Source organism: Pinus tabuliformis, chromosome 4_1 (assembly GCF_031772625.1).
Source record: "Pinus tabuliformis cultivar Carrire ecotype Pingquan chromosome 4_1, CPIR1, whole genome shotgun sequence".
Classification (NCBI taxonomy): domain Eukaryota; kingdom Viridiplantae; phylum Streptophyta; class Pinopsida; order Pinales; family Pinaceae; genus Pinus; species Pinus tabuliformis.
Genome location: NC_142303.1, coordinates 261,647,022 through 261,719,110, shown reverse-complemented (window position 1 = coordinate 261,719,110; position 72,089 = coordinate 261,647,022). Strand labels below are relative to the sequence as shown.

Here is a 72,089-nt window from a genome sequence, read left to right as displayed (position 1 = left end):
GTTTTAGCTACTTCTATTTATTGTTGCAGTGTTCTGGGTTCAGAATTGGTGTTTGGTTACTGTTACTGCTTTCTGGGTACAGCATTAAGAGAAGTGACTATTTGATTCAGTTTGTTTAGTGTAAAGGAGATTGGTTGACGCAGATATACTTGATGTTTGATTGATGTTATTCATGGATCCAGTCTGAAAACTTATGAAACGTGGTCCCTGGAAGTAAAGAGAAGGTTGTATCCATCTGTAGGTCAGCACCTATGTACTAGTACCTCAGCTAGTACAAGAGCCAAGGGGGTTGTAGCTCCCTTCCTGGAGAAGCTGGAGAACGAGAGAAGGTTGTAGCCTTCTGTAGGTAGCAGCTTGCGTACTGGTATAAGACTGCACCAGTACAGAATCATTGTAAAAAGAAGTTTCTAATTAAAAGAAGATAGAGATGAATTACAGCAGGTGGTTTTCACCCACATTGGGTTTCCACCTTATATCATTGTGTCCATGTTTGTGATGATCTGTTCTATTTTACTGCTCCTGTTCACTATTCTTATGATTAATGAAGTCCTGATGCACTGATTAAAGATCAACAATTAATGAATCTTAAGTTTTCTGATATACGTTGGTTTCTTTAGACATAGTGGCGTATATACGCAGTTTCCCATAGCTTAAGTAGCATATAAAAATCTGATTGTGAAATAAAAATATTTGATTTGATAATACTGATTCACCCCCCCCAGTGTTATTTCCAACAATTGGGATCAGAGTAGGTCCTTCAAAGGAAGCTTGATCGCTTGAAGGAAGATCTATCATCATGAGCAACTATGAAAAGGAGGCATCTATTAGGCCACCAATCTTTGATGGAAGCAACTTTGTCCATTGAAAGGTAAGAATCATAGCCTATCTTCAATCTCTTGGTACATAAGTTTGGGATATCGTGGAAATAGGATACACATTTCCATCAGCAACACCTACAGATACGGCCGGTAAGAAGCAGTACGAAACAAATGCAAAGGCTGTCAATACTCTATTATGGAGTTTATCTCCATCTAAATTCTTCAAAGTTATGCAGCTCAAAACCGCAAAAGAAATATGGTACAATATCGTTCTAAGCTATGAAGGAGATGATCAGGTAAAATGTGCAAAACTACAAACTCTCAGAATCCAATATGAAAATCCAAGAATGCACAATGATGAAAGTGTGGCTAATTATTTCTTACGTATAGATGAGATTGTTAATTGCATGAAAAACTTGGGTGAAGAGATAAAAGAAGCTACTTTGGTTGAAAAGATTCTAAGATCTTTGTCTTCTAAGTTTGAATCAAAAGTTTCGACCATAAAAGAAAAGCAGAATCTTCAAAGCATTACCATGTCACAACTGCACGGAATCCTAACTGCTTTCGAAATGAGAAAAGGGGGACCATTAGACATGAGAGAATATGCATTCAAAGCCTCGAGAAAAGGAGAATACAATGAGTCAGGATATAAGTCAGAAGGAGAGGAAGAATCAAACTTTTTCAAGAACCTTCAACGAGGTTCTAGAAGATTCAGAGGTAAGCTACCTTTTAAATGCTTTGCTTGTGGAAGAGTCGGTCATTATGTAGCCAAGTGTCCTCATAAAGATAAGCTTGACAAAGGTAAGGAACCAGTTAGATGGAACAGAAAACAGAATGTAAGTAAGAAGAGCTATTATACACATGAAGACAGTGATGGATTTTCAAATAGTGATGAAGATGAACAAGGTAATGATTATAGACTTTTGATGGCTTTTGAAGATGATGACTTATTGGATGCTATAAATGAAGAAGGTCTTTATGAAGAAATTTCTAAACTTAAAATTTGTTTAGAAGAAAAGAATATGATTATAGATACTCTGACATTCCAACTTCCTGAAAGGGAAAAACACAATGAAAAGTTAGAATGTGAAATTGTGGGACTTAGAAAAGATATTGAGAAAACAAAAGCTCTTAATCTTAGATTTGCTAAAGGATCTGAAACTTTAGATGAGATTATCAAAGTGCAACGTTCTCCTCTAATCAAGACAGGTCTTGGGTATACTGAAGAAGCATCTCAAGCACAGAAGCCATCTACCTCCAAAAGTTATCTTGAAGCAGCAAGGAGAAGTGAACAAGCTGACAATCGACAGCAAAGGCACAATGCAGATCACCAGGTAAATCAGGGACAATCTACTTCAAGAATGAATAGGGATCACCAAGTAAATCGAGGGCAATCTACTTCAAGGATGAACAAAAGCTACAACCAACCACAGGTAAATCATTCTCATTTTGCCTCAAGAACGAATGGCTATTACAATCACTTGGACAGTAGGTTTGATAATCACAGGAATTTCTTCAATGGCCAATGTTTCTCTTGTCATAACTTTGGACACAAAGCAGCTCAATGTGTTGCCTACAAGACCATCATGACAAGAGAAGCATGAAATCAAAGAAGTGTGACTGGAATCATGAAAAGGACCTACAATAACTTTTCTTCTCTTGAAAATGAAATAGAATGTTCTATTTGTAACAACTTCGGTCATGAAGATTTTGAATGCAGCAGTAGGTTTCGGCAAACAACTCAGAAGGAGCAAGCTTCATTGAGTCCCAAAATGTGGAGAAAGAAAGAACCGCAACCAGAAAGATGTGGTATAGCCTTATATGCGGAAGGACAAGAAAATCAGTGGTACATCGACAGTGGATGCTCGAAACTTATGACAGGTGATAAAGAAAAACTTCATTCATATAGTGCATTAGAAAAGGAAAAGAAGGTCTCATTTGGAAATGACACCCCTGCATTCATAAAAGGTAAAGGTTCTATTCTTTTGAAAGAAAAGATCAAAACTGGAAATGTTATGTATGTTGATGGCTTAAAGCATAATCTGTTGAGTGTCATTCAAATGTGTGATTAAGGAAATGAGGTAATATTTCGATCAAATGGATGTATTGTTCGTGAGCTTGATACAGGAGAAATAGTGATCAAAGGCATAAGAACTCCAAATAATTTATACATACTCAAGGGAGGACAACGACAATGATATCTAAGAAAGAATGATGAACACTGGCTATGGCACAGAAGATTGGGGCATCTAAGCTTCTCTCAGATAAGGAAAGCATGAAAATATCAAGTGGTTCGTGATCTCCCTGACATCAGAATTCCAGACAATACAATATGCAAATCATGTCAGTTTGGTAAGCAAACCAGAACTAATTTCCCTGAGAAGGAAGGATCAGCTAGTAGGCCACTTGAACTTGTCCATACTGATGTATGTGGTCCAACTAGGAAAAGGTCACCTCAAGGAGAAGAATACTTCATATTGTTCATTGACGACTTTTCCAGGATGTGTTGGATAGGACTTCTGAAGCATAAAGACGAAGCTTTCGAAAAGTTCAAAGCATTCAAAGCCTTGGTTGAAAACGAATCAGATTGTAGAATCAAATGCCTCAGGTCTGATCGAGGAGGGGAATTTACCTCAGATGAATTTTTCAATTTTTGTGAAGAACATGGAATAAGAAGGGAATTCTCTACTGCAAGGACTCCTCAGCAAAATGGAGTAGTAGAAAGGATGAACAGAACAGTTCAACAAATGGCTCGTGCTATGCTTGATGAGTCTGGAACTCCCACAACCTTCTGGGGTGAAGCTGCATTTGCTACCGTTACTATTCTCAAAAAGACAAATGTTTGGGTAAACAACACTCAGAATCCTCATGAACTTTGGTATGGTAAGACTCCTACGGTAAAGAACTTCAAAATTTTTGGAAGCAAATGTTATATCAAAAGGACTGATGAAAACCTTGGCAAGTTTGAACCTAGAGTAGATGAAGGCATCCTGCTTGGTTACTCTCCCCACAGTAAAGGATATAAGTGTTACAATAAAAGACTTAGAAAAATTGTTGAAAGTATTGATGTAGTGATTGATGAAGAAGGAAATATTCCTAGGCAGGTAAAATCCGAAGATTTCGAAGATGATGAAGACTATCCTTCAACATAAAATCAGACTTATAATCAAGAAGAAACCCATGAGGCACCAGAAGAATAGATAAGGATAGAAGATAAGACTCCATCCAGGTACGTTCAAAAGAATCATCCAGAAACTCAACTTTTGGGGCAGAAAGAGGCGGGTGTACAAACAAGAAGAACTATTTCAGAAGCTTCAAGCTATCTAGCATTGCTCTCCTCCACTGAACCACAAAATGTAAGAGAAGCATGCAAAGATGAATTCTGGGTCAAGGCCATGAATGAAGAACTTGAGCAGATTGAAAAGAATAACACTTGGGAGTTGGTTCCTAGACCAAACGATAAGAATGTCGTAGGGACAAAATGGATATTCAAAAACAAGCTGAATGAAAATGGAGATGTTATTAGAAACAAGGCCAGACTTGTCTGTAAAGGGTATGCTCAACAAGAAGGTATAGACTTTGAAGAAACTTTTGCACCGGTTGCTAGACTTGAGGCCATAAGGATGTTCCTTGCTCTTTCTAGCTTTCAGAATTTCAAAGTATTTCAAATGGATGTGAAATCTGCCTTTTTAAATGGAGACTTAGAAGAAGAAGTGTATATTGAGCAACCAAATGGATTCATCCTTGGAAATGATCCAAATCTTGTATGCAGACTTAAGAAGGCACTCTATGGTCTTAAACAGGCTCCAAGGGCTTGGTATTATCGTCTGGACAAATACCTCCATCAACAAGGTTTCTCAAAAGGATCAGCCGATAGCAATTTTTATGTAAAAATTGATAATGATAAATTGCTAATACTTGTTGTGTATGTTGATGATATCATCTTTGGTAGCAATGAAGAAGCCATGAGTCAAAATTTTGCTTTGGTGATGTAGAAACAATTTGAAATGTCCATGCTTGGTGAGCTGACATATTTTCTTGGGTTACAAGTCTAACAAAATAAAGACGGTATATTTTTGTCACAAACCAAGTACCTCAAAGAGATCTTGAAGAAATATGGCATGGAAGATTCGAAACCACTATGTACCCCTATGGTAACAGGATGCAGCCTCAGTGCAAATTATGATTCAGCGGCAGTTCATCAACCAACCTATAGATCCATGATTGGTAGTCTGCTCTATCTAACTGGTACCTGACCAAACATCATGCATGCAGTGGAAATAGTTGGAAGATTCCAGGCAAATCCGAAAGAAGCACACCTTCAGGCGGTTAAAAGAATTTTCAAATAACTTCAAGGCACAAAAAACTATGGCTTATGGTATCCTAGAGATACAGATCTCACACTTCATGCATATACAGATGCAGATTGGGCAAGAAGCGTGGATGACAAAAAAAGCACTAGTGGTGGTGCATTCTTTATGGGTTCCAGATTAGTATCTTGGTTCAGCAAGAAACAAAGTTCAATTGCTTTATCTACCACTGAAGCAGAATATGTGGCTGCTGCATCTTGTTGCACACAACTCCTTTGGATGATGCAAATTTTGCAAGATTTTCAAATCACTTGTACTCCACCTATCTCCATTTTATGTGATAATACAAGTGCAATCAGTATTTCAAAAAATCCAGTCATGCATTCAAAGACGAAACACATACCTATCAAATATCATTTTCTCCGAGAACAAGTACTTGAACAAAAGGTCAAATTGGAGTATAATCCCTCCAAGGAACAGGTTGCTGATATACTCACCAAACCACTACCCAAGGAGCATTTGAATACCTCAGACAAAAGCTGGGAGCAGTTGATGCATCATCTTACTGTTGAAACTTGTCTGTTTCAGAGAAAAGTGGTTGTACGCGAGTTTAATGAGGAGAATCCACGTACATACGCCTGTTTATGTGGATATAGTCGCGTATATGTTGGTTTGAAGACAAGCAGTGGGCCAGGCTCAGGATGAAAGGAGTCTGATATGGGTTTGACAGAGACCTTCTGGCACAGGTTCAGGGGGAGCATATATATTCTTCTAATAATGCATTTTTGGCATTATCCTACAAGATCTTGGTTCAAGTTCACAATGTTTTGGTTTCAGGGGGGACAGGTGTAGAAGGAGAACATGGTTGCTGGTTTGAATGATAATTGACAGATGCTGCTGATGATAGTTGTTGATAACTATCATAGTCTGATTGTAGATATTTCATCTCTATGTCATGTATTTCTTTTCTTATCAAGGTCATGTAACGGCCTACTTTGGTTTCCCCACTATGCCTGGGATGGATAATGTAATGATCTTGTTTTATCTTGTGTAAAATTTTGGTGTATCCCCACTTGGTTGGGTGGATGAGTCAATCCCCACTTGGTTGGGAGATGGATGTATGTATGAGTCTTTAGTGGTAGGAAGGTCACTTATGATGTATAAAGTTATGTACCTTCTTGTAGAACATCTTCTTGCAGATCTTGCCTACAGTCAGGGGGAGCATGGACAGCACATCATAAACTCAGGCGGAGCATAACCCTTTGCACTTGATGACAAAGGGGGAGAATGACTTTGAGTGACTTAGGGTTGCCATCAAGTCCAAAGAGGGAGATTGTTGGCATTATGCAGCAGGTTTGGCGCTATGACACAGGCACTGTCCTTGATGGCAACTCACTCAAATGACAGATCACAGTTCAGGCTCTTAGAATGAAAGAAAAGATATATATGTAGGTTCCTCTTAACCAAGGTGCGTATACACATGGGTTAAATGATCAAAAGGTGCATATACATATGCACGCACTTTCATGCAATTAAAAGCGTGTACGTGTGGGAAAACTTAGTTTTGGTCCATGGTATTTAGTCCTTGGTATTTGGACCTATGTTTTTGGACCATGGTATCTCGTCTGAAGTGTTGAACCCAGGTATTTGGTCCAAGGTATTGATTCTTTATGGTTTTGGACCATGGTATTGTGTAAGGCCTAAGACTGTAAAAGGGGAAGGAGATCATTAGGCAAAGGCATTGACTTAAGTATTGAATCTCATGAAGAACTAGATCTGGAATATTGGTCATTAGGTTATGGTGCATAGCTGGATCTGAATCAAGGAGGAACCTGAGCGCAATAAGAAGGATAAGTACTATTGGTGGATCAAGATCTTAAGGCTTGAATAGTAGTATCTTTGTGTGATTTTGATCTATTATTTTGGTGCATGACTGTTACACAGTAATTTGTCACTGCCTTCCTGTCAGTCACCCTGCTGTGCCAATCACTAAGCTTCATGCCTTCTGAACTGGCCCAAAAAACCCATTCTCCTAAAGTTTTATTCACCAGCGCGTCTGTTTGCAAAATACCCGCGATGACTGGCGCTCCATAGTGTATCCCGCGCGCTGCCAGCTCGGAAGGACATCACTTTTCCGCGCTGGTCGCCAGCGCGCCTTTCCCGTGTTCTTCCGCGCTGACATGACTGTCCTAGTTATGTGGACGCGGCAACATCGCGCCAGTTTCCTCATAATCCGCGCTGATCCAGTTTGGGCGAATTTGTTCAAACAACCAGCCTTCCAGATAACTCCAGGTTTGGTTGTTAGCTTTGTGAATGTCGACTCCCTTCTATGGCATGTCTGTTCGACCCTTTGCAACCATTTCCCTCAAGGATAAGCTCATCCTTCCACCCTTTTAGGAGGCTCCTTCTCCTATATAAACTCTCACCATTACCATGAGCAGCTAGTTAGACTTAGCTTGGAATAGCTTGGATTGTACAGAGCTTGTAGTGCTCAGATTGCTGCTATAGGTTTGGTGTGCTAGGTGTGGAAGTGATTGATTGCTTAGGGAAGGTTGTTTTGTGCTATTTGTGTGAGAGAGAGAGTTGTTTGTCTCGGGAGAATCATCCTCAAAGGTGAATGCTTGAGATACATGCTGACTGGCCCCTCCTGAGAAGGTTACCGACGTCAGAACATTTGGTTGTACTCTTCTATATTCTGATTAATAATAGATGACTGCTATTATTGTTCCATTCTCATTTGTCTATGCAATGGTTAAATGTGAATTACATCTTTTCTGACTGATGTATGGTTGCTTTTACTAGATTTCACGCTTGTGTTTGTTTCCCCTTCGTGTGTGCAGGTATCTATTCGCGGGGATCGCGGAGGATTGTGACCAGCCGAAGCGGAGGAGCGAAGGCAACATCTCTTCGTCAAACGACAGCGCAGGAATCCAAGTAGGTGCTCTTTACCTCTTGTTTTAATTGTAATTAGGAACATGCGTAGCAGCATTGTGTGATTGTTGCTAGACCCCTGCTGGGCTAGTAGGGATCGCCTCTATCCGTAGAGGGGATTTACCTCTCCAACAATTTGGCGACTCCGCTGGGGACCAGCCTTTTTGTCTCTTGAGTCCACTTTTGTGTTTGGCTTTGATTGATCTCTTTTCGAGTTTTTGGGATTGTCTCTTTTGCTTATGAACTTTCTGGGTGTTTCTGGGAAGCATCTTTATTGTTAAAAGGCTCTTGCCTTTGGTTTGGGAAGTTTTTATTTTGGCCTTCCTTGTTTTTTTCTCTCAGCGCGTTTTAATTCCGAACAGTCGCGCTGACGTCGCGACCCTGTTCTTTAGTTTTCTTTTCATCGCGCCTGTACGTCTAACAGTCGCGCTGACCTCGTTTTCAAGGGCAGCGCGCTTTATTCGTGTCCTTCCGCGCTGGCATCGCGCCCCCGCTTCTGTGTGGTTTTTGTCATCGCGTCTGTGTGTTTTATTTCCGCGCTGACCTTGTTTTTCTAAGACAGCGCGCTTTATCCCTGTTCTTCCGCGCTGACGTCGCAAAGTTGCTACAGGCCTCCCCCTGTCAGCGCCGAGTTGCTGAAGGCTACCCGCGCTGATCCTGTAAAATTCATTTTTGACCAAATTGGCCTCTTGAACCTCTTGCTGTGACTTTCCCTTTTTCTCTCCACCTGTCTGATGACTTGTTTTTCATTGTCTGAACTCTGAACTGCTTGATTGCGGAGCTTGGTTCCATAGGGTTCCGTTTTTGCTCAGTTCTTAAGTTTGCAAATACCTTCCCTTTTTGCTTTCGCTGCTTGGTTCGTGTTTCCATCGTTACTTTTGCAATTGCTGGGTTGTGTTGGGTCTCTAGTTGACTGGTTGTGACTCTCGTCCTTCGGGTGTTCGCTTTTCTCTATTGATTTCACACTCTAGCCCTAGGACATCTAGAGGCCGTGTGTGTGTCAAGCCTACCGTAGGGGATCTTGTTTGCTTGTTCGACCAGCCGATTTCAGATTTGTTTATGTGCTTGTTCAGTGATTGTTAGAGTGTTTGGATTGTGTTTCCGAGTGGTCTTTCGCTTCCTCCTTGCTTGCAATCCTCGCTTGTCTTGCAAGAGCTTAGATCACACAGCTCGTGCGGATTTTGTTTTCCTTTGATTTGGAAGCTTTGGTTGAGTGTTTCGGGGACTTTGTGTGCTTTCATTAAGTAGTTTACTTGGTGTTCCGGTTCCTCCAAATTCATTTAGATGCTTTGTGTCATTGAAAAGAAATCAAACTAGTAGCTTTGCTTTGAAAAATTGAAAAGGAAAAGAACATTTCATTGATTTGCATCTTCAAAAAGAAAAAGTTTCCTTTCCTCGTTTTAGTTGCATTAAGTTGCTTGTTTGCTTGTACTTGTTTTGTTTGGTTAAAAATTCCTTGCCCTCTCGTAGCTAGAATTCATCGAACAAAACGAAATTCTTTGGCATATAGATTGCATCTAGGTAATTGTGAGCGAACATACGATAGAGCTTGAAATCGAAACTTAATCTCAAGATCAACTGTAAAATGAACCAAATGAATCTAAAAACGCATTGGAACTAAACGCAAATATCTAGAGGTCTAGGTTAGAGACGTGTTCCGGCGTCTTTAAACATAGTCACTGTTGTTTCACATTAGGTTGGGTGATTCCTCCTTCTGTGACTCGATAGTGGTCTAACACGGACTGCGCTCCCACGTACCGTCGCGTATATAGGGAGACCCCACTAGGCTTTTATCCTTTATCCATAGGAAGCCGAGTCGGCCGCCCTACGATTCGCAATGCAGTGAACACAGCATTCACGAAGATTGACCACCCGTACCCTAAAAAGTATTCTGTGGTTTTGCGAAAAGTTTGGCACACCCTCTACCTAGAGTTCCAGAGCAGTCACTTTTGATCCTTTTCGGACTCCCTAAACGAAAAGGTGCCTGTGAGCGTCTTGTCACTTCGTGCTCATTAAACATTCGAAGGAGACTGGAGTCATCTTTTCGTCCTTTTCTCGACTCCTGAAACATGAAAAGGTCAAGTTTGGTTCTTGTGTCTTAAAATTAATTTGGCCACGATAACATCACCTATTTTAGATCTTGTGTGCGATAGTTTTGAGTAGGGTTTTATCGTTAGTTTCCTTTAGGTTTTCTAAGGGGTCTGGTCATCCTGGCTGACCCATCAACTCCCGGTCTAAGTGATCAAGGTTCTCCGTCCTCTGTTGCTCCAGAGGTACCAGTTGTAAGCGGTACTCTTCCCATTGTTCCGAGTATCCAGCCTATCAACGTACGTGCCCCAGGCGACGAAGATTACATAGAGGATTGGAATCCCATCTGGGAGCCCGATTATACCCCCCGTACCCCTCTCGGTATGTCGTCTCCAATGTCTTCTTCCCACATGGATGAGACAGCTTCCAGCACCGGTGAGACACCCGTGGTCACAGACGTCGAGACCCCGATCCCGGCTTCCTCTCCCCTCCCTCCACGATATCAATCAGTGAGGGATAGGTATGCCGCTAGAACGACTTCTACTACTATATGGGATCCTAGTCTTGTTGCCTCCACTGGGCCTTTTGTTTCGCAGCCCCTTAGTACACCCCTTACGACAGGGCTTAACACGCCCGTCACCTCAGTTCCCACTCAACCTACTGTCTGTGTAGCACGTTCGACTCCGGTCGTCAGTGCTGTACCGGTTTCCTCGTCTGAAAACCCTCAAGCTGGTTCCTTTGTTGGTGGAATTCCAGGATCAGGACCGTATGATGCTTTTGGGGAACCCATAACGGACCCGGATTACGAAGGTCCCTTCTTTTTCTATGATGAAAATGGTGAGTTCCTTGAGAGCATCTCAGGCCTCCCTCATCGCCCTTTCGAAGAAAACGAGGAACCCTTGAATGTCACGTACGATTACGCTACTCATATGTTCATAGGGAACCGGGATCCTCCCAGGCAGCCCATAGGACCACCCAATCAAGGCCAGCCATTCTACGTGCAAACCCCCCAGGGGCAACCACTTTATGGCCCGCCTGACCCAGGACAATCTGGGGGCCCACAAGGTCAACCTTACCAGGAACAACCCATGGACATTGGAGGTCCGCCATATCTGTATCAAAATCAACCTACTGGACAACCAGAGCAACCTTCTTTTCAACAAGGCCAACTCGGTTTCCAGCAAGGGTACCCCTCTGGACAAACTGGCTCAGTTTACAATCCTCCAAATCAACCAGTGGCCCAGCAAGGGTATCCTCTTGGGCAGGGTGGACAACCCTATGTACAACAGGGCCGACCTACCGCCCAGTCTGGTCAATTCCCTGGGCAGGGTGGACAACCCTATGTTCAACAGGGCCAACCTACCCCTCAAATCATGAATCCTTCTGGGCAAGGGGGGCAACCTGCTATACAGCAAGGCCAACCCTCTGCTCAGCCCATACACCAAGGAGGGCAGCCTGCCATACAGCAAGCCCAGCCCTCTTCTCAATCTGTTCACGCTGGGGGACAAACGGGCCAACCGTCTATACAGCCAAATCAACCCGTTGTCCACCCTCATCGTCAACCTGGACAAGCTGGCCAACCTCGACGTCAACCAGCTATCCAGCCAATTCGACCATCCGTTCCGCAAAGACAACCCTTGGTGGCACATGGACAACCTGGTGCCCAGCAAGGCTACCCTGCTGGCCAACCAGGTCCATCTCGAATCCGACCAAGTCAACCTTCGGGACATATGGTTCAACCTCAGCCGGTTCAAGGACATTACTCTGGTCCTCAAACTCAAACAGGTTATCAACCTTCATACCAAACGCAGCCTGCCTACCAGGCTCCGTATGGGACCCAGCAGTCATCTGGCTACCAGCCACCCCAGGGGCAAAATCAGTATGCTCCTTATCAAAATTATCAGCAACCACAGGTCACCCCTTATCAAAATTATCAATATGGCCAACCTGTCGGGCAAGCTGCTAATACATGGGGAGCTGGGGGGCAGACACAGGGACAGCCGTCCGCATATGGCCAGAATCCATACGGACAAAACTCCTACGGACAAACTCCCTATGGACCAGGTCCATCGGGACAAAATTCCTACGCGCCAGGTCCTTTTGGGCCGGGCCCGTCCGGACAAAGTTCGTGGGGGCAACCCCAATCTGGGTGGAACCCTAATGTCGCCTCGAATCCGCAGCCACAGATGTCCTTCAACCCGCAGCTACCATTTTTGGCAACGTTGGAACTACCTGATGTGTCCAAGTTAACAAATGACCCTATTTTGCATAATCCATATTGGCCACCGGTTCCAACCAAAATACCAGGTGACTGTCCAAAGTTCGACGGCAAAGCCGGAGAGGATCCTCAGGCCCATGTAATGACTTATCACCTTTGGTGCTCATCTAACTCATGGCTTGATGATTCTATCCGACTTCGCCTCTTCCAGAGGACTCTCACTGGTTCAGCTGCTAAATGGTACATCGAACTCAATCGCGGCATGTTTTCAGATTTTAACTCGTTGGCTATGGCCTTTTTAACTCATTTTCAGTTACCCATTCGGTACGAGACTGGGACTCATCTGCTCACGTCTCTAAAACAGGACACGGCGACGCACATCTCCGATCATATACATGAATGGAGAAGGCGCCGTCGCTTGATTAAATTTTGGATCCCTGATCAACTCCTGACCGACTGGTTTACCACGTCCTTTGTCCCTAAAATTGCCAAAGATATCGCAATGGGGGCGTGTGTAACTGAGGAGCAAGCAATCGCGCGAGCTCAATACCTGGACTTAGTGTATTCTCAGTCAGGTACTTTGTATGAGTATTTGCCAGATGCCCCGAGGCCCGACAACCCAAAGCTCCACCAAAGCCTTCTGTTGATGGAGTTATCGGTTCCGTAAATTCATCATCTAAGAAATCGACCGCGAATCCTGGGAAGCAGAAACAAAATGCCTCTAACGAGAATGCTTCTCAGAGCCAATCTATTCCTGGGAATACCTCCGAGGTAAATGCCGTTCAATCCACCGCGGCAGACAAATCCTCGAAAGGCAAAAAGAAAGGAAAGGCCAAAGAAAAATCTGGACAGCCCAAGCAGAACCCTCCTAAACCTCCTTCCGAGGAAGGAGCCAAACGGAAGCCTAAGTATCCTTGTCTCATTTGCGAGGAGGATCACTACACCAAGGATTGCCCCAGGCGGTCCGAGGTTAGTCGGCTTTTGAAAGGTGCTCCAGGGTCCCCTGCCGTGCTTAAAGAGCCTTTCCCGTCCCAGCAGACGCATCAGGTGGCAGATCCCTCTCAATCCTCTTCCTCGTTCGGTTCTCAAGTGTTCATGGCTGGAACCATCCCCATCCATGTCACGACTCGAGCGAAAGATTATCCATCTTCAGCCGGGAAAGAGCCGGAGGTTCCCTCCAGCGCTCCTCCGTCCAGTTCTGGTCCCCTTCACATTGAACGGCCCAGCACCGAGACGATCCCCCGACCCCCTCCCAAAGGTGTACTCAGGAAGTCATCTTATAACCCCAATGCTCGTGCTGCACAGCATTATAGCATTGTCGAGGACTTAGCTCAGGCTCCGTCTGCTATGTCCGCATTAGAAGTCCTCCAGAGCTGCCCCTCCCAGAGGAAGTCCCTGCTATCAGCGATTGGTGGCATAGACCCGGCAGATTCGGATTTAATCTCTTTTGATCTCGAGGGTTTTACGCAGAGATTGCCTCACCAGGTGGCCTTCCTTATACAGGTTCTCATCAATGGCAAAACGATCCATCGTACGGTCATTGATGAAGGTGCCTCAACCTGCATCATGTCGGTTGCTTGTTGGAAGGCTATTGGTTCCCCTGCTCTGAGCCAGTCTCCTACCACCCTAGAGGCTTTCGATGGAAGAGAATCTCGTCCATATGGTATCCTCCCGCGATTGCCTATCTCTTTAGAAGGGAAAACGGTAGAAGTCGAGGTTGAAGTCGTTGACGCTAATCTCACTTACAACCTCCTCCTTGGACGAAGCTGGACATATGCCATGCACGCCGTGGCTTCCTCTTTGTTCCGTGTCGTTCGTTTTCCCCATCAAGGGAAAATCGTCACAGTGGACCAGCTTTCCTTTTTCGCTTCCTCTTCTGAAGGGAATGTGCCTTTCGTAGAGCATACCTCCAAATCGCTAGTGAGTGTGGGTGCTGGATTATTTAAAGATCCCTCCCTGATGGGAGTCTTTCCCCTCCCACCTCCAAATCTCGCCTCCGTTAACATGATCGCAGTGCGTTCCGATCCATGGGTGCTCCCTCCTTTGAATCAGGAAGACTCTTGGGGCGAGATGATGCCGTTGAGTCCCGCCGAGCTCAACTACATCGAGATAGTCGCTGCATCGGCTCCACCTCCTGAACCTGCTTTTCCAAGCAGTGTTCCCGATTCATATGACCGCTTCCCTTGGTTGGGAGAAGAGGCCACTTCGGATCCCCTGAAGGAATCATTTCCCTCCGACGAGGCTATCATTGAGACTATGTCTCCCGAAGAGCTCCCTTGGTCAGATTACCACCATCGCTCTTCGTTTCTCCCTCCTCATTCGGAAATGGCCACATGTCTCGAGCGGTTTGCTTCATGTGTCCCATCTATCCCTCTCCAAACGCCTGTTCAGTTGTATCAAGTGTCTTCGGAAGGAAACATGGGTAACATTACGCAAACTCTGGCTATCGACATCTCTGTCAAAACAGGGGTTGTCGAAAATATTTATATTGGAGTCACATGCACTCCTGAGGAAATTCAACTTTATACCGATTTATTTCGTGAATTCCGTGACGTTTTCGCATGGTCTTACGAGGAAATGCCCGGCATTGACCCCAGTATCGTGGAGCACGAAATCCCTACTTATCCCGGCGCTAAGCCTGTTCGTCAGCGTTTACGCCCTGTGCACCCTCAAAAGGCTGCAGCCATCAAGGCCGAAGTCGAAAAACTCCTTCGAGCTGGTTTCATCTATGCCATTCCTCTCACGGAATGGGTATCTAATATAGTCCCTGTGAATAAAAAACAGGGTACTATTCGGGTTTGTGTTGACTATCGCGACATCAATCGCGCCTGTCCAAAAGATAACTTTCCTACGCCTTTTATTGATCAGCTTATCGACGATTGCGCAGGAAGCGAAATTTATTCATTTATGGACGGCTTCTCTGGTTACAACCAGATCAACATAGCCCCCGCAGACCAGCACAAGACTGCTTTCATTTGTCCTTGGGGCACCTTCGCTTACAAGAAGCTACCTTTCGGTCTCAAAAATGCCGGTGCCACTTTCCAGCGTGCGATGTCGTATGCTTTTCACGATATCCGACACATCGTACAGCCTTACCTGGATGACCTACCAGCTCATTCAGCTAAACGTCAAGACCATCCATCTCATTTACGCGAAATCTTTCTCCGCTGTCGACACTACCGTATTCGACTCAATCCGCATAAGTGTGTCTTCTGCGTAGAATCTGGCCGACTGCTCGGGTTTATCGTCTCCCGGGAAGGTATCCGTCTGGACCCCCTTAAGGTCGAGGCCATTTTGAATCTTCCTCCCCCTGCCTCTCTACAGCAGCTACAGAGCTTGCAGGGGAAAGCCAATTTTCTCAGACGATTCATCCCAAATTATGCCGAGGTGGCTAAGGGTTTCACGCGATTATTGAAGCGAGACACGCCCTTTGGCTGGGACGCTATCGCTCAACAATCTTTTGAGCGTCTTAAAGACCTTCTGGTCTCAGCTCCGCTCCTAAGACCTCCAAATTACCACCGTGACTACACCCTTTATTTGGCCGCCGCCGATACCACCATCGGCATGGTTTTAGTGCAAGACGACGATGATGGCACCGAGCATGTTGTATATTATCTTAGCCGCAACCTTCTGGATACGGAAACTCGCTATGCATACGTCGAGAAGTTGGCATTGGCAGCTGTCTGTGCCGTCCAACGTTTCCGTCATTACATCCTGTTGCGCACGACGACCGTGATCTCTGATTGCAACCCCATGACCTATATTTTGTCACGTCAGTTGCTGGGGGGCAAATACTCAAAGTGGATCGTAATCCTCCAAGAGTTCGACTTGGAATTCACTGCAGCCAAGTCTAAGAAATCGCTGGTCTTCGCCGAACTGCTCTGCTCCTTACCATCTCAGTCTACACCATCTCGTTCAGAGGAGCATATTCCGGATGAAACGCTATTTCTCATCAGCACTCTCGACCCGTGGTACGGGGACATTATCGTATATTTACAAACGTCTTCGTTTCGTCCCAACACATCGAAAGATGCTCGACGACGAATTCGTCACCAAGCTCAACCATATCGTATCTTGGGCGATACCCTGTACCGCCTCGGCGTCGATTCTGTTCTTCGCCGATGCTTAACTCTCGAGGAGGCTGAGCGAGTCTTGAATGACTGCCACTCCGGCGCTTGTGGCGGCCATATGTCCGGATATGCTACCGCTCAGAAGATCCTCCGTGCTGGTTATTTCTGGCCTTCCATCTTCAAGGATTGCATCCTTGTCGTACGTGCATGTCACGAGTGCCAGGTTTACCACCAGAAGATGCGTGCACCTGTTGCACCACTGCACCCTGTCGTAACCGTAGGTCCATTTGCAAAATGGGGCATCGATTATACGTCCTGTAACCCTCGTTCGGCCGGGGGGCATGGGTACATTATCGTTGCTGTGGATTATTTCACCAAGTGGGCCGAAGCGATGCCTACATTAAACGAAGACGGTCATACAGCGGCGCAGTTTGTATTCAACCATATTATCACTCGTTTCGGAGTCCCTCAGGCTATTGTTACAGATCACGGAAAGCATTTCCGAAATCATATGATGACGGAATTAACGACCCAGCTAGGCTTGCGCCAAGATAGTTCGTCACCGTACTATCCTCAATCGAACGGTCAAGTCGAAGCCGTGAACAAAGTTTTGATCACCATGCTTCAACGCACCGTCAATACACACAAGTCGAACTGGCATCTTATGCTTTTCCCAGCCTTGTGGGCCTACCGGACTTCTGTGAAGGATGCCACCGGTTTCACCCCGTTTCAATTGGTCTATGGACTGGAGGCTACCCTTCCCGTCGAATGCGAGATTCCTTCATTAAAATTAGCTGTCGAGTTGCTTCCCAACACCACTCCGGTGGAGGAACGGCTTCTTTACCTAGAACGGTTAGACGAGACTCGTCGTTTGGCTTCTCTGGCTATCGAAGCACAGAAGAAGAGAGTCAAGGCTCACTTCGACCAGAATATTCATCCTCGTTCCTTTGTTGAGGGAGACTTAGTACTGCTCTACGATCAAGCTAAGGATAAGCTGGGGGCAGGAAAACTCGAATCCATGTGGTTAGGTCCCTACATCGTGAAAAGAGTTTTACAAAAGGGCGCATATGAGTTGATTGATTATGAAGGAAATCCTCTTGACAAGCCCCGCAACGGGCTGTACCTGAAGAAATATTATGCATAACTTCGCGCACTCACTTTGTATATACGTGTGTTTTGTGTGTTGTGCATGTTTTCGTTTTTGCCTTGGTGTGAAAGCGTGTTTGCCTCTTATTGTGTTTTCTCCTTCTTGTGCAGATGTCTAGTGCACCTTATGTTGGTTTCGCTGATGGCGCCTGCCGTAGTACTTGCAATTTGTCATCTGCCGCGTGGGTGATCTATGATCCTCACGGAGAATTGTTAGACCTTCAGGGTGTCTGCCTAGGTCGTACCACTAACAACGTTGCCGAATACAGCGCTGTAATTGAATTACTTGCCGAAGCGGTTGACCTCGGCATCCGAGAATTAGTGGTGAACCTGGACTCCCAGCTGGTCGTCCATCAACTTAACGGGCGATATTCCGTCAGAGACCAACGCATACTAAGGTTGTACCTACGTGTAAGATTGTTGGAACGGAACTTTGATTATATTACATATCAGCATATTCCGAGACGATTAAACACATTGACTGATGCATTGGCAAATCATGTGTTAGACAGACATTTGCGGAACAGATAACATCATGCAAGAAGACATAGAAAGCATAATAGAGTAAAGCATATGTAAATAAATCATTTCAAGCATAGTTTGCATATGTGTGCTTTTAAGCTTGCATTAAAAAAATATAAATTCATGGGTCATGTGTCGTGCAAATTCATACATAAGATCACAGTTGTACTGAACAATTGCATAACATAAACAAAACATCATCACATGTAACAATGATCCATCCAAAAACCGGTATGTATATATATATATATATATCGTGTGGCGCACTAAGGCGCTCAAAAATAAGTGTATATGTCCAAAATATCAGTACGTCTGAGTCATGTGTCTCAAAGTAACAGTGGAAATAAAGCCTAGGCGACTATTCGGCTGGATGATGCTCTCTGTAGTACACAGCTGCCCGTGCTACCCGCCTCAGAAGACGGTGCACCCTGGGTTCCACCCCCACTGTATGGATCTGATGCTGTAAGGGGACCTCTTCGACCCCCTGGTAGTCAGGCACTCCCTCCAGCAACCCCTCAAGGTTGCGAGCCACAGTCTCTGATGTGTCAACCCCTGGAGGGACTAAGGCCAAAGCCCCGGCCCCCTGTCCTTCTCTCCGTGCCGTGGCAGCCAGGCCAATCGGTCTAGTGGGCCCCACATCTGCATACCATGACATTTATTAAGACATGTACATAAAAAAATTCCAAAACATTACAAAACTCAAAAAAGTCAAGTGTTATACCTGCATCATCCCACTGTTCACCTGGGGGCAGCACCATATCAGGGTCATTGCGGAAATCCATACCCGCGTATGGCCAGTCCTCCACGAAGACAACCTGCTGATCTAGCCAGTCCCGGAAGAATGTCCCCCAGGCATGTGGCCGGCCGCCACCCCCGCGTGGCATGATGCGAGCCCATCGTGTGGCCCTCGTCTCCCGAGGATCCCTAGGAGCATCCACGGCCATCGTCTGCAGCCGCATGGCTGGCACTCGCTCTAGAATGAGCGGGACTAAGATAGACCCGTAGCCGAACTGTTTCGTCTCCCCGCGACGACAGTTGCTCAGCTGCCTCTTCATGTTGTTGGTCACTGCTGTGCACCAATCAAACACTGTAGGCTCAAGGCAATCAAGAGCTAGCATGAAGTGGGTCTTTGAAGCCTCGTGGTTGGCCATGCTTCCCGCCGCCCGGGTCACCATGAACAGGATGGTGCGAAGGACTATGTTTCCCACTGTGGGGATTGCTACTTTCCCACTCCTCGTCTTCTCAGCCTCCGGGCATACTCGAGCCATGAGATCATCTAGAGGACCGCCGCCAGGTCGCTGTCCCTCTATGATGGGCCACGCACCCCGGCGTGACAACCCAGTCAAAAAGAAGATATCCATGTGGTCAAATTCGATATCCTGGCCCCGGATAGTGAATTTCATATCCACCGGGTTCCATGCCCTGATCAGTAGCTCGAGAAGATCATGCTGAGCTCTTAGGCGAGGTGTGAGGAAAAATTTCATAAAACCGCAAGCCCGCATGGCATTGCAGCAATCCACATTGGCCCAAGCAGCAATATCTTCGACATCGTGCACTCTTTCCTGCCATTGGAAAGCCATTACGTCCTGCACAAACCATGAAAAGAAATTAGAAGTGCTGGCATAGGATTTTTCACGTTCAAAATTGAAACAAAAAATCTTTTCCGCGCCAGCGCGGCTGTTTTTATGGCGACCCTTCGTTATTTTTCGAGGTCAGCGCGGAAGAACACGGGTTTTCCGCGCTGACCCGAAGTTGGTCACGTTTTGTCCTATTTCGGCCAGCGCGGACCCGCGTGGGATATCCGCGCTGACCGAGAGCGCATCCATGCACCAAGAATTCGCCCGATTGGGCAAATTCAACCGTTAAAATCCTACCAAAAACAACCAAAATGCAGGGCAAGGGAACGAGAACCTACCTGGAAGAAGCGGTTCGAGAAATGGTGTCCGTACGGGCTGGAAATCACTCCGTCAACTTTCGGGCTTCTCCACGTCCTTCACGTCCCAAAATAGTAAAATGGTAAAAATGACTTATTACTCCCCCTATTTATAGTAAAAACTCATGAATTGTCATATTTTTTGGGTTTTTTGCCATTTTTAACCATGAATTTAGCCCTGAATTTGTTAAATGCATGTTTCAATATGTTTTTTTACACATATCGAATGGATTTATGCGGGTAGTGCTCTTGTGCAGGTTCGAATAAAAGGTGAAAATCATCATGGTCCTGAAATCACTTGGTCCCAACAATGTCGTCTTTGAGCTCTTTTCCGACATAAAACAAGAAAAGATGGCCGAGCCTCCTTTCAGCTCGTTAAAGGGAACGAGAGGCGGTCATTTTAAGCTCTTTTTCGGACCGTGTAACTTAAAAAGATTGCCGGGTGTTTGTCGTTTCACACTCGTTATGGGCCCTAAAACGACGTGTTTTCGACCGCTTTTTGCTTTTTCGGGTCAAAAGCACTATTTACGAAAAGTACTCCTCGATCGTAATGGTCGGGCGGTTCTTTCGAGCATTGTTTTATACTTTTTCGGGCTCGAGAGACACAACTGTACGAAAAAGGACCCCCCTGGAGTCTTCTTTTCTGCTGTCTTTTCAGGCTCTCTAAACAAGAAAAGACGCCGAGTTTTTCCTTTGTCAGGCTCGTTAAACACTTGATGACATCGGGTATTGTCGAAATGACACTCTTCGAGCATATGCTATCCCCGTCAAGCTTGTCATCCAAAAATAACCGGGGTACCTGCCAGAAATGGTGGGGAAAATGGAACTGTAATCATAGTCGTGTCGGCAGTATGTCGCTCTTGAACATGGCACTTTTCTGCTTCGTGTCTGGGTGGGACCATCTCATCTTGTTTTTCACTGGCCTCCGTGGGTTTGGGTTATCTTATTCGACCTCTCATCTGCCCATTGCCATTATTACTATACCCTCTGCTCATTTGATGTCAAATACTGCCAAACCCGCTACAGTGCCGCCGATATGTTCAAGAGAAGTTGACCTCTGCAATAATACAACCTCATCTGCTATCTCACACAAATCATTTTTTCCTCTGTCTCGCGTCGATGATGTGGGAATCATTATGGCCCACCTTCGATCAAGGTCACTTCCTGTCGACTTCAGCTCATTATCCGGGAAGGTGACTTAGAGACTCCCTTCAGGTGCCTTAGAGCCTACATGCCCTAATGGCAGGTTCTTCGTGTTCGACGCGAGGTTTACATCATTGGCTTCCGATCGAATGATTCCGTGGGTGTTCGACACCAGCTCATTGATTCACATGCCGCGGATTGTACCTATAGTACCTTGAGGGCCATTGTCATTATTGGTGGTACCTCTCGCGTCTGTTAACAGTTTTCATCATTGACTGGTAATCAGACGATGTTCATGCATGTTCGACTTCAACCCATGTATTCACATGCTTGAACTTGTACTTTGTTCGGATCGGGACGGAGCGCAAGACCCTGGATCCTTGTCTGTTTATGGTCCAGGTTGCGATTTTGTGGATGATCATTACATGACTCATTGATGGATGGCTGCGCCCATACCTGAGTCTTCATGGATGGCTGCGACCATACCTTATCATTATTATGGTCTCTTTAGCTGGGTGGCTGCGTCCATTCCACAGACCTTTTCGCATGTCTTTTGGATGGCTGCGCCCATGCCTCGACTGCATGTACTTGATTAGAGATATTTCGGTCCTTCCTGGTGATGTTCCAGTTCGGCGTGTGTTATAAAGCATTTCACCCCTCCCACTCTCTCGGTCTTCATGCTTTAGGGGGCATCTGTTACACAGTAATTTGTCACTGCCTTCCTGTCAGTCACCCTGCTGTGCCAATCACTAAGCTTCATGCCTTCTGAACTGGCCCAAAAAACCCATTCTCCTAAAGTTTTATTCACCAGCGCGTCTGTTTGCAAAATACCCGCGATGACTGGCGCTCCATAGTGTATCCCGCGCGCTGCCAGCTCGGAAGGACATCACTTTTCCGCGCTGGTCGCCAGCGCGCCTTTCCCGTGTTCTTCCGCGCTGACATGACTGTTCTAGTTATGTGGACGCGGCGACATCGCGCCAGTTTCCTCATAATCCGCGCTGATCCAGTTTGGGCGAATTTGTTCAAACAACCAGCCTTCCAGATAACTCCAGGTTTGGTTGTTAGCTTTGTGAATGTCGACTCCCTTCTATGGCATGTCTGTTCGACCCTTTGCAACCATTTCCCTCAAGGATAAGCTCATCCTTCCACCCTTTTAGGAGGCTCCTTCTCCTATATAAACTCTCACCATTACCATGAGCAGCTAGTTAGACTTAGCTTGGAATAGCTTGGATTGTACAGAGCTTGTAGTGCTCAGATTGCTGCTATAGGTTTGGTGTGCTAGGTGTGGAAGTGATTGATTGCTTAGGGAAGGTTGTTTTGTGCGATTTGTGTGAGAGAGAGATTTGTTTGTCTCGGGAGAATCATCCTCAAAGGTGAATGCTTGAGATACATGCTGACTGGCCCCTCCTGAGAAGGTTACCGACGTCAGAACATTTGGTTGTACTCTTCTCTATTCTGATTAATAATAGATGACTGCTATTATTGTTCCATTCTCATTTGTCTATGCAATGGTTAAATGTGAATTACATCTTTTCTGACTGATGTATGGTTGCTTTTACTAGATTTCACGCTTGTGTTTGTTTCCCCTTCGTGTGTGCAGGTATCTATTCGCAGGGATCGCGGAGGATTGTGACCAGCCGAAGCGGAGGAGCGAAGGCAACATCTCTTCGTCAAACGACAGCGCAGGAATCCAAGTAGGTGCTCTTTACCTCTTGTTTTAATTGTAATTAGGAACATGCGTAGCAGCATTGTGTGATTGTTGCTAGACCCCTGCTGGGCTAGTAGGGATCGCCTCTATCCCTAGAGGGGATTTACCTCTCCAACAATGACTTGATCTATAAATCTGATAATCTGAGTATAACTGATGTATGAATAAGTGAAAAGGATAAATTATCGTTTATAGATCTGTACGCAGGTTCAGTGAAGAAAAGGTGCGTATACACGCTGGTTTTGTAATTCAAGATAGCGTATATGCAGGTTGGCCTTACTTTATCAGCGTATGCACGTAGGTTGTACACATTGAAGTAGCGTACGTCTCTTGAAATATGTTTTAGCTACTTTTGTTTATTGCTGCAGTGTTCTAGGTTCAGAATTGGTGTTTGGTTACTGTTACTACTTTCTGGGTATAGCATTCAGAGAAGTGACTATTTGATTCAGTTTTGTTTGGTGCAAACGAGATTGGTTATCACCCCAAGGAACTCTCCTAGGTTGTATATCAGAGATGCTCGGGAACATTACAAACTCAACAAAAAGTTGGATAAATTGGTGGATGAATGAAACAAATGCTGCATATTCAAGCCAAATAACCACTCCTACTATGCTTAACCCCAAACATGGGTGAACACCCCCAGAATACAAGGCTTTTAACCACCAATTACTCACAGTTTTAGAGACAATGTGATGATGGAGAACACTGATCACACCAGCAGATGCACAGGACCCTGTGATGGCCAGCTGCAACCAGTTTAAAGGTCTGTAAATCTGTTTTCTAATACATAGACAGGATGACAGCTCTCTGGCATTAAAACAACAGAAACCTGCAAACAAATTCAATGATGCATGCTAGATCCTAACACAGAGGTGGGATGACAGCCCCTCTAATGCTAAAAATTAACAGCACATGAAATAATGCAAAACAGGCACAGCCTGGAACAAAGAAGAAGAAGTGGAAAGTGAGCAATCAACAGCAAAAGAAGCTTGTATTAGCTGGAAATGAAGACCAGAAGCTGCAGGTCTCATAATAGTTACAGTCTCCAGAAGTTGAAGTTTACACCAAAATTACATTCATTAACCTCATTACATCTTTTTTCTCAGTATATATAGAGTTTGCATACAAAATTGCTCTGCAAACCCATGCGTGGAAGGGTCATAACTGACCACCAACCACATTTACACACAGATCTCGGTCGCTGATACAGTTTGATTGCTTTTTAATGAACAAAATGGCCTTTTTGCTGCTCTAGTGTACTCCTTGAACAGGTGGAATGTTTCATGAGTAAATGTCCATAACTGTTGAATGCATTCAACTTCTCGAGGCAATAATTTCTCGTCCTTGACTATGTTTTTGTTTAAATGAGGTAGTTGATGAATTAATGCACAGATTGCTAGATCGCGGTCTCCTTCCTCCTTCGGGCGCATAGAACAGGCCCAAATACCATGTTGAAGTTTTCCATTAAATCAAAACCTAGAAGAATTAGTAAAAATCCAAACCTATAACATTACCTTGAGTTGGTGGTTATTCCCATGTTCATAGGGTGGTGGTTAGTCTACATGATCAATTCCCAGAGGTGCGGAAATTAGTCCAAAAATTCTAAGGTAAAATTGTTGGTCAAGCTTGAGAGTAATTGGTTTGGGTTAGTTATTTTGAGTGCCTTGGAAAAATTTCCTTCACCTAGATGGCATCATAGGCTAGCTTTGGGGTGGGTACATTAGAGGATTTCCTGTAGTTGGGTGAAAAATTGCTCACTAGCAGCAACTTCTTTAGACTAACATTTTCAAAAGATAAGTGTTCCACTCTATGTTGAATTCATTATTAAATTATGTAGTTAAGATACATATTTTTTATTATTAAATTGGAGTAGAATTCATGGTTAAATGATGTTGCATGACCATCCTTACTATAATAGTTGAATGCATGTCATTGTAGATGTCTATTGAACTTAGAGTTTATTCGCTCATATTTATGTCATGCATTTGAATTACTTATTGCATTCAAGTCTTACACATGCATGATGGTTGCATAGATAGGCTTCATGCCTTTGTAATTCACACTACTCTTGCATAATTGCATTTGAATTTTTGGTTATGCCCTTTGGCATTGTGTGTTGCATTTGATATGGATGGCATGTGCCAAATCTAGTGTGAAATGATTTTTTGTGTTGGGAATAGATGACACTAGTGTTGAGTCTAGGCCCTTGTATTTAAAGTATTGAATTTGAATGGCAGTGGATATGGCCCTTTGGTTGTTTGTTTCGAAGGGTTCCTTAAATTCAAGATGACTAGATTCTATTAAACTCAAAGTATTTCTTCAAGTGGGCTGAAAATCCCCTTTTGTTTTACTTCAAGATGATATTTTGAAGTACTCCAATCAAATACTTCTTCGAAAGAATCCCAATAACCTTGTTTCTATTTGGTTAATGTGCTTTCGAAAACACTCAATAGTTCATCAAGGACTTTCAAAATATGAGGGGTTGACCTTTTAAAGAGACCCAATATTTCATCAAGGACTTTCAAATGTTGTGAGGTTGATCTTTCAAAGATACCCAATAATTCATGGAAGACTTTAAAAAGAGATGAATTTGATCTTTCGAAGAGTCCTAATGTTCATTGAGGAATTTCAAAAGGTGTTCTTTTGAATAGGCTTGATGATCTATAAAATGGATCCTTCAAAAGTGGCTAATGGCCATCCTTTCGGCCACTTTTAAAAGACCCCAATGGAATTGCCATCAAGGAAATCATTCAAAAAAGAGGATATCTTTCAAATAAGGTCAATGACCTGTGCTTGTGCATCGAGCACATCTTTATGAAGGGCCCAATGAGACCATTCAAAAGCACCCAATGTTGATTTTTGGGTAGCATCAGATGTGCTCTAGCTCCAAAATTCTATGGAGGGGCTAAAACACATGAGATCTCCAAGGCCTAAAAATCATCTGGTGAAATTCCACCCGAATTGCATTTTATTAAAATAATTAATATTTTTAATGGGGTTCCTAAGTCTAAACTTCGGAAAATTAAAATATTAATGGGTATTAATGAAAATATGGGTGAGAAGCTTCTAAGAGATGAGGATCAAATCTAATTTAATCTTAGCCGTTGATTAGAGATTAGATCACGACCATTGATATCTTAACAGGAAAAGTATAAATGAAGACTTGAGTCATTTGGAGACACACCAGGCAAATACTCAGTAACCCGAGGGAAATCGATTCTCAAGAAGTAAGAATTCGATTTCAGAGGGAGAGTTGCAGGATGAAGGAAGAGAAGGGTATCAGCATCAGTCAGAGACTGAGGAGGAGGCGACGTAGTGCATCAAAGGTTCAACGCAGAGAGGCAGCGTAGCAAGGGACGCAGTCCTCATGCAGAGGTGATGCAATGGAGGCTGGAGGGTCTCTTAGGTGTCAGAATTTCTCCAAATGGTGGAGGAAAATTATCTCAGGTGTTTTCGCAAATGTTTCTCTATGTTCTGCAAATCATTCCTTTTAAAGAGATTGTTGCTGAAGAATAATAAATAAACCCACATCTGCTACACCGGTTTTCCCATATTGGGTTTTCCCGGGGACTATTGTCCAAAAACAATTGTGTTGACGTGATTGATTCTTGTGCTTGTATTTCACTATTCTTTTCTCTATGCTATTATGTGACAACTCCAGTAGAATTTACTTTGATGTTTACTGAAGGGTTTTGTAAATAACTTATTGTGGAAAATAAGTAGGAGAAATAAATTAGTTACTGCAGTAGAATTTCATGTTAGAAATTATCACACCCAATAGGATAGTTGAAAAAGGGCCCAAAATTCCCTACATGTGTGCATGTTTTAAAAGGAGTCAATAGATTGTTCGAATGTGGCCAACGGATATGAAGGTGTTCTTTCAAATGAATCAAGGTAAGGTCATTCAGAGGGGGGAATGAATTAGTGGAACCCCAAAAGGGTTAAGCCAAAGCCAATGAAAAGGGGAAAAAAGAAGGTGCACCCCTCTTCATCAAAAACTACAAAGGGCTTGGGTATGTGACAAAAAAACCTCCCAAAATGGATAAGCATGCTTCAAAATGGTCACTATAAAATTTTTCCTATCTTTTGGTAATTCATGAATAGAAAAAAACTAGAGTAATGAACTAGCAACACCCATTTTTGGTGTAAAACCTATTTTAGTGATTTCGAGCCATGAAACTTCTAGTGTATGTTCAAGCATTAAATTGTCATTTATGGGTCAAAATTGTTTATGTGAAGTTCATAGCCCTCCAACATTGTTTTTGTCATTAAAGTATTTCCAATTGTTTAACAACAATATGTATGTGGAAGTTATCCTTCCAATGTTGTTCCACTCGTCAAGATATTTCCAACCATTTAATAATAATATGTATGTGGAAATTGTCTCCCACATGTTGACCTGGGCTTTAACCACCACAATGCCAACTAAATACCACGTCAACACCCATTATTCACAAATGTGGAGCTATTAATGTGTGGACATTCAAGAATATTGTAGGGGGTTCAAAACCCTAACCTTCAACATGATTTGACACATGCAAAAACCTTGACCCTGGCCCTAGATGGCTATTGGGCATGCTAAACAACACTCTACTAGGAAAGAAAGGGGTTGTGTTGCTACTATATTAGTTCTTTGTTCCATAATTGAGCAAAGCAAAAGAGTGGAATATTATGAGAACAAAGGAAGTAGAAATCCCTAAAGCCACAATTCAAGGCACAATGTCTATTGCAACTCCATAGTGAATCCATCTTCTTTGTGTTTGCATTTAACCTATGTGAAAAAATGAGCAAGGCACAGTGCTTAATTTCTCACTAGGTTTTCTGATATTGGTTTTCCCAAGGTACATTTTGTGTTCATTCTGTGAATGATGTGGTACTTATTATTGTAGCATTATTCTTAGTTTATTTCAGCTTTTCAATTCCTATGCATGTAAAATTTAATTTTATTCATTATTAAACATTGCACAATAGAGTATAATGGTACCTAAATTTTCTCACTAACTTGTAAGATCTATTGTAATGAACTATCCAATAGAATATCCACTACATTTTACATATCAAAAATATTTGGGAGTTGGCTTATTGTGCAAAAGGAAAGAATGGGGTGAAAAGAAAACTGGTCAAGAAAACCAAATTCACTTTAGATGGTGTTGTGGAGAGATACAAAACTCAATCACTAGTTTAAGGGCTTCTCACAGGAAGGTGTTGTGGAGAGACACAAAACTCAATCACTAGTGCTTCTCACAGGAAGGTGGTGTTGACTACACTAAAGCATGTACTCTTATGGCAAAGACAAATTCTAGTTAAGTTGTCATCTTTCTCTTGTTGCTACTCTTGGTTCAAAGTACATCAGATGGATGTGAAGAGTGTCTTCTTACTTACAGATCTTTACAAGATCTATATAAAGAAACCACTACGGTTATTGTAGGGTGGTACTCTTCTACTTGTGTGCAAGTTGAGAAAATCTTTGCATTGCTTGAAATAGGGACCTCAAGTACGATATAAGAATATTGGTAGGTACTTTCTCCATTGTTGATAAAACAAACTATTCAACCACAACATAGTATTTATGTTCAATGTGTAAATGGTGAGGGAGATTAGCTATGGTATGAGCAAATTGATAGATTCTTTCTTCATTGTCGTTGATAAAATTTTGAATTAAATTGTAGTATTTGTGTTCAACATGTGAAAGATGAGATTCTTTTGATTGTGTTATATGTAAATGATTCGATACTTGTATAGAGTATTTGATTCTTAGTTTGATTGTTACGTTAAAGGTTACATCTAACATAACAAAGTGAGATTTAGCTATTAAGTTTGGGGGATTTTGAGTGGGATCTAAAATTTACTTTCTCCATATGAAAGCCAATGAGGTTGGAACCATTCTCAAACATCTTGAAACAATCAATGGTAATATTAAAAATTTAAGTTGATCATTTTACTTTAAGAATTTAAAATTACCATTAATTATATAGCATTAGTAAGAATTGGACAAATCCTTTTCCTAACACTTGGAATCCCTTCTAACATTACTTAATCACCTTTAGTTGCACTCCAAAACCTCTAAGAGCTCCAAACCTGTGATCAAATAGTGTAAGAATAAGGCAAAAAATCAATTTTAAGAAGTCTTGGGCCTCTTTTTCACCAGAACATGTCTAAATTTTAGGATACGAGTAGGACTCATGTATGACACAAGTTTGACTCATGTCCTACGAATAGGGCACAAGTTAAACTCATGTTGGACATGTGTGACGCACGCATCATGACCAACATTTGAAATACATGACAGGGGGGGGCTTAAGGACAAGTTCAATTTTTTAGATAGTTAGATATGAGATGATTTGGCTATTAATTACGAGATATACAACATTTTCTCCTTAATTATGACTAGGATGATAATAACTACCATATATAATAAATAAATACTATGTGTTGTGAAGTGATCTACATCATTTCAAATTGAGCAAATATATAATAATATATATCCATATCTAGATAGATAACATATATATATATATATATATATATATATAAGACATGTATATATCACAACCTACATTAATTGAGATTTAAAAGTCACTGAGAAAAGTTCTCATTAACTCTGAGATAACAATAACTACCCTATATAGTAAATATATACTTGAGGTGATATACATATTCAAACTGAACAATATATAATAATCTCTATCATAACCTATACATATCTCAATAACTACCATATATAATAAATATATGCTTAAGGTGGTATACATAATTTAAATTGAACAATATAAATAATATCTATCCTACTTATGTATTTATCCTAATCTAAATAAATAACAATAATTACTATATGTTAGAATACATAGCTCAATTTAAATTACTATATGCTAGAATATATAGCTCAATTTAAAGTGATCTTGATTACGTCAAATTGAATAGTATATATCCAAAATTTATATCCCAAACTTTCAAGATAATTGGCACATATACCACTCTATATTGGACATGTATAGATCCCAACTTACATCATCTCAAATCAAACCATATATATTTCAAGTGTATATGATAATTAATATTGCACTAAAATACATCAAACCATATATATTTCAAGTGTATATGATAATTAATATTGCACTAAAATACATTAGTTTCAGAATTTTGGGTGTTTGAAAGGTTCTTTGAGGGTGCTGAATCTATTTTTATTATTAAAAAATGAATTCAACTCTAAAACAAAAAAATTTACCAGATTCTAACAAGAAAATATTCCGACAAAAAAATCATCATCCAGAAGAAATTTTCACCTATTAAAACAAGTCTAATAAGTCCCTCCCTCCCTGACTAAATAGAATTTTCACCTATTAAAACAAGTCCCTCCCTGACTAAATAGAAAAATTTAGATTCTCAAAGAAAACAAAAGCAATCAAGTCAAATAAGAAAAGGAAATGTAGATGTTATCAGCTGAGAAAATAAAATCTAGATGTTACCATAGGAGGGTTTTAGTTAAAGGGGTAATGTAGTTGTCAATTCAAAGCATCGTCTTGGATTTCTTTAAAATTGTGAATTTGCAGTGATAAATTAGTAAAAAATAAAAAATAAAATAAGAAGGAGGGGTTTATCTGTGTGGATTCTCCTGAGATCTCAGAAGCCACTGGAAATTTAATAGTGTTATCTGAAACAACGACTATCCACGATGCAGAATTTATCCACTGGAAACTAATACTGACTGATTTTCTGCCCCAAAAACTTGAAATTTTATGGTCAAAGTTCAGGGCAGACAGTCCTAGAGGGTGGATAGATATACGATGCCTTACGCTATGTGCCGTAAAGTTTCTCATTCAATTGCAATCGAATTTGATTACAGCTAGTAGAAGACATAGTGTACGTGCTCGGTACTCATCTACAATGGAGCACATTGGCTTTAATTACTAATATTTTAATATACAAAATATGTTCCAGGCTTTCTATTCCAGCGGAATATGTTCATATCGCCTAATACAAATAAACAGCAACCCCAGGACCAAGAAATATGGGAGAAAACGAGATGGAGTTACGAGAATATGGTCATTACATATTATCAATGTGCCACTCAGTGTTTATTTACCAGGGGAGTAGCTGAGGCACTCAATTCTTATAAACCAAGGCAGAAGCTCCCTTGGATGGCACATCTCCGGTAGGCAATTATGCACTCTTCTCTTCAATATGATCGGTGCTTTCTTCAACAGAAAGTGGTACAGTTTTAACCTGCCCACAAAAGCAGACATTCAGACGAAGGCACACTAACTTCTCCCAAATTTTCTAATATAGTACTAAACAAGCCAAGATGACCATCATACCCACATATCCACAATCAAATATTTCAAGAACACTAACCAGATTTCTGTACTTCAAGATGTAAAACATCTCAAGATAGCGGAATGACTCTCGTCTTTCCAGTTTTGAGACATACTTCCAAAAGCCATAAACTCCAGCCAACGTCATTAATTTCTCTGCATAAATCTTCCATGTATACCTGCAAAAGAGGCACTCCCAACACCAACTTAGTCTATACTACACAATCTAGTACTGTCCTAAAGAATTGACATCCACTGATGTCCCTTCATTTGTTCTTCAATGTGAAGCACTGGTAAAAGCAAACTGATAATTACCAAATAACACAAAATTATTGGTTATGATGAGAAGAGGAAAGAAGTGCTATGAAAATTAGCCCTGAACTTACTTTTCATAGATACGCTGTAGACCTCCATTAGAGATGGTGTCCCAGTAACTGGGATCTGTCTTGCACTTCTCAAAAAAGTCAGCAATGCGTTCACTTGCAGAATCCCCATGGTAGGGATCAATATGAAATCCAGACACTCCATCCACAATAATTTCAGCGGGACCTCCATGACATGTTGCAAATGTAGGAAGACCACATGTCATTGCCTCAACAACAGTTAGCCCAAAAGCTTCATAAAGTGCAGGCTGAAACATAATCAAGTGGGAAAATGTTGACGTTAGTGATAAATCCCATTTCTAGATAAATGATAACTACAACCTTCACACAGCATAACTAGAATTTGATAGCTGTATACTTATAGATAAGATATTGAAAAGCCTGATATGGAATCTCGAGGTGCAGGGTCCTATCTTCTTCGAAGATTACGATGAGGAGAAGGCTAACCTGTATAAAGGCACCCCTTGTGTCACAGATGTAGCGGTAAAGTTCACCATTTCGCACTCTATTCTTTTGTGCACATATCCATCGGAACTGACCATTCAGGTTATACTCTTTAATAAGTGTATGCATTTTTTCAATTTCAGCCACTTCTTCTCTATCTTTGGACTTTGATGGGTCAAAATCACCAGCAACCACAACAAGGTTAACCAGCTCCCTCAAGCGTTTGTTCTTTGCAAACCATTCAACCAATCCTGTCATATTTTTAACTCGGTCGAGTCTTGCCATAGAAAAGATAATGGGTTTCTCATGGTCATTCATGACACATCTGAAAACATGGCAAAACGTGCAAAATTGATGAATTAATCAATTGGGTCAACTCAACCGTATGAAATTGCAGTCTCTGCTGCCTTCTTTTTCAAATATGAAAGAAAAATTGCAAGCATGAAATGAATGACTACTTTATGTTTAGAAAATGTCCAACTCAGTCTCTGGGGCAGCTCAATTGGCGATGGCCGGCTGTGAAAATGAAGTATTATGTGTGAAGAGGTTTGAGATTCAAATTCTCCTAATTCACCTGTGTGTGTGGAGGGGCATACATAGGCACCTAGGGTTATAGTGGTAGCATTTGGAATGGACCCGTGTCACCCAAGTATGAGACCAGCCCAGTTGCCGATTCCTCTAATCAAAAAAAAAGAAGAAAATGTCCAACTCCTTCAGCCATAATGTAATATGATCAAGACTGTATGGTTAAGCCTGTTTGACCTAAAATTTGTCTTAGAGACTTGGTACGTATTATTGACTGTCATATATAGTGAATGAGATGAAATCGGAGGAATGAGAATATCTAAGACGTTCTTACTAGCATGGTTGGGTTTCAATACAGTGGAGGAGATATGAATTACCTTTGTTGGGTTTGCAAACAATCATTTTCAGGTTTCACAAAACGAATAACTCACCGAGACTATGATGAATCCAAAAAAGAATGAATCAGCATTCAGGAATATATATCAGAGTAACATGTCCCGAAATTAGGTGAAGACATTACTAAATAGTAGACGTCAAACAAGATAGAACAAGAAAGAAGTGTCATGGAGAGTATTACATACATATGTTCAGCCGTCTGCTCAGGACTAAATAAGAGTTCTTCAATTGAACCATGTAAAGCAGTAAGGCGATGTTGCTTTTCTGTATAAGGGAAATAAATCTGCAAGTCTGCTCCAGGAGACACGATGTTGAATTTGGGATCAAAAACATCAATTCCATGAACCACCCGATAAAGACCAGGAAGGGTAAAAGCAGAATGGCTTTCGTACTGTCCCACAGTATCCTTGCTGCAGCAACAAAGTCATATATTCATATGCACATATTAAAGTACCAGCTGATTCTAATTAGCTCAAAGGGGCAAAATCCAAAAAACACACTTTTTGGTTTTCTGTTCTCCCATATTCAGAAAACAACCCTGAGAAAGTACATGATAGTTTGGTGTGTCGAGAAAAAATAAATAAACAGAAATTTCCAAATGCTCCTTAAATGAAGAAAACATCAGACCTTCCTGCAATCTCTTGATATGTGCTAGTGATAATGAAATCTGCAGTATTCATTGCAATGATATCAGCAGTAAACTGACAAGAGAAATGGTATTTCTCTTCATAGCGTTTCCAGTATATGTCTGAATCTGGGTATTTGGTCTTCTCCAAAGCATGGGCTATGTTGCACTGAGATTACAAAGAGGATATATTTTCAGATTGAAATTTTGGAGGAAAAATATTTTTCCAGCTGTAGCAGATATACACAATGTCAAAGGAAAAGAACCTGAGTAATTCCATGTTTATGTGCAATCAAAGATGCCACCAAATTTCCATCACTGTAATTGCCGATAATCAGATCAGGATGACCTTTTAGCTCCGCAGTTATTTCATTTGCTGCATCCTGCAACAATATGCCAAAAGTTCTAAGCTAAGGGGGGCAGTGAAGTGGTTCGTCACCAAAAAATGCCAGCTATGCTGATAAAATGTTATAAAGCAGAAGAGATGACGTAATAGAAACAGTTCAACAAGAAGGTCAGTAATGCTGATCCTTCCAACTCAGCAACTCGACTCTTAGTATTAATCTTTCTATTTCAGAAGCATTAGGCCTAATACTAAGACTTTCAATTTTCAAAAGACGAGTATTTCTTTATGCATAGACATTAGTATCATCCACATAAAATCAACAAATAGAACGGCACCTAAGAACTCAGACAAAAAAAAACTCTTTTACTATCTACCATTTAAATGGCTTCTTGAATCTTCAGTTAGAATTATGTAACAGTTTCCTCAGAATATCTCTTATGTAGGATAATAAAAATCACCATTAAAGTCCACAATTTCCCAGCTACTATAGGTTTTCGGCAGTTGTACAAGCAATCACGACAAGGAGGGGTGTGTGGCATTCTCATGAGAAGCAGTTTTGCAAATGAGAATATAGCCAATATTTTCAGGATATGACCTATGAGCTAACAGCAAAACAAACCTCCAGACATAGTGGAGTTTCAAGTCTACAGATATCATCTATATAAAACAATGGAAGCAATTCCAACTGCAGTAGGATTTGGTGAGGACTTTCTGCCATTGTGGTAATTTTATGATGCATACAAGAGCTGACAGGAGTAGGGCTAAGACTATGGCTTATAACTAAGGAATCATGGAGTAGCCGTTTCTTGCAAAAGCGAGTAGATCTCTAGTGTGAGTTATCCTTAGTTGTGATCTCTGTCAAAAAATTCCATATGATATATTTTAGGCACACAAGCAACAAATATATTTGTGGGTGATAATCTGTTTTCTGCATTGATGGTGTTTCATGTCAGAAAGTTTACTTCATTTTCTTTTGGTTTACCTTTTCAATTGTACACCTTGAATTGCACTACTTCTGGCAAGGATATGTGCATACACACTGGAGGCAGACTAAAAATATATTATAAATTTCAATTTTGGCAAGTCATCAGATTTTTACCTCCGCAAATCTTTCCAAGTAAGGCCACACATCAAATCGAGAAACCCAGTGACGCAAAACTCCCTTTTTAGTTCTGAAGGGCACCCGCAGTATCCGCGAATGTTGTGTCCCACTAATTCTTTCAATTCGTTGATTGCATGTTGTCCCGTGGGCCTCAGGAATCAACCGAGTCACCTTGTAACAGAAATGTCAAATAAAAAAATATAAAAATACAGGTTTTGCTAAATTGTATTATAAGGATTTAAGAGACCAAAATAAAAGACAACATTTGAACCTAAACACATGCACAGGGACAAGTACCTCATCCAATTATATGTGGGGGTGATGAGGTACTTAAGTCTTTGCATGTACATGTAACTGAAAGGTGAGCAATTTACACATGATGGTATTGCACAATACAAAAGCACCTTATTCATCCAAAGCTAAATTTTACATTTTGTCATGATAAATTATTTTATTAAATCAGGTCGCTGCTAATTTAAAAATAGAAGACATAATGTGGGTAACAGAGCAGTGCTTTACCACAATAATCTGAGGTATAATGTCCAATCCTTGCCGCTTTATTTTCAGCAGCATTTCACTCTCCAAGGCACGAACTTGATCAAGTATATACACAACCTGTGCTCAAATAAGAAAAGGAAAGTAGAGTTTTCCTTTTATAAAAATGATAGTCTTGGCAGAAAACAGCCACATGGATTCCAATTATTGGCTGTTAAGGAAATAATGCTAAGTATATTCAATTCAATTTTAAAAGGAAAATCAAAATCAGAGGAAAAGTTTAAACTATCATCAAATAACAGAGAAAAGATCTCATGGAATGCATAATGCATTTAAAAAAAAACAAATCAATGTACCTGTCCACCAGTGTCTGGCATTCCTAAAACGTTTGCTTGGCCAAAATAACCATGAGGTGAAAGAATCACAACATTAAAGACCATAGGAATCCTTCCAAGAAACGTTTCTAATCTCGATGGATCGGGTGCCTGAAGGATCTCCAAGAGCAAATGAATCATATCCAAAACATGTTCTGCATTGTCTCCCCATCCTTTTTCCAATCCCATTTCTTGTAATCTGCCCACACCAGAGTCAAGTAAGAAACAAACAAAGGCGTTGGCATTTGTTTTTATCTCCCACATGTATAAACTTGGAATCTAATTTTCTTCCAATATATTCTTTTATCTTGAAATCCTACATAGGAAGGTATCAATCAAGTAGACATTAGGAAATTTATAAAAGAGGTCCTCACACTTGCAACAAAAAGGAACATGTTAACCTTAGAAGTCCTCAAACAATTTTTGCAATACCAATCATTTTTCTTGCTGTAATATCTTCAATAGAAAAGAGAACATATCTGCTATAGTAAGTCTTTAAATTACCTGTGTTCGAACTCTGTATATGGTGTATCCTTTGGGAGCTTGCTAAGATATTCCTCCGTCTTTACCAAGGATGATCGTAGCTTGGTCAAACTCTGTATCCTCTCATTCAGCATCAGCCTCTGCAAGTTAAATGGCACATTATACTTGCCCAATTCTCGACATACTACAAATGAAAATAAAAAAGAGCATAAAACGAAGTAGACAAAATCTTGTCTACATTAATAAAATTGTCTTATCTTATCTCATCTGATGGTAAAACAAACAATTCCCCTGACAAGATTTCATACCTCAGAAGTTAGCTGCTATGAGCTTGGGCTACAGGTAAGATTCTTTCAATTATCTTTATGTCACCCTGAAGAACTAACAGTAATGGTATATCCATATATTTACTATGATTATATGATGTCAATTTGCTGCTAGAAGTAATATATAAAGCCAGGTTATTGTCAGCAAAATTCAAGTGAGTTTAGAAAAGTATGACATCACTAACGCAGAGGAGGATGAGAATCGTCTTCATAATTAGGTTTCCTCTGTTTCAGTCTGATTTGAACTGAGTTTGAAGTAGATAAATATATAATTTTCTATAAAGGACTGAAGCAAAAATGAAATATGAGGTAGCCTAATGAATTTTTAATCATTTTATATTCTATATATCTAGAACAGCTAAGCCAGCCTTCTTTGCTATTTGATTTAGATGTATTTTGCACAGAATACGTTTGAATTAAACTATCATACACAATGATACAATAAATGAACCAAGAAAAGTAAATGACCTGGCCTTGGTATTTGTGTGCTCGAAGGAAATCCAGCAAGGGATGCATGCTTTCATGATCGTGGAATAGTCTGGAGGACAAATGTCGATTCAAAAATTGAACTCCACTGCCAATGGAAGATGGCTGTGTTGGGCGAGGAAAGGATGCATTGAAGGGCTCGAGATCTAACTCCAATACGAAATTATCCTTGACACTGCAAAACACAAAGTTGTAATGATTTGCTTATCCCAGTAAAAAGAGAGTGAGCCTGTATTTGTGCACCCGTGACAGTCTATAGAGAATATGAAAGAGAACACAATCTAGTTGGATATATACTATATACATGCACCTAAAGTAGATGAATGTATTTGCAAGTATACATTGACAAGGTTTATTACCGCCTTCTTTTGTATTTTGTACTGCGTGAAAAATATCAAGCAAATTAAAAAAAGATATATAAATAGAGAATATCTACGATTTTGGACAAGTAACTTTGCAAATCATAAAAGTAGTTTAGTAATGAGAGTTTCAATATAGCATTAACAACATCCGCAATTACAGCATTTTTCCATGTTTATTCTAATGCTCCACGGGTCCATATGTACCACTACCTTCCATCCACAAGTTGTTCCTTGAATTCCAAATATTCAGCTACAGAAAGCTGTTCAACAGCAAGTTCATCAACATTGACACGAACATATTCCCACATACCAGGCCTTGGTCGTACAGCAAGAACAACCCATGGTGGAAGAATGATGGCCTCCTGGAGCATAAATCAGATTGCCATGAGAAAAAAGATGTGCACACATTTTGTGAACAACTACACTGATTTTTAAAACTACTGCTTGAGGAAATGCAATCAATCTGCATATCTTTTAAATAATGAAAAAAGTCTGACTATACCTGTGTGGACCTCAAGACATTTCCAAACAGCCCATCTCGGAAATTTTGGTGTTCATCATTCTCTCCTATTACTGCTTCTAGTCCATCTAATATTTCATGAGGCTGCAAAACCTTCTTCCCCTGTGCTACATATCTGCAATAAACAAAAGAAAGTCATCCCTTAGAAGATCATGGGCCCAAAGGACCTTAGTGTATATAAACATCTTATCATGCCCAAAGTTAAATAAACATTCCTTGCAAGTTGCTACATACCTCAATTTTAGTACTATAATTATTTTAATCCTTTATCTTTCATAAATTCTTTACTAGACTATCAAAAGAACATCCAGTGCATAACTCTTCTTATAAGAATTGGCCTTTTCCAACAGGATATGTTACCACCTATATTGCATGAGAATCTCACATGTGATTTTGATCACATGATTCAGATTTTTGCAGGATGGTATGATGATTTTAGCCTTCCAAAGGTTGGAATATTGGTAGAAGCTACATCAATTGTGCATCATGGTAGTCCCTCGTCATTATCTAGTCCCTTCTTTCACTTCGTGTTGCATGGTTAGTTCATGTCTTAAGTTGTGAGTGTCCTCTAACATGGTGGTGTGTTTTCCTAGTGTTCCTAACATTTACACGTTTTCCCCTGGGTAATGTGTCTGTTACAAGCATATATTCACTTTTTGCCTAGGTGGAACTCATTTCACCCTTACATTTTCACCACATTTCATCTCCCTGAAGGCACATGACATCTTTTTCTTATATTTCCGTAAGTCTTATTCCATACTAACCCCTCATTTGTCATATTTCCACTTTTCCATTTGTGAACACACCTAACTGGTTTAAGATATTTTAATTAAATCGTAAAACCTTAGGTTGAGTGTTTAATTATTGGCCTATTAATTCTCCAATGTATTAATTTTCATTAAGGCTTATTCCCTAAGTTTAATTGCTGATTTATCACTAGGGAATACAATTCTATGTCTATGTGGTACATGACATGAGATTAGCACTCCCACTTTCGGACACATGTTGAGGCAACCCACTAAAAAGCTAATTCGTTGAGTGTCATCTTAGCACTGTTCACATGTGCCAACTTATCCATATCCCATCCTTAACCTTTGGCACACATTATGAGGGTTATTTGAGAAGGTTTTGAGTCTTGACCATCCACCTCATCTACTCCCACTCACATGTTTTCACATTCTCCTAGGCCACTAGATGGTGTAGTCCCCTAGAAGACTCCATTTGCACTATTCATGAGCTTGTTCACACCTTGCACACACTGTGAAGTAACATGTAACTAGCTTTACTTGGTCAAAGGAGGTACACTTGCATATTATTTGAAGAGACAAAATGATTTTAAGGTGGATTCATTTGCACAACTTACTAGGGCACACTTTCTATGGTGGCTTCTTCATGGTTGACTTAGTCAAAAGTGGTTAAGAGTGCACACATTTTGAAGGGTACACCACTGCATCTCTTCAAAGGTGAATGCATGAATATTTAATTTAGGTGGTGGTTTTTATGTTGACATAAGCACCAATCCCAAGGGTGCACTTGCTTAAGGGGATATTTTAATGTTATATTCAAGTCAAAGTGGTCCACAAAGCAATTTTTCCTAGGGCACACTTGATGAAGAATATTTTATGGTTTATATTCTAGTACAAAGAGTCAAGAAGCACAAATCCCAAGGGTGCACTTGTTGAAGAAGGTATTTTTTATTGGTTCTTGGTCAAAAGGCTTCTAGAAGAAGCACTCTAACCATGTCGCATGAGACTTGTAGAGTACCCTTATGAGAGTTGATGGCAATCATGCATTATTTTAGAGATGCAACCTACCTCTTTGACCTAGCATTTTATTATTATTTTGGAGGTTGTTATATCTTGAGGAGCACCCTTGCCCATGGAGAAGATAAATGACATTTTGGTTATGTCTTGCATTAAGTGAATATTGAAGAAAATGATGTCACATCACATTCATCTAAAAGCTTGTTTTTAGTATTGTGTATGGCCCATTTTGTCCTAATTTTACCACTTAGGCTTTTATTGTAAATATATTTAGTATTTTCTAATATTTTCCTCAGAGAACAAAATAAGAAATATATTAATCTATTGTAGAAGAGAGTTAAACTAAAACCTATATAAGGGTTTTCTCACTCCTTCATTTGGCATGTTGGATTTGAGAGAAATCCTTGGATTTTGATGCAGTGTCTTTTGGATGTGCATGGAAGATCTACACAATTATATTGTGGGTGAGGAATCTTTCATATTTTATTTCTATTTCTTTTATTGCTGAAATATCTAAACATATACTTATGGAACAAGAAATTGGTATACATCTTCCACTTTCTATTTAGGTAAATATATTTAGTATTTTCTAATATTTTCCTCAGAGAACAAAATAAGAAATATATTAATCTATTGTAGAAGAGAGTGAAGCTAAAACCTATATAAGGTTTACTCACTCCTTCATTTGGCATGTTGTATTTGGGAGAAATCCCTTGGATTTTAATGCAGTATATTTTGGATGTGCATGGAAGATCTACACAATTATCTTGTGGGTGAGGAATCTTTCATATATATATTGCTATTTCTTTTATTGCTGAAATGTCTAAACATGTACTTAAGGAGCAAGAACTTGTTATACATCTTCCACTTTCTACTTAGGTTATCATTTGAGTTCTATCTATGAATGTATCTCCTTCTCTACTCATGGACATAATTCTTGATGGTTGTAATCTCCTTAAGCATTGGATGTTGTCTATAGATGCAACATTCTTAGATCTATTTCTGCAATTATTAAAGCCAAGGGAGAGGCACTTAGCTTGTATGTTTCACCCATAATGTACTATTTTCACCTTTAGGACAGCCCCCCATTTGGTCTATGCTTTGACCCCATGCACCCAATGGACAAGGCGCTAATCTTTAGTCCACCATCCAACTTATATTCCTTAACTTGTTTAAATTTGTTTTACTCGAATTTACTCTTCATCTCACCTTTACACTTCATCAACTAGAATTCCAGCAATCCTATTCTAGGGAAACCCCCTTTGGGCTAGAGGATAGCTAGCCTAAAGTGTAGAAGAGAGTTGTTACGCGACGGTGGCCTCCCTCTTAGCTACACAAATCTAACATCTTGGTGCTTGGGACTTTACACATTTGGGTGTGACAAATTTTGGGGTAATAGGATCAAAATGACAAGGTCTCTAACATCTTTGAGAAAGATTGTATTGAAAAGTTTAACAACAGTGGCAATATCAACATTTTTTTTGGAACAATGATTGTTCTAATTCTGATTTTGAGTTAGTGACGCCAATGGCTCAAACATAACTCCATACTTATTAGGTGCCAATGCACTCCCCATGACTTGGTGGTTTGCACCACCCATATTGTGTAATATCTACATGGCATGCTCCTAAATACTCTCTCTAATTCTAGATCTGCACTCTTGGAGAAGGCCCATTTGGTCGCCTATGCTACAGGCCCCACAATAAATGCACTAGCCCATTGTCAAATAGCTTCAAAAGTGGAGAGAATAGGAAGAAATTTAGTTTCCCAATACATTTTAAAGATTTAAAAGTTTACAATGAGAACACAAAAGGAGGTAATAACTAAAAAGTAAATGTTGTTATTCGAGTTTCTATTCTCATGGGTAGAGACTGTTAAATTTCCGTAACTCAGAAGAGTCATTTTGCATAGGCTTAGTGTCAAGCATGCAAAAGATGTCCGACAAAATTCCCTAGCAAAGTGACTCTTTATTTTTCCTAGGCACATCAACTACTTAATGTTAAAGATTTTGAGATTGTGAATCACACAAGGAGATTGTGAATCACACAAGGAGATCGTGAATTACGAAGATGATTTCTTTAATCACGAAGCTGACTTTGTGAATCACAAGGCAAAGGAAAAATTATAAAAGTAACTGCTTGAGGAGATCTTGGCACTCATTCCAAAGGTAGCATGCACTTCAAGGAAGTTGGCATGCGTGCCTAGGAGCATCGAGTGAGGAAAAGGAGATTAAAAAGGCAATGCGCAAATTGAGATAGCCAAGAATGCAAACCAAGACAAGTTGCACATGTGAGAGGGCTACATACGGATATATGAACAAAAATCAAGGAGCATACAACGACACACAAATCAAGGCATTGTTGGCACATAGATTGAGGCAACAAATTGTTGCTTGGCACGCAAATCTAGACAAATCTGTTTGGCTCAATTTCCAAGGCATTGGGACAGGTTTTGTAGCTGTAATAAATTTCTGATTTTCCTCTACAAGCTAAAATAAAAACAACCACGAATGCTAGTTTTTCCAAGTTGGGTTTCCAAGGTAAAATGTTGTGTAAACATTTGTGTGCTTGATTTTTGTTTTTGTTGTGTAAAATTTGTTTGAAGCTCGACAATATTTCCTGTGCAAAATTTCAGATTTGGTTTTGCTGTTAAAATTCAATTCTGGGCATAAACTTTATTGGCACTCTAAATCAATTTGTTGGGCTTAGAAAAGCCAACATGGTATCAAAGCCAATTCTCTTCAAGAAACTCAAGCGTTGCATAGGTTCAAACTCAAAGGGGTTCGTGATCTTTCTAAAATTTTCAGCAACAGTTAATCAAAGGATTGATTTATCATGGCAACCAATGTCAGGGATGAAGACAGGTTAGAAAGAGCCTCAAATTATCTCCAATGGTAAGTCCGGATTACAGATATTCTCAAAGAGAACAAGTTATGGAGCTTTGATAGCTCCACAATGATTGTGCCTACATTAGATCTTACTGCATTAGACCTCCGTGAGGTGAAAGCTAGAACACAAAGGATCATCTTGGACGGGGCAAAAGATCCCCTAATTCCCCATTTGTCAGGGAAGAATACAACAAAGGATATGTGGGATGCACTCACAAAATTGTACCAAAGTGACAACCAAAACTGGAAGATGGTACTAAGGTACAAACTCCACAGCACCAAAATTTCCAAGGGAGAAAATGTGACTTCTTACCTTATTAGGCTCACGCAAGTACGAGATGAGATGGTAGTTGTAAGGGAGACAACACTGAATTGGTGCATATAGCCTTGAATGGCTCTACGAAGTACTGGGATGTGTTTGTTAAATGCATCATTGGACGAGAGCATCTTCCCACATGGGAAAGGTTGTGGGATGATTTCATACAAGAAGAGATCCGAGAAGGGTCTCAGCGTGGAGACCAAAAGAAGGAGGGTGAGGAGGAAGAGAACTTGACTCTAGCATCCAAGAGAAAGGGAAAGGCCAAGAAAGGCTCCACTGAAGGAGCTACCTCACAGGGCAAGAATAAGAAGTTAGATATCAGCAAAGTAAAATGTTTTGGTTTCCGCCAACCAGGACATTATGCCAGCTAATGCCCTAACATGAAAAAGAACAAACAAAAGAAGTAGTTCGTTGCTACAACTAAGATGGACAAGTTTGCAACCAAATTTGAGGATGAGTTTTCACTCATCGCATGTCTCTCGAGTTCAATGGCCACTAGTGTGTGGTACATTGGCAGTGGAACTTCATGTCACATGACTGGAGTGCGAGACTACTTTACCATTCTAATGAGCACAGTTTGGATTTCCACATTGAACTTGGTGACAATGCCAAGTACAAGCCAGTAGGCAGTGGAATTATCAAGTTTCAGAGTGAGTTTGGGAAGCCTTTACTGGTGAAGGATGTGTTGTACATTCCAGGATTAAAGAAGAATCTTATCTTTGTTTCAACATTAGAGGACAAGGGTTATTTGGTGACTTTCCAGAAGGGGAAGGTGTATATTTGTCCCGAGAGTTCCAACATTAGCACAACAAAAGTGCTTGGAGTGAGAAGGAACAAGTTGTACATACTTCAGTTCAAACCAGATAAAGCATTGGTGAGCAGCAACAACAGTCGTGACCTGATGGAGTTGTGGCATAGGAGGATGGCACACTTGCACCATGGAGCACTCAAAGTGCCTCAGGTAAGCCATGATTGGGCTTCCTAATTTCCCTACAGATCAGCATGACGTGTGCAAGGGGTGTGCCATGGGCAAGAACCCATGTCAGTCGTGTCTATTGGAGGGTTTCGCTATTATGTGACCTTCATAGATGGCCATTCCAAGAAAACTCAGATCTATTTTATGAAGTTGCATGACCCTAGACTTATGTGCAAGACAAGCAACATAAGCATGAAGAGGAGCAAGATGCTCCATTTATCTAGGCCGAGCCTTCCAAGATGAAGAGGTCGAAATGGGAAAAGCATACCTTAAGGGAAGCTCAAGAGTAGGTGGATGCTCCTAGGACTTCAATCAAGGAAAGCAGAGCACCACAAATATTTTCTAGCTATATGGCTCTCATGAGCGAGTTGAAAGAGGTCGAGGCTTCCAGTTTTCAGCAGGCATCCAAGTAGCAGGTGTGGTGGGATGCTATGGTGGAAGAGTACTCTTCCATCCTGATGTATGGAAGTTTGTGCCACGACCTGAAGGGAAATCAACAGTAGGATCTAGGTGGATCCATAAAATCAAACATGTTGTTTATGGCAGTGTTGAGAAGTTCAAAGCCTAGTTCGTGGCTAAGGGGTTCTCTCAAAGAGACGAAATTGACTATGATGAGACATTCGCCCTTGTAACCAGGTATTTCTCCATCAGGATTGTGATTTCCATTGTTGTGGAGATGGGTTGGAAGATCCATCAGATGGACATCAAGATGAAATTTCTTAATGGTGTCATTGAGAAAGAGGTCTATATAGAGCAGTCGAAGGGTTTTAAAGTGCATGGGAGGGATTCTCAGGTATGCAGATTGAAAAGAGCATTGTATGGACTCAAGCAGGCACCACGTGCGTGGTATTCAAGGACAGACAACTATTTACTAGGCTTGGGCTTCACCAAGAGTGATGCTAACTCAAACCTGTACTACATATTGATCAGGGGAGAGCCACTCATTCTTTTGTTGTATGTAGATGACCTATTCCTTACAGGTTCAGAGAAGCTCATTCTAGATTGCAAGAATGATCTTGCTTCCGATTTCAAGATATATGATGTGGGGTTGATGCACTACTTCCTAGGGTTGGAAATGTGGCAAAGAGATGGGCAAATATTCCTTGGACAAGGGAAGTACTCAGTGGAGATCCTGAAGAGATTCGGGATGCAAGACTACAAGCTTATGGCTATGCCAATGGTGACCAATTGGAAGAAAATTGATACTTCCAAGTCAGAGGTAGTGTACCCCACTTTATACAGGCAATTGATTGGATAGCTTATGTATCTGGTTAATACTAAATAAGATATATGTTTTTCCATCAATACGCCCAATCAGTTTATGGTTGAGCCAAATAAAGTGCACTGGGTGGCAGCAAAACGTGTCCTAAGATATCTGGATTCTGCGTGGAACAGTTGAGTACGGATTGAGCTATATCCAAGATGGAGTGAAGATAGTGGGTTATAAAGATGTTGACAGCACAAGCAGCATAGTTGACAAGAAAGGTACTCCAAATTGTTGTTTCAGCTTGGGATCTGAAGTTGTTTCTTGGTTCAGTAGGAAACAAAAGTCAATTGCACTAAGTTCTACGAAGGCTGAGTACATGTCTGCCAACTTGGCATCATGCAAGTCAATTTATCTTCGGAAGTTACTCGTGGTTGTTTGATCAGGAGTTAGAGCCAAATGTGATACATTGTGACAATTAGAGTTGCATAAAGCTCTGGGAAAATCCAGTATTTCATGATAAATCGAAACACATAGATATCAAGTATCACTTTATCTAGGACTAAGTGCAGAAGGTAATTATGAAGCTACAATATGTTATAATGTACCTACAGATGAGCAGGTGGCAAACATCCTCACGAAGGCCTTGATGAAAGGCAAGTTCATCTTCTTCAGAGATAAACCAGGGGTGATGCAAAACACTTTCCTTGCTAAGAGCGAGCATTAAATTTTGGTAGATCGGACAAGTGATTTTGCATAGGCTTAGTGTCGAGCATGCAAAAGATGTCCAACAAAATTTCCTAGCAAAGTGACCTTTTATTTTTCCTAAGCACATTAATTAATTAATGTTAAAGATCTTGAGATCGTGAATTACGAGGATGATTTTGTTAATCACGAAACTGACTTCGTGAATCACAAGGCAAAGGAAAAAATATAAAAGTAATTTCTAGGAGATCTTGGCATGTATTCCAAAGGCAACACACTTGAAGGAAGTTGGCACACATTTACTTCAAGGAAAACGAAAGAAAAAAGGCAGCAAACAAATCAAGTCAGCCACACATGCAAATCAAGACAGGTTGAACATGTGAGAGGGTTGCACAGGGATCTGCGCATAAATATTGAGAGGCATACAACAACACAAAGATCAAAGCACTATTGGCATGCAGATCAAGGCAGCAGATTGGTGCTTGGCACACAGATCTAGACAGATCTGTTTGGCTTGATTTCCAAGGAACTAGAATAGCTTTTGTAGTTGTAATAAATTTTCCTCTACAAGCTGAAACAAAATAAAATAAACATGAATGTTGGTTTTCCCAAGTTGGGTTCCCAAGGTAAAAAGTTATGTAAACATTTATGGGTTTGATTTTTGTTGCCATTGTGTAAAATTTGTTAGAAGCACAACAATATTTCTTGTGCATAAATTTCAGATTTGGTTTTTGCTATTAAAATTAAATTCTGGGTATAAAATTTATTGGCACTCTAAATTGATTTGCTAGGCTTAGAAAAACTAACAAAGACTAGACGTTAGAGGGATATGGTTGTCCAGTTTTTGAAATTAAAGAGGGAAGAACATGCTAGTCATAGTAAACTCATAGGTTATTGTAAACAACTAACACCAGAAAGATGCTAATGTTTTTAATTTTGAAGTAGCCACAAGAGGTTAACCAAGTTGGTGAAAGCAAGATATTGTCTTATAATCTCCGCCAAGGTTCAAATCGCACAAAAGTGGCCGCTTCACCCTCACAAGGGTGGCAGAAAGGTGGGGTTCTTAACTCAAGTTTTGTGGCTTCATGGACCTCCAAATTTAAAACAATCATGGCAATTAAGTCAAGTGGACTCACTTCATGCCCTTCTGAATTAGAATTACAATGGTGTCCCACTTTTGGGTGATGTGGCAATAGGTTTTCACACTTAAGGATCTTGGGTGATTCCTCTAGAAGCATTCTCAATCCTTTTTAATTCCAAAGCAAATAATATAGCAAATTATCTATAGGCTTTAATCCTGTACAGTTAATTGATGCAAACAAACTCTTAATAAAAGAAAAAAAGATGCAATGGCACACACACATTAACACAAAGATACTTACCTTGGAAACCCAAATCGGGAAAACAAGAAAAAATTCTTTCAGTATGTTCTTCTTTACAGTATCACAATACAATATGTATATCCCACAACATCCATAAACCACCACTCCATTTTCCCTGGAATAGAATACGACCATAGTTCCTTAACTAGAATTACAAAACCATGCATTGAACCACCATGCACCACCAAATTGCTAAAAATGAAAACAGTGTGCCAAAAAACTACCAAAAGCGAATGCAAAAAATTGCCCAAAAAAAATTTCCCAGGGCGGCAGCAACCCCCTTGTGACCCCCTCGTTGCGCCTGATGCAGCGTACAATGCATGGGTGTGGTTGTGCAAAGAATATAACACAAACCCTATTAGAATGTGACAACAATTTAATTGAAAGGAAATGTAAAAAACTGAATTTACCCATGTAAATGTTGCTACAGTTATTCTAATGATGTTGGTTTATGTTGGCTTGATGGGCCCTGACCCAGGGTCAGCGTTAGTCAGCCAAGCAAATCCCTACACTACTGGTCCTTTCGGCATCAGCCCGAGGAGCACGGACTGAAGTCTCACCCGAAGCAGTATGGGGGGATGCAGGAACTAAGATTCCGCACCTTGAGATGGTTGTGATCTCAGTTTTATACCTTACACTCTGCCTTCGTGCAAATCGATAAGCCTTTAGGGCTTATTGAGGTTCTTCTTTATTCATCTTTCAGAACCTCCGCGAAGGTCTGCGATCATCCTTCACGTAACCCTAACAAGTGATTCAGGCACTTACGCGCCTCTGTAACTACTTTACTATATAATTTCCTGAATTATCGTAAGTGTTCACCAATTCTACCATGCAATTAAGATTATCATCGCGTAAACATATATCTCTACTTGCGTTCTTATAACAGAGGAAAACATATATATTCACACATCAAATTAGCAATAAAACATAAACCCAGTGCTTAACATAACATAATCGCATGTAATTGACAGAAGTAAAATACACAGTAATTTCAAAATACTTCTCTTTATTGATGATCCAGATTTCCAGTACAGACTCTAACTGCCCTGTGCACACAACTGCAAGGGTCCGCGCACTCAGCTGCAGACTTCTACCCTAGGCCTCTGCGCACTCAGCTACAGAGCCTCTTTCCTACACTAAGACTCTCGCTCTTAGCTCTTCACCGACTCATCAATGACTCCCACTATCAACTTACTACTTAACTTCATTAAACTATCTTAAACTCTTCTAAGACTCCCTTTTTATACAATCCCATGGTCCGCAGACCAAGGTTGGATCTCTAAAGCCGACATGACTTATACAAAAGAAGGGCAGAAAACCCTTAGCAACTCTTTACACCTTCGTGCTCTACGACCACAAAATGCAGAGACTTTACATTCTTTATACAGAATTTGGGCTTTCTACCCCAAAACTTAGGCTTTTAGCCCCAAAAATGACCATAGGGGACCCGTTCCAAACAGGCCCCCAACACAAACATGGTGACTCGCCCTCGAGTCACTCGCCTGGCGCGGAGATCTTATCGCGAAGACCTCCCAGCTCCACTTGTACCATTGCGACTTCAGCGGTGCACTGAGTTGCCGCCTGCTTCATCTCCTCGACCAACTGCTCCGTCGCTGGCCCTGCACTATCTGACTGTATCTTCTGCTGAGTCTCCTGCAGACTAGCCAGCTTGCCTTCAATAGTGGCCATGATCAAATATTCCTCGTCCAGCCAAGGCTTCAAGCAAGCCTTCAACACTGCTTCCTTGTGCTAAGTTGCGTCCCCCTACTCTTTTAGCACCATTGCCTCCTGCAACTTTGCTAGCCTTTGTGTGATGACGACAATGCACGTCATCGCTTTAACTTCGTCATATCGTTGATGCAGCTCCCGCGCCTCCGTTTCCAGCCTCTATACATTGGGGTCCTCTTGCAGGCTAGTGACTACTTCGAGTGACTGCTTGAAGAGCGCAATGCAATCCTTTACTGCTCTATCCACTGCTACCATGACGTCTTTCACAGTTGTCTCGCGCTACTCTCTGACTTCTAGCGGAATCGAAGGTTGGGCCTTCAACTGCAGTTCTGCAATTTTGAGTTTCAGGTCAAACTAAACCTTTGCCAACTCTGTCCATGCGTCGCGCACTCCGGCAGCGAACTTCCGAACCCGCACATCCACTGGCTCATCATCGAGAATGTCCAACTCTGGGACAGACCTGCATGCCTCAGCCACTACCTTGGCTGTGCGCTCATTTTTGTCTGTGATGGCTTTGACGAGGTCAATAGCGGAATCTCTTTGTACATCCATCTGAGCGTTGTTGACTTTCTTCTCACTAATTACTTGCAACGCGCTATTCGCAGGCCCGAAGTTCCGCGATCACGCCATCCTGCAAAATGTGAAGCGCCTCACTAGGAAGCGCGACCAAATTGAGCCCAACTCCTTTAAGGGTGCTGACAGCGGGCCTGTCAACTTCGGTCCCTGTGGTTAGCGTTCCCTCTGGCAGCACTATTTCCCGTGGATCCAATGTGCACACCATCCCTGCTGCTTCTGAGGTGTCGAGCGCCAAACTAGTTGACACCATGCTACTCGCCCCACGCTGGTCTGTACCGGCGATGCCTAGATCTGCAGCTCGTGCAGACTCGTCTGAATGGCAACCAAGGCTTGCTTCTGCTGTAGCTCGAACTGTTGTAGCAGTTCCGCAGTGGCATCCCTCACCGTATCACCAATGTCATACAGATCACCTTCTATCAAGGTGATTGGGTCAAGAGAAGTCTCGTTGGCCTTAGACTTCTTTCGCAGCCCCACCTTCTCTGGATCTCTGTTGCGCTTGACCCGGAATGGAGTAGTCTTCGGGTCCGCTCCTCCCTACCCTGTCTGTTGTTCCTCCTCTTTTGTTTCCGGGGAAGGCGACTTCTGACTCCTGTCCGAGTCGCGCTCCTCTTCTTCCTCTGTCTGTTTTTCAACCGCGCGCCCTGCCCTGGCTTTGTCCTCCATCTCCTTCTTCCTTTTTTCTGCTAGTTGTTCCATTTTTTGCTTGGCCTCTTCCTTCTTTCGCTGCACTGTGGACTTACTAGACCCAGCTGTCAAGTCCGAGGCAGTGCGCCAATCTGTCGGCCAGCGGTCGAGGACCACTGCAATCGCATCATTTGTGGCCATGTATGGAAGGTCATACCATTTCTTCTCCGGATCCTGATCCTTTCGCACACGTATCGAGACATGGTGGAAGTCGGCCCTGAACTCCACATACTCTTGCAGCTAAAAACAATTGGCGACAGCCGCAGTTTGCGGTTAATGGCCATATGGATACGCATCTCCATCAAGATCCAAAAGATCTTGTTGTCCTTGACCTGTTGAGGGTCCTTCGTAGCCCATAGCGAAGCAAACTTCGTTGCTTCCGATAGGTCGGGTGTGACCAGAGGAAACTAGCTATCCTCTGGTAACTCCCACGCAACCAGCACTATGGACAGCAGCAGCCATGCATAGTGGAATGTTTTGTTGTGATCCTGTGCCTCTCTGCAGTTCGCGAGGAACTCACCGCAGAGGTAGCACGCCCAGTTAAACTGTATGCCCTCCGCGCACTAGGCCGCTAAGGCTACTACTGGTGTCGGCACTTTGTCTGCACGACACTTCCGCATAATCTTTCCTGCCAAGATTTGCGTTGCTACTTTGACCGCGAGGTCAATTATACTTGTGATGGCGTAGCCGCGCGACTTCTTAGTGAGTTTGAATTTGTCCTTCATTGCTTTAGCGAGGTCGCACTCGCCTATCTTTTCGCCAAATGCCATGGCCGGATTTTCTCCCGAGTGCGGCAGCCAAGTGATCCTATGGATCAGCATGTCAATGATGGGTATCAATTCTTCTAGCCACAAACACCCATCATGCACCAAGCACAGCAGCTGCTTGATCACTAACATGGTGATGGGCGCGCAGTTGTAATGCGGCACCCATAACAAGTTTAGCAGGCCTGCCTTGCCCATGCCTTTCAGCCACCTCCTCGGCACCAAGGTGGTCACTCTAGAGGTTTTGTAAAAGACACGGTGCATGAGTTGGTCTGTTGCTAAATGGGGGAAGCGCTCCATGTCAGCCAAATCCCAATCCTCCAATTTTAGGAGGGGGACGCGCCCCAGGCGCGATCCTTCAAAGACGATTTGGTCCGGTAGTAAGGGTGTGTGCAGTGTGACCTTACTTTCATCAATATCCTTTCGAACTTTTGTCTTGCCTCTGCGCGAAGGAATATACTCGGGCAGTTTAGAAATGGGGTCGACCCCTCCACATCAACGTCCTCTAACCCATATCAATGTCGTCCGCACCCACATGGAGTTCTTCAAGATTGACTTCAGGCTCTAGGTCAATCACCTTGCCCTTCTCCTGCGCGGTGGGTTTTTCCATCTGTGGGTGCTTTCTGGGTGATGCGCGCACCGGTCACTGCACTTTCTGCTTATCTTTCTTTGATTTTGGACCCTCCTTGGTCAGCGTAGGCCTTGGCCTGTGTGTCCTCGATGATTTAGGCACCTCTACCGGTATTTCGACGCTTTCAACTTCCAAGGCAGCTCCCTCAGCGGCCATTACTACCTCTGGGGCAGTTCCTTCAGCTGCCATTGCTTCTCCTACACTCACGTTTTCTGCGGGCGCCAACATGATGCTAGACAACAACTCCTGCGTCTCCGTTGGCAATTTCTCAAACACTGACCTCGCTATCAGGGCTTCGAAGATCTCAGGGTTCATATGCGCTTGAGAGCTTAATACCTTAATTCTCAAAATGCCAATTGTTTTTCGTTGGGCTACCACTTGTAATTTATAGGCATTTTCGAATTCAAATCCAACCGTTCCCCCCACAATTCGTTCATAAATGTTGGATTAGCAGCAGATTTTCACAGATCTTGCCCTTAAATTCCGACTTAAATGCCACCCCCCGCTCCATTTAGCTATTCTGTCACCGTCAAATCATGAACAATGACTATAACGATCACTTTCTGGCTGCCCTGCGCAGTTTCTTCCTCAATAGCGTAGTTCTCTGCGCAATTCTGCGGACACTATGACATTCCTTCGTTCCGCGCAGTTCGCCAATCGCGCAGCTCCCCAACCCAGGCAATGTAGTTTATAGTCCCACGCCTCCTTTCAGCTGCCTAGAGCACTAAGACTGTGCTTCCATCATGTAGTCATCTAGTCGGATTGCCAGTGTATGGCTTCAATTGGCTGCCATTCACCTGCCCTGGGAATGGTTCTCCATTCAATTTTACCAACTGAACTGCTCCACCATCGGTAATCTCCTTGATGACATAGGGCCCCAACGAATACATCCGAAATTTCCTTGGAAATTTGTCAAACTTGTTGTCATATAATAGAACTAAATCATTTACCTTGAAGGTGCGCAGTTTGATGTGCCGATCGTGCCATGCCTTTTTGCGCTCCTTTTGAACCTGTTGATGAAATCCAGCTAGAAATCTATCCTCCTCGAGCTCCGTTAGCTACGCAAGCTTCTCCTCCAAGACTCCACGATCTGCCATTCCCGTGAATACTGCTATGCGCAGACTAGGTACAATGTATTCCATCGGCATCACAGCCTCTACGCCATAAACCAGCCTGAAAGGCGTTTGTCCAGTCAGCTTCTTATAAGTCGTTCTGTAAGCCCATAGCACCGTGAGTACACGCACATCCCAGTCATTTCTCTGAGCATTGCAAACCTTTGTCAGCGTGCCCTCCAATATTTTATTGAACGCTTCCACCATCCCATTAGCCTACGGATGATAAGGCATACTTTTCTGATGGTACACCTGAAATTCCTCTGTCAACGCGCTGATCATTTCATTAAAAAAATGCGTACCACAATCGCTCATCAAAATCTTTGGACACCCAAACCTTGTCAACACATACTCAAAAATAAACTTTGTTGATGTTGCGCCTGTACAGTCCTTCACCGATTGTGCCTCCGCCCATCTGGTTAAGTACTCAGTCGCAGTGATATTATATCGCGCACCCGTCTTCTTTCCTGGACGCTGAATTGGTCCTACAAAGTCAATCGCCCACTTCTTGAAGGGTTGTAAGGATATCTGCTAATTCAACGGCAGCTCATCCCTGCGCGAGGGTCTATCAATCCTTTGGCATGCATCGCATGCCCTACAATACACTTTTGCATCCTTATGCAACGTCGGCCGCCACAACCCAGCACGTAGAATCTCCTACACTGTTGCTTTACCCGCATAATGACCTCCTGCAGCTCCGCTATGTGCCTCAACGAGGATGCTATTTCATTCAAACTCTGGCACATAGCGTCACAATACTTCATATGATCCCATTTTGTATAAGTGTCCTGCAATGAAAGAAAAATCTGTCGCGGGCACTACCAGTTCCTTCTTCTATTGACTTGTATAACCTTCCGAAGTCGTTCCTGTCGCCAAGAAGTGGATAATATCTTCAAAATGATTGTCCGCGACACGCACTGCAAAGAGTTGCGCGTCAAGTAGCCCTTCCTCCATATTAGTAGGCTCCTCCCCTGTTTCAATGCGCGACAAATGATCCGGTCCAGCATTCAAGCGTCCTGGTTTCACAATAACTTCAAAATCATACTCCTGGAACAACAACAGCCATCTACATATCTTTCCCCCAACAAAGGCTAGTTGACCAGGTATTTCAACGCGAAATGGTCTGTATACATCTTAAAGTGTCCGCCTAACAAATAGTGCCTGAACTTCTGGAGCGCTTACACCATAGCTAATCCTTCGCGCTCTGTCGTGGAATAATTTTTCTCCGCTTTGGACAACTTCCTACTTGTGAACACTATAGGATGATCCAAGTCCCCCTCACCAGCCTGTGTCAGTACTACTCCCAACGCAATACATGACGCGTCCACATGCACATGAAACTCCTTTTTCCAATCCGGGAAAACTAGGATCGGCGCGGTGACAATTTTTTCCTTTAGCACATCCAAGCTCTTCTGGCACTCTTCATTCCAACAAAACGTAACATCCTTCTTTAATAGTTTCTCCATTGGTGCGATGATCTGGGCATAGCTCTTAATGAATTTCCTATAGTATCTCGTATGCCCCAGCGTTGCGCGCAGCTATTTCACACTGCTTGGTGCCTCCAAATTGATTATGACCGTGATCTTTGCTGGGTCTACCATCAAGCCTTGTTTGCATACCACATGGCCCAGCAAGATCCCAAAAGGGACACAAAACAAACATTTCTTCAAATTGAGCGCAATTTGGTACCTTCGGCATGTATCTAACATCAAACGCAGACTTGCCACATGGCGCTTTACCAGCCCAAACACTGTCCAATCGTCAAAGTAAACTTCTAGAAATTTATGAATGAAATCATTGAACACCACGTTGACTACGTGCGAAAATATCGTCGGCACGTTCTTCAGCCCAAAAGGCATCATCGTATACTAGAAGCATCCCCATTCAGTGGCGAAGGTCGTCTTACTTCTATCCTCCGGCACGATCATGATCTGATGTTACCCAAAGAACCCGTCAGTGAACGAATACGCTTCTTGGCCGCCAACATTATCTAGGACCTCATCGATGAACGGAGTTGGGAAGGGATCATGTACGCAGGAATCGTTCAATTTCCAGAGATCTACGCATATCCTTATTTCTTCCTTCTGCTTCTTTTCCTGAACTACTATTGGGCTCACCCAATCAGATTCTTCGACCGGTTCAATGATACCTGCCACGAGCATCTTATCTAACTCAACGCAAACCCTTTCCTTATACTTTGGATTGAGGCGATAAGGTCTTTGTTTCACAAGTTTCGCGTCCGGTTTTAGGGTGATCTTCATGACACCCAGATCTCCTATTATTCCTTTCAAATCAGAAAACTTCGTGGGGAACAAATCCTGATATTCGCGGAGTAGTTCGGCGACCTTATCTACTGTCGCATCATCCCAATAGTCCCTAATCTTCAAAGGGTCATCACATTACAGCGCAGCGTAGATACTTCATGCAATCGATTCTACCAGTGCTCCAGTTCTTCGTCTGAATCTAGTGTGCAGGAGCTCTCGCGGTCCCATGCAATACGTCCATCTGCTGTCGGATTTACTCAATCCTAATCACGCGCCATTATCTTGTAGATCTGGTCTAAATCTTTCATAATCGCAGACCGGCTCATTATAGCACAGTCCTTCTGCAGGGTCCAGTGGCACCACTACGCGGAGCGATTTCTTCTCAAATATCATCTTTCGCTTCTTCAGATTGATCACCCCATTCATGTCAGTGGCCCAATCGATCCCTAGAAGCGCGAGATAGGGATTATTGTCATCCACAATCTCTATCACTTCAAAATCAGCCAACGCGCTCACGCCTTCAATATCCACTATTACTCCCTGCAATCTCCCCATAGGGATGATCTTTTGTTGATTTGCCATTCTTAACTGAATTGGAGACCACTGCAGTGCAGGTCTCCCCATTCGCTCCCACATCTGTTTAGGCAGAACATTCGCGTCGGAACCTAGATCCAAGATAACTTGGTCCATTTCGTATTCCCCTATTTGCACAGTGAGTCTCATCTCACGTCCAGTCCTTGTCTTATGCTTACCAAGCTTTCTGACTAAGTGCGGTTCATCCGTACCGGTTTCCCTGCCAGCACACCTATTGATCAGTTGCTACAGTCCCTTCACCGCCTTGCTATCCCGTAGCAGTTTCATGCAGGTCTCTAAGAACGTGGTAATCATGGACAGGTCCATTTCTTCCGTCGGCTTCTCTTGACTTCCTGAGGTAGAGGCCTCAGCGAAACTTTTCTTTGCTTCCATGAATGTTTTCTTTTGCGCGTTCCATATCAAACCCGGTCTCCCTTTCTAGTGCTTTGCGGACCCACTCACCTTCTACAGGCTGCTTCTCCTTATCCTCACTAGTCGTCGTTCCACTTCTCAACATAATGTTTACCTTAGGGTATTCCTCGCGAGGCTCAACCCTCATCATCTGAAGGTTCTAAGTCGGTTGCGCCCCCTTCTCGCAAATCTTAGCCAACAATATAGGGCAATCCTCTGTTGCATGGTCAAACTGAGTACAACAGCCGCATGAAAGATGTGTCAGATTCGGGCAATTCTCGCGTAGTGTCCTGTTCCCCCACAGTTGTAACAAATACGCTACCCTCGACCTCTACCAGGTCCTCCACCTCGACCTCGTCCGTGCCCCTGATACTCACCTCACGCTCCTCCAGTGCCTTGGTCCAGAGGCCACGTTCCTGCCTGCACCCTATATGCAGGTAACCTGTCCATCATTAATTCGTAACTACTACAATTGCACTCGTCATGACCCACTGATTGACATAAATTGCAGAAGAGTCGTTGTGGTGTCTGTACGAATTTCTGCAGCAAATGGCAATTGCCTGTCACATGTTTCCCAGCTACCTGGCAGATAGCACACCATAGCACGGGCCCTATACTTGGCCACGCTGCAGCCTCCGGTCTAAGAGGCATTGGTCCCCCTGCTGCGACATAATTTGCAAAGACTGGACAGTGATCCTTGTCATGCCCCTGACCTTTGCATTTCAGGCACCAGACTTCTTCGCATACCTCAGGCCGAACTGTCCTATCATTCTTTTGGCTCTACATCTCCAGGCAAAGGTTCTACAACTATGCATGAATATGTTGAACCCCTAGATTAGCATCTGGCATCGGCATTTCATGCAATCTCTTTCCAATTTCCAAAGCTTTTGCCTGAGTCCCAATCTTCTGTTGTGACAGCGCAACCCTTAGATGAGGCAAGAGCGCAGCCACAAACCATTTGCGGTGCTGCCCATCTGTCAGATTCATGCTAGCTTCGCGAATCTTGCACTTCAATCTTTGATCCAACTCCCAGGGTGTCTCTCGAGGCTTAATCATAATCTCTTTGAATCCCATAATGGATTGCGCTTCACACTTAGGTCTACTGAATTCCTTATTCAGCGCAGTCTGGATATCTGCCAACCCGGACGTCAGGTTATTAGTGCAGTACTTAATGTACCATGTCAATGCGCGGTCTTGCAAAGCACTAACCAGTGTAGCTTTCTTCATTTGATCATCCGTGATACCCTGAACTTCCCATACAACGTTCGCGACGAGCCAAAATTGGTCTGGATCTTCATTCCCCAGGCCTCTGAACACAGGTAGCTTTATTGAGTTCGCCATATTGAACGGTGGTGTGGGCGAGGATGTAAGTGGTGATGGCGGTAGTGTGGGCAAGGGTGTAAGCAGTGGTGGCGGTGGTGTGGGCGAGGGTGTAAGCAGTGGAGGTGAAGATGGAAGTGGGGTGGGTGGTTGAGGTACTCGCGAGAACCCTTGTTTTATCAAGTGAATAACGCTCTGCGAAGAAGCTTGTGTTGCTTCCTCGTCATCACTCAGAGGGGGTTCAATCAGCAGGCTATATTTAGGGCCTCTTCTGACTCCGTCCCTGAAAGTTATTCCACTTCATGTAGCTCCAAACATCAAGGTAACTGCATAACCCACTTTTCACACAATAGAATCTTAATCTAAGTATTTAATGACCTTAAATACTTACCTCGCAGCCCTTTGAAGAAGTGTCGCTCTGCTTCACTGTAACCGACTGAAGTATCGACCACGAACTCTGTCACAAACCTCCCTATGATACCATCGAGCCAATGATTGACAGCGTGCGCGATCTTATCTTCAGAAGCTTCAGTCTCCATACTAACTCCAGTGTCCAAACAATTGGGCCGTCAAGCCTCCATCTACCTTGGCCGTCTACCAACATTGTGATCCACTCGTATAATTCAACTAGGAAGGAGCAAAAGAAGATTTTGTGTATCTATGTGTACAGATATTTGTCCAACCATTGTTCCTTCGTCAACTGCAGATTCATGTTTTCCTGTGTCGCGAATTCGTGGATCTTTCTATCCAACCAGTCTTTGATCTCTTTCTTAGTTGGGTTCCAATGATGCGACATCACACATCTCATTATGCAAATCCCGGTCCCGACAACGGAACCATTTGTTGGCTTGATGGGCCCTGACCCAGGTTCAGTGTTAGTCAGCCAAGCAAATCCCTACACTACTGGCCCTTTCGGCATCAGCCTGCGGAGCGCAGACCGAAGTCTCACCCGAAGTAGTATGGGGGGATGCAGGAACCAAGTTTCTGCACCCTGAGATGGTTGTGATGTTGGTTTTATACCTTACACTCTGCCTTCACGCAGATCAATAGGGCTTATTGAGGTGCTTCTTTATTCATCTTTCAGAACCTTAGCGGAGGTCTGCGATCGTCCTTCGCGTAACCCTAACAAGTGATTCAGGCACTTACGTGCCTCTGTAACTACTTTACTGTATAGTTTCCCGAATTATCTTAAGTGTTCGCCAATTCTACCATGCAATTAAGATTATCTTCACGTAAACATATATCTCTACTTGCGTTCTTATAACAGAGGAAAACATATATATTCGCGCATCAAATTAGCAATAAAACATAAACCCAGTGCTTAACATAACATAATCGCATGCAATTGACAGAAGTAAAATACACGGTAATTTCAAAATACTTCTCTTTATTGATGATCTAGATTTCCAGTACAGACTCTAACTGCCCTGCGCACACAACTGCAGGTGTCCGCGCACTCAACTGCGGACTTCTAACCTAAGCCTCTGCACACTCAGCTACAGAGCCTCTTTCCTACGCTAAGACTCTCGCTCTTAGCTCTTCACCCACTCGTCAATGACTCCCACTATCAACTTACTACTTAACTTCACTGAACTGTCTTAGACTCTTCTAAGACTCCCTTTTTATACAATCCCATGGTTCGCGGACCAAGGGTGGATCTCTAAAGCCAACATGATTTATACAAAAGAAGGCGCAAAACCCTTAGCAACTCTTTACACCTTCGCGCTCTGCGACCACAAAATGCGGAGACTTTACATTCGTTATACAAAATTTGGGCTTTCTGCCCCAAAACTTAGGCTTTTAGCCCCAAAAATGACCCCAGGGGACCCCTTCACAACAGTTTACGAACCAAAGGATAGTTACCAAAACTACCATATCAATGCCTACTTCATTAAAGAATCTCGAGAGATGAGGAAGCTATGTGTAATCCTTAATGCAAAATTACTCCTGATAAAAAAAATCCTTCACGTTGCCCATGGATGTTTCCTTGATGAATTGCCAAGGTTTCACCACATAAAAATCTTGTGTACTATTGTATACTTGTGTGTCATTATTCATGTGCTTAAATGCTTGTATAGACTTTGAAATACCAACAAGTGGTATTAGAGCTAGAGTTGAGGTATAAATCTCGCGCAAAGTGGAGAGTTGTTGTTATGGTTCCATCCGTTAGAGACCAAGCAGATTGGCACATCCTTGTTCATTGTTTGTAAAACCCTAGTCAAAACGAATTGTGTGCAGAGGAGATTTTGCGCATAGAGAGAACAACTATGAAGCACTATGAAGGTGTTGTTAAGGTCGCACAGAGGTAGTAGGGTCGTGTCAAAGAATCCATAGGGAGCAGAGCCACTATGTCCAGTCTGCAAACCCACAAAGGCCACTAGTATTTGGCGGAGGCTCGCGCGCAAAGAAAACTTGTGTGCACTTTGTAGGAAAGAACCCTAACAAACAGTTTGCGCAGATTTTTTTAGAAGTTTGCTACAATATAGTTAGGTTGAGTCTATCAATGAAGGAGGTCGCATAAAGAAGCGTGGTAGGAATAGAACAATCGGAGAAACCTGTAGCAGACGCCGCCTGCGAGACGTTACAAGCCAAGTCAAACCATTGTCCATGAAGGTTGATGTTGTGGTGGAAGCCATGTCCAGTTAAGAAGCTACAAATAAAGAATTCCTAGCTAAAATCAACTACATGCACATATTTCTTTATTCCATGAAATTTTTGGTTAAACTCTATGAAGAAAATAAACCTTCAAGCAAAGAGAAACCCTATTTTTTGTGCAAAAAACCCTAGTAAAATATTTCTACGAAGGTTCATTTTAATAATAAAAATTTTGAACCATGGAAAAAAAATTCAAGATCTGCTAGTACAACAAGGGTTGCATAAGGCGTTAGGTGGCAAGAGGAACAAACTTGCAATGATGATCGATGAAGAGTGGGAGGACCTGGATGCCAGAGCCCTCAATACAATTCGGTTATGTCTAACTGATGATGTTTTGTTTAACATCATTGGAGAAGGAACAAAAACATGATGGTGGACCAAGTTAGAAAGCCTTTATATGATGAAATCCTTGACAAATCATATATACTTGAAGAGGCAGCTATATAATATAAAATTGAAAGAATGTACAAAAATTGCAAATCACTTGAATGTGTTTAATACTCTTATTTTCTAGTTGAATAGTATGGATGTTAAAATCAACGGTGAAGATAAGGTAGTTACACTGTTGTGTTCATTGCCTGAATTGTGGGATCATTTCATAACCTCTGTTAGTTTTAGTACAACTGAAACTCTTGAATTTGATGTTGTTGTTGGAGCGTTGTTGTCTGAGGAGATGGGGAAGAAATCAAGTATTGGAACTTCCTCACTAGAAGCAATGGTGGTTAGAGGTCAATCCAATGAAAGAGGAGAAAATTTGAGAGGTACATCCAAATCAAAGTCCGAAGGAAAAAAGAGTAAACTTAGATGTCAGTGCTTCAACAAGACCGAGCATCTCAAGAAGGATTGTTGGAAAAGACAAAAATTCAAGGATGACTCCAAAAAGTAGGCAAATCCACTTGAATCAGGCTCAAGTATGATTGATAAGTATTGCCTTCTTGTAATGTTACTAAATACTATGAAAATTGGTTGTTAGATTCTAGCGCTTCTCATCATATTTTTCCACATAAAAATATGTTTTCAACATATGAAGTTGTAGATGGTGGAATTGTTTTTATGGGAAATAACATTTCCTGTAAGACTGTTTGGAGTAGGAAGTTTCAAATCAAAATGTTTGATGGTATTTTAAGAAAATTAACCAATGTTAAACATGTGTCTGAACTAAATAAGAATTTAATTTCTTTGGGAGTGTTGGATTCCAGAGGTCATAAGTTTATAGGGCAAGGTGGAGCACTAAAAGTGTCCAAGGGCGCTTTAGTGGTCATAAAGGCTACTAAGACAGGAAACCTCTACAAGTTGGATGCAAGTACTCAAATCAACAAAGCAGCGGTAGCATCTGAGGCAACAACTGGATCCACTCATTTATGGCATCAGCAGTTGGGTCATATGAGCAAGAAAGGACTACATTTATTGATAAACTACAAGTTACTTCCAAATTTAAAATATCTAAATTTGAATTTCTGCAAACATTGTATATTTTGAACACAGTGTAAACAAAAAATTAAAGCAGACAGTCATGTAAGTAAAGGAATTATTGATTATATTCATTTTGATATTTGGGGGCCATCCCCTACAGTTTCTTTCAGAGGATCACCGTATGGAACGTCGTATTTTGCAACATTTATAGAGGATTTCTCTAGAAAAGTGTGGGTTTATGTTTTGAAAAGAAAAGTTGACGTGTTTAATGTAGGTTTTAACCCTGTACAGAAATTACCTGCATACGAATTCTTAAACAAATAAAATAAACAATGCGAGAGCATAACCCATAAAACACATATGCACAGAGATTTTTCCCTGGATCCCAAAACCGGGACTACCAGCTTGATTTTTCATTATGTTCCTTTCAATGTTACAATACATATTTATACATGCCGAAGCATCCAATACCATGGACCGCAAACCATCGCATCCAATACCATGGACCGAAAACCATCGCGTCCAAAAAACATGTGCGAAAATCATGCACAAAACCATAGGTGGGTCCGCCCAACCTAACATATGGTCCAAAACCAAAATTTTCCGGGGCGCTGCCCCGGACCCCATAAAGTGGGGTTACGGGTGCCCTTCAAACCCCCTATTAACTACGTGGAAAGAATATAACACAACCCAACATTTAAACAATTTAGAGCAATGATTGAAAAGAAGAACAGGAAAACAACCAAATGTTTAAGAACCAATAGTGGAGGTGATTTCACTTGTTTAGAGTTTGAAAAATATTGCAAGAAGGTTGGGATCATGAGACACAAAACCACAGTTTATACTCCTCAGCAAAATAGCGTGGTAAAATGAATGAACATGACTCTTTTAGAAAGAGCAAAGATCAGGCTCAAAAATGTCAGTAGTCACTATTGCTTGTTATCTTGTTAATTGATCACAATCAGTCACAATAAATTGTAAAATCCCTAAAGAGGTTTGGCAGAAGTAGTCACTATTGCTTGTTATATTGTTAATCGATCACAATCAATCACAATAAATTGTAAAATCCCTAAAAAGATTTGGACAAATCATCCATGTGATTATTCAAATTTTAAAAATTTTGGTTGTGAAGCTTACGATCTTATTTCTAACAATCAACATTCTAAATTAGACCCCAGATCAAAAAAAATACATCTTTTTTGGTTATGATGGTGTTGCTAAGGGATATGGATTATGGGATCCTACGACCCACAAAATTGTCATCCAAAGAGATGTGATATTTGATGAATCTTATCTTACTAAATCAAACAGTGTAGAAGATGTTTTGAAACAGGAACAAGCACCAAATCAACAAATTCAATTTGAGTCTGAACCATCTACAAACACAAGGAAGCAAGAAGAAGCTTTTCATGATAAGATGTTGAAGGCATTTAGGAAATGTGGAAAATCCAAAACCAACACCAAGAAGATCTACACATGAGAGAAAACCTCCTAAAAGGTATACCAAATTTGTTTCATCTACTGCTATGGTTACTAATAATGGAGAACCTTCTTGTTATTAAGAAGTCGCAGACAATATCAATAATGCCAAATGGAAGAAAAGGATGAAAGAAGAAATGGATGCCTTGGAGAAAAACAAAACGTGGCACCTAGTAGAACTTCCTAAATATAGAAAGATCGTTGAATATAAATGGGTTTACAAATTGAAGAAATGAGTTGATGGTAATGTTGAAAGGTATAAAGCCACTAGACTGGTCACAAAAGGGTACACTTAGATGGAAGGTATATATTTCCATGAAATTATTTTGCCAATTGTTAAGCTTGTATCTGTTCATATTGTGTTGGCACTAGTTGCTTTGCTTAATTTGAAGTTAGAACAATTAGATGTTAAAACAACTTTCTTACATGAAGATTTGGACGAGGAAAATTATATGGAATAGCCAAAAGGTTTTATGCAATATCACAAAAGAAGATTAGTTTGCAAGCTCAAGAAATCATTGTATGGTCAAAAGCAATCATCAAGGCAATGGTCCAAGAAATTTGACTCCTTCATGATGAGCCAAAATTATACTAGAAGTGGTATGACCATTCCATGTACTTCAAAAGTTTGAATGGCATATGCATTATCTTAGTGCTATATGTTGACGACATGCTTGTTGCAAGCAAAAGCATGGATGAGATCAACAAGTTGAAGGCTCAGATGGCTAGGACCTTTGATATGAAGGATCTAGGAGCAACAAAACAAATCTTGGGCATTGAAATACACAGAGACAAAGAAAATGGTAAGCTCAAGTTTTCACAATGCACTGTTAAAAAAGTACTTGTAAAATTTGGGATGAATAATGTAAAACCTATAAATATCCCTTTGGCTTCCCATTTCAAGCTTTCTTTAGGTTTATGTCCAAGTAGTGAGGAAGAAAAGGATTACGTGTCCTGTATGCCTTATGCCAATGCAATAGAAAGTCGGATGTATGCAATGGTATGTACAAGACAAGATATTTCACATGCAATGGGTGTTGTCAGCAGGTACATGGAAAATACAAGAAAAGAACATTGGCATGTAGTGAAATGGGTGCTTCGGTATCTTAGAGGCACCAGTGATTATTGCATCACCTTTAATGGTTGTAATGATTATGTCTGCAACTATGTTGATTCAAATTTTGCGGGTGATTTGGATAAGAGGAGGTCTACTTCAAAATATGTCTTTACTCTTGCAAGGGGATCCCTTAGTTGGATGTTGAAGCTTCAAGAAAAAGTTGCTTTATCCACCACAGAGGTAGAGTACATTGTTCTCTCACAAGCTTGCAAAGAGGCAACTTGATTGAAAGGTCTTCTAGGTGAACTTGGAAAAATGCAGAATAGCGTAAAAATATTCTGTGATAGTCAAAGTGCTATACATTTGGCTACAAATCCAACTTATCATAATAAGACCAAACGTATTGATATAAAGTACCATTTTGTAAGACAGGTTATCGACAGAGGTGGAGTAGATATTAAAAAGGTCCACATTCAAGAAAACTATGTAGACATATTTATAAAACTAGTGTTGACAGAGAAGTTATGGCGGTGTCTGGCTTCTCTTGGCTTATAGAAGATGTGATGAAAGGTATTTGGCAAGACATTAGGAAAATTGTTGTCAAGGTGGAGATTGTTAGAACGTGACAACAATTTTATTAAAAGAAAATGTTAAAAACTGAATTTACCTATGTAAATGTAGCTAATGGTGTTATTTTATGAACCAAATGATAGTTACCAAAACTGTTATAATGGTGTCTACTTTATTTATGAATCTCAAGAGATGAGGACGCTGTCTATAAGCATGAATGTAAAATTACTCCTGATAACAAAAATCCTTTGCCTTGCCCATAGATGTTTCTCTGATAAATTGTCATGGTTTTACCACGTAAAAATATTGTGTATTATTGTAAATTTGTGTGTCATTATTCCTGCGCTTAAATGCTTGTACAAACTCTAAAATATCCAACATCCTTTTCCAAGTAAAACCTTGCAAAACCCAAGGGATGCTTCCCCACATTCGTGAATGGCATCCCTCATAAACCTGTTAACAAATACTAGTGCACCTCATCTAGGGGATTCAAACCCAAGACATGTTAGCACAAAACTTGTCAAGTGCTCAGCAACGTTGATGACAATTGATTGAGCTAGACCATAGACCAATTACTCCTAATGGGTTTTCAAACTTGCATTTAAGTGCTACTTAGCTTCCATTATGACCTTCGTCAGATTTTACATATGTTCCTGCCACATATTCATCGTTATCTAATGTGCAAACAGAATGAATATGTAATGGATGGACACAATTCAATACTTCTAATTAAAACCCCAATGTTAGCACCCAAAACGAGAGATGCATTCTTATCTGAAATCAGCACCTTTGATTGTTATGAAAAGTCATGTGTTCCAAGGAAGAACCAGGCCAAACGCTACCCAGAACATGTCTACTTAGTTCTATTTGGCTTGAGAAAACATATGTAAGCCCCAAATCTTTTTTTCCTCATTTTATCTTAAGAATATGTTTTCTTATTGACCTGCAGGCTGCAATCTTACTCTTTTGCATGCTGAACATAGACAGCATCCTAGTTCAAAGTGATCTCCCTAGCTTGGACAATGTAATTGAATGGTAAAATCATAAATTGATAACTAGCTTGAGCCGAATATAAAATTATAAATGACTTGACCTGATTAGTCCTAGAAGACTTCATTGATAAAGTAATTAAAATGCGTCATCAATGAAGATGTTTCCCACTTCAGATTCTGTGGTAGAGAACCATGTTACCACCCACATCTCACAAACGTCGTCATTCCAACATGAACTGTCTGAATTATGACAGGAGGTCAAGAACGTTTGCCCAGCCGAGAGAAACAAATCTGCAGGGAATGGCACTTTGAAACTTGAAAAAGCCATCCTTGGATGAAATTCTGGTTAATCCGCCAAACTTATTAACAGACATATTAGTCTATCTCTTACCATGGAGGCGATAAGGAAAATGTACATTTCGAAGCCAATATCATGCTTGTCCCTTAGAAATTCCTTTAGACAATTGCCAATCCATCACCGATGCCCAAATAGAGAAGTTTACAAGTAATGCCACATTCTAGGCCCCCATCAAGGAAGAAACAGGGGCATTTTTAGGAACAAAAAAGAATATAAATGTGGTTATCTAAGTACTAGCCTAGATCCATCTTAACTCCAGATCTACTAAGTGCCGAGAGGGATCAAATTCTCTCTGTTGAGGTGCAAACCTCTTTTAGAGTGAAAAGGGATTTGATCCCTCTCGGTGTTTTGTAGATACAGACTTAAGACGGATCTATGATGGTTTAATTATTAGTCTTTAAACAGGTCACATTAGAGAAAAATACCATGGGAAAAAACCATGGGCTGGAGAATTTTATTTTTTTATTATATTTTTTTAATTATGTTTTATTTTGACTAAGTCAAAATGTTAAACATTACATCTCTACCATATTGGGCTGGAGAGCACATGTCTGCCCAATCATGGAAATTCAAGAAATCTTCATGCAAATCCCACAATGGAAGACAAAAAGATCATCATACCTAGCAACAATGTAAGTGTTGATGGCTGGACAAGCACTACATTTTGCCTCAGTGAGACAGTGTAATAGTAAAAGATCCACAAAAATAAAAAGAGTTGAAACAAAGACCCTGACAAGTGGAAACCCATCCTAATTATTTCATCATTAATATGGCCTGATCTTACAAATTGGAAGCTAATTTTGTGGATAAGTGAGTTTTACTGTGAAAGATAGGGAAGGTGATCAATTGCAAATCAAAGTTCATGACACTATGGAAAAGTTGTGGATAGCAAAGATTGGGATTGATGCCTTTCAGGTGAATAACAAATCCAGGTTCATGAGTCTGAGCTAGTTGTACCGAGAACCCTCCAAATTAGCAAATATAGAAATGTTTGCATAACTGATGAAGAATCGTAGAGAATGTAAGAAGGCAAAATTACCACCCAAGAGGTGATTCTTTAAAAACTTATATAAGTAAAATGAACCAACCATGGTAACCTGAGGTCCCGGTTACACCTAGCAATTGCAGAAAGCCTAAGTTCATAATAAACACTACTGAGCAATCCGAGCATAGTCATCTTAACTGGATGCAACCAAGGTCAGCAAGGTGAACTGATCATACCATTTTCCTGGATAAGGATCATTTCAGACAAAAATTCTAAAACCAAATTCAACACATCACACCCAGCAACCTTACAGAATTCACCCCCCAACATTCTGCAACACACTCTCACAAGTCTGCAATTCGCAATGCCCAACCAAAATTACAAAACCCACAAGGAATACTGAGCACCCACAAACCCAGCATCCAATCCATACCATATTCTCAAAAACCAACAAAGCACCTAGACTATATGTAGAATCCCCAACCCTTCCGGGACTTAAACTCATGCACGAAAAATAGTAAATACAGATACTTCAACATTTAGACATATCTTATGGCTATAGGCATTCTGATAAAATAATTCATCAGAGAAGAGAGACAGGATATACCTTGAAAACAGAGCAACTAGTTCATTGCGGTGCTCAGATAGCGTGTCCTCAACACGCTCTCGAGAACTCAGAGAACGAGTCAACCTTGCAGAAACCATATTTGCCTTTGGATCGATGCCAACACAGCAAGTTAAAAGAGATATTCAAGTACTATTTGCCCTCAATTACTAACCCTACAAGAATTCTGATTTATCTCTGATAACAGAGTTCAATTATATACACACTTGAATAGCAATACAGACACCTGGAATTTTTGACACACATAAAAACAAAGAGCTTCTAGAGACTTTGACAAATTAATAACACCGTCTCTGAAAAATCAAACGTCAACATTGCAAAGGCAGGAAAACAAATCAGTCATAAGCGTGATAAAACAGGATAAGAGCCAGGGATTTATATTGACCCAAGAAAATTAATTTAGACTGTCGTTATATTAAAAGTTACAATATAAGAAAACACAAAAAACTAGGCTAATCAGGGAAGGAAATCTAGATGCTATCAGAAGTGGGTTCCGTTAAAGGGTGGTATTCTTCTCAAGTCAATTCATTTTGCTGGATTTCATCGACATTTTTCTTCCACCTGTCAGCTCAGCCAACCAGGCAGAAGGTCCTCATAAAGATCAGATTCGTCCAATCTCATTGCTGGCGGCTTCGGATAAATGCAACGTGATGATAGTGGGCTTTCACTGACATGTCTTCGCTAAAGCCAGTGGCCTCGCCACTAGATTTGTGAGGTCATTCAAATTAATCGAAACCAGACAGTGGTTCTGGACCCCTCATTGGGTTAGAATGGGAATATATGCGGTATATTCGCCAGTGCTTAATGTTTTTTATGGACACAAGAATATATGTTCGTTTTTAATGTTATCTCGTTGGGTGCATGTTATTTTCCATGAAGTACTTTGTTGTCGAATTTGTGTGGCGGTGGTATATGCTATTCAAATTAAAAAATGGTTAAAAATTGTGTGTATTAATTTGATAGTGATTTTAAAATTAAATTATTATTATTATTTAAAATGAGAAAGAGATAACTACTATATCATTATGAAGTTGAGAAAGAGATAACTACCATTTCATAGGAAGACATTTCCAAAACAAGATTTATCATCATAATGAAAAGTCTTTACTAGAACAAATATTATCCTCACCATAATAACATAATTGTTTCACTATGATGTAGAGGTATGATTATTAGATTATATATAAGAAGGATAATTCAGTAACATAATTGGGTCATTATGATGTAGAGGTATGATTATTAGATTATATATAAGAAAGGTAATTATAATACCATGGTTGATGCTTTATCCAGGGATGGTTGGAATTTCAACCAGAATCTTGATGATTTTGTATTTTTTAAACTGTATTTGATGGCAAAATCACCCCATGATGCCCCGTCAAATTCCACCCTTGTATCCAGGTAATTTGAAGGAGGATGGATTTCTCTTTGCCTTGTCCTTACCAATTCCAAATTGGTTTGAGAAACTCATTGAAAATAGTTAGTAATAATTATATTGTAAAAGAAAAAAGAATATAATAATGATAGTAATTTCTTAAAATTTTGTAATAATAGAAATTATTTTTTATTATATTTTATTTTATTAATTATGTTATTTATATTAAATTTTAATTTTAAATTATTTATTATAATATTTTTTAATTTTTTATTTATTGAAATTATAATTATAAGGGTGTTAAGAGCACAGAGAGTAATTTTTTGCCCTAAGAATTAAGAAGAATATAGATATGCTTGGGGTTTAAGTCATTTTTAACAACATTACTGAAGTTTATGCCTTATATCAAGGTTTGATGCAAATTACGAATCTGAGCATTCAAGAAGTGATTGTTTTTTATGGTTCCTTGAATATAATTAACTATCTATATTCAGGATCTCTCCCCTCAGTTACAAAGTTAAGTCAAATTTTCAAGTAGATTTATCAGTTGTATCAAATGTGTTAGTCTATCCCCAAGAGGAAATGTCTTCATGTTCTCACATCAAACAACTCCAAAGCTTATTACATGGCTAATTTGAAATCAAGGCTAAATCAAGGTGAACTTTGGTGGCAAGGGAAAAAGGGGTATGCCCCCCTTCCTTGATCTTTAATCAGAAGACTCAAAAATCAAAGTGGATGAATAATTCCTCATGGTTTAATATAACATTTCAATGTTTTGTAAATTTTAGTTTTTTTTGTCGAAAGAACTTAGCTTGAATGGTATGGCAATTGCATGTACGAAGTTACCAATTCCACTAAGTGGAATATTCTCATCCCAATTTTAAAAAAAAAGTAAATAGATGTTCTTGTTAATATGTGTGTATGTGTGTGTGAGATTTAATAAATTAATATTAATCCTAGTAACTATATGTAACAGCCTCGGGTTAAAGTTCATGTAATAAAGTTAATAAAGGCAAAATAAGGCCAAGGTCATGGGACACATATTCCAAGATGAATGTTGGGCAAAAAATCCTAGTGGGAGTAGGAGGGGTAATATATTGCCTCGACGAAAAAATAGAGATAAAATTTGCATGGGGATTGGGGATTTCTTCCAATAATCATGTAGAATCTTTAGGACTGTGGCAAGGCCTAAAATTAGCCCTTGTAAGAGGCATTTGACACATAATTGTCCTGAGTGATTTGATGTTAATCATTCAAAAATTTCACAAAGATCTTATTGAGGAAGATTTGCTTCCCTTTGATACTCGAATCAAGAAACAAATTCAAAAATTTGAATCCATATCCTTCTTCCACATCAAAAGAGAGAACAATAAAATTGCAGATGAGCAAGCCAGCAAAGGGGCATGTCTTGAACAACGTGCTCCTCTCCTGGATCGAGGAGATCCAACATTTCACTATATACCATGAAGTTTGAATGGTATATTAAAAAAGAGGCAGGAGATATTTTAATTCACACGATGAGTCAGAATGAATGGGCCCCTAGGCATGTCCTGGTATTAATTAATAATATAGTTAAGGTAGTAGTGATAGCTCTAGAGCGACGGAGTCTCGATTTTGGAAACAAGGATAGATTGCCCCTCTAGGTGATTAACAATTGAGGATTTTGTCATTTTCAAGGATAGTTACTGTCACTCAACATATGATTTTACCTTGGGATATAACATACCATGGGTTAGTACTTCATTCCTCTATTGGTGGAGTAAATGCAGAATGTGTGATCATTAGATGAAGGATAGATTGCAGGACATAAGTAAAATCAGCAGGAAAATGTGGTTAAGAGGCATTCAATGCAAGGAAATGATAGTTGGAAATGGAAATGGGAACATGCCTCGTTATAAATGGAAATAGATAAGTATGGAATTGCTTCAAATTTCAGTGAAATATCATTCGTTGTTAAGTATGGCATCTCCGAACGATGCAAGTGGTGAAAGCTTCGGGTCGGTCCAGGTGGCGATGTCACTAGAGGATGTTTGTCCAAACTTGATAGAGTTCGGGAGCAGATTGTGGTGGAAGAACGATCACACTTCTCTCTGATAATGAAGGATGTGGAAGCTTTAAGGGAGGATGTGGAGCGACTTTGGTTGACAGTGGTCAACATGGCCACCAAAGTCTATAATCTTAGTGCAAAGGTGGATGGAATAGAGGTTACGGTTGAAGCGATAGTTGTAGGTGTTCTTAAGGAGGTCTTTGGACTCCAAGACCCTTCTTCTCCCGGAACAAAACTTCCAAGCGAGCATGAGGAGCAGTTGAATTCAGGGATTCCAATGCAGCCAATGGAGGAAAATGGCAATGTGTTGGTAGTCAACGGGCCTCTGGGAATGTAGTTGCCTTTTAGAAACATTCTTTTTGATAAATGTTATGTAAAATAATATTATATAGTGGCATATTTTGGAGATTATATAAGACATATCTTGTTAGAGGTATAATTGGGCATAGGCAGGATAGCAGTAGAATCCATTTTGATCAGATTTGGAATACAACAGATGATGAACAGTCCATGCATGAAAAGGTATTGGCCCATTTACTAGATTGATTAATATAAGTTAATCGTTTCTTTTAAAAATAATAATAATAATTAATATTATTATTATAATTTTAAATAAATATTTTAGTTAATTTTATCATTTATATAATTTTAGCCCCCTGATATGTATAATGAAGTGTTTTGATGTTTATTATAAATTGATGCATATAGGCATCTACCAGCCATTTAATTTATATGGATGCACTAGTAACTATTAATTAAAGTTTCATATTAAAGTCAGATAAAAGCTTAAAGTGTGACAATAAAGATGAGAATGAAAGTGAGATAAAAGCTTAATGTATAAAGATTAGAATAAAGTGTATTGTTGACATTTTTTCAATGAAGAAATTTAATTTTTTATCATTTTTATTTTTTAATTATTATTAAAAAATTCTCAATAATTTTTTCTTGTTAAAATTGATATTTTGAATTTTTTTTTGTAAGCTTAGAAAATCCTTTCTATTTCTTTTTCAAAAACAGATAGGTAATACATATCAATCATCCACTCTTAGATGGCCTCAATCTGCCCATTGGGAAACCAAGTCTATTGGCCATCTGACAGTATTATATGCCAACCAAAATCTGAAAAGTTTGAGAATGTCTTACAAAGCTAGATAGACTTGAGTGTCTTTCAGTCGCCTATAAAAAAAATAACTACAATAGAAAACCATAAACTTGCTATTATTCATGT

At 41.0% G+C, this 72,089-nt stretch overlaps 2 protein-coding genes across 3 annotated transcripts; both read right to left on the bottom strand.

The window, feature by feature from the left end:
• Positions 1-18,337: 18,337 nt before the first annotated feature.
• LOC149175270 (uncharacterized) lies at positions 18,338-19,947 on the bottom strand. Its single transcript, XM_089422796.1, has 2 exons — positions 18,765-19,947; positions 18,338-18,682 (listed from the first exon to the last, which is right to left on the bottom strand). Exons 1-2 carry the CDS (start codon positions 19,621-19,623, stop codon positions 18,402-18,404), a joined length of 1,140 nt encoding a protein of 379 aa, XP_089278922.1. The 5' UTR covers positions 19,624-19,947; the 3' UTR covers positions 18,338-18,401.
• A 10,755-nt stretch (positions 19,948-30,702) lies between these two features.
• On the bottom strand, positions 30,703-67,815 carry LOC149175269 (sucrose synthase 3-like). 2 transcript variants are annotated; one of them, XM_089419574.1, is made up of 15 exons: positions 67,422-67,815; positions 37,989-38,121; positions 37,694-37,848; positions 37,107-37,299; positions 36,334-36,452; positions 35,812-36,028; positions 35,480-35,575; positions 34,958-35,131; positions 33,779-33,895; positions 33,515-33,681; positions 33,073-33,297; positions 31,970-32,291; positions 31,526-31,770; positions 31,180-31,318; positions 30,703-31,050 (listed from the first exon to the last, which is right to left on the bottom strand). In XM_089419574.1, the coding sequence occupies exons 1-15, from the start codon at positions 67,517-67,519 to the stop codon at positions 30,988-30,990; spliced, it is 2,463 nt and encodes an 820-aa protein (XP_089275700.1). In that variant the 5' UTR covers positions 67,520-67,815; the 3' UTR covers positions 30,703-30,987. The 2 variants fall into 2 exon arrangements, with proteins under 2 accessions (XP_089275700.1, XP_089275701.1); XM_089419575.1 differs by having other exon boundaries at positions 37,697-37,848; positions 67,422-67,810.
• Positions 67,816-72,089: the final 4,274 nt, after the last annotated feature.

Excerpts from the sequence above, each read along its gene's own strand:
- LOC149175270 (XM_089422796.1), bottom strand. The coding sequence starts at position 19,623 with ATGGCTTTCCAATGGCAGGAAAGAGTGCACGATGTCGAAGATATTGCT. Across the intron at positions 18,683-18,764 it reads TGAACAGTGGGATGATGCAG|ATGTGGGGCCCACTAGACCG; the intron begins GTATAACACTTG and ends CATGGTATGCAG.
- LOC149175269 (XM_089419574.1), bottom strand. The coding sequence starts at position 67,519 with ATGGTTTCTGCAAGGTTGACTCGTTCTCTGAGTTCTCGAGAGCGTGTT. Across the intron at positions 36,029-36,333 it reads TATACAGAGTTCGAACACAG|ATTACAAGAAATGGGATTGG; the intron begins GTAATTTAAAGA and ends TGGTGTGGGCAG. Across the intron at positions 31,771-31,969 it reads CAAGGGGTGCCTTTATACAG|CCTGCACTTTATGAAGCTTT; the intron begins GTTAGCCTTCTC and ends ATTATGTTTCAG.